Genomic DNA, 72089 nt, shown 5'->3' with positions numbered 1-72089 from the left:
TCTAGATAGTAGATAGTAGACTGTTCTAGATAGTAGATAGTAGACTGTTCTAGATAGTAGATATAGAGTAGACTGTTCTAGATAGTAGATGTTCTAGATAGTAGACTGTTCTAGATAGACTGTTCTAGATAGATAGATAGTAGACTGTTCTAGATAGTAGATAGTAGACTGTTCTGTTCTAGATAGTAGACTAGATAGACTGTTCTAGATAGTAGATAGTAGACTGTTCTAGATAGTAGATAGTAGACTGTTCTAGATAGTAGATAGTAGACTGTTCTAGATAGTAGATAGATAGTAGACTGTTCTAGATAGTAGATAGTAGACTGTTCTAGATAGTAGATAGTAGACTGTTCTAGATAGTAGATAGTAGACTGTTCTAGATAGTAGATAGACTGTTCTAGATAGACTGTTCTAGATAGTAGATAGTAGACTGTTCTAGATAGTAGATAGTAGACTGTTCTAGATAGTAGATAGATAGTAGACTGTTCTAGATAGTAGATAGTAGACTGTTCTAGATAGTAGATAGTAGACTGTTCTAGATAGATAGTAGACTGTTCTAGATAGTAGATAGTAGACTGTTCTAGATAGTAGATAGTAGACTGTTCTAGATAGTAGATAGTAGACTGTTCTAGATAGTAGATAGTAGACTGTTCTAGATAGTAGATAGTAGACTGTTCTAGATAGTAGACTGTTCTAGATAGTAGATAGTAGATAGTAGACTGTTCTAGATAGTAGATAGTAGAGACTGTTCTAGATAGTAGACTGTTCTAGATAGTAGATAGTAGACTGTTCTAGATAGTAGATAGTAGACTGTTCTAGATAGTAGATAGTAGACTGTTCTAGATAGTAGACTGTTCTAGACTGTTCTAGATAGTAGATAGTAGACTGTTCTAGATAGTAGATAGTAGACTGTTCTAGATAGTAGATAGTAGACTGTTCTAGATAGTAGATAGTAGACTGTTCTAGATAGTAGATAGTAGACTGTTCTAGATAGTAGATAGTAGACTGTTCTAGATAGTAGATAGTAGACTGTTCTAGATAGTAGATAGTAGACTGTTCTAGATAGATAGACTGTTCTAGATAGTAGACTGTTCTAGATAGTAGACTGTTCTAGATAGTAGATAGTAGACTGTTCTAGATAGTAGACTGTTCTAGATAGACTGTTCTAGATAGTAGATAGTAGACTGTTCTAGATAGTAGATAGTAGACTGTTCTAGATAGTAGATAGTAGACTGTTCTAGATAGTAGACTGTTCTAGATAGTAGATAGTAGACTGTTCTAGATAGTAGATAGTAGACTGTTCTAGATAGTAGATAGTAGACTGTTCTAGATAGTAGAGACTGTTCTAGTAGATAGTAGACTGTTCTAGATAGTAGATAGTAGACTGTTCTAGATAGTAGATAGATAGACTGTTCTAGATAGTAGACTGTTCTAGATAGTAGACTGTTCTAGATAGTAGACTGTTCTAGATAGTAGATAGTAGACTGTTCTAGATAGTAGATAGTAGACTGTTCTAGATAGTAGATAGTAGACTGTTCTAGATAGTAGATAGTAGACTGTTCTAGATAGTAGATAGTAGACTGTTCTAGATAGTAGATAGTAGACTGTTCTAGATAGTAGACTGTTCTAGATAGTAGATAGTAGACTGTTCTAGATAGTAGACTGTTCTAGATAGTAGATAGTAGACTGTTCTAGATAGTAGATAGTAGACTGTTCTAGATAGTAGACTGTTCTAGATAGTAGACTGTTCTAGATAGTAGATAGTAGACTGTTCTAGATAGTAGACTGTTCTAGATAGTAGACTGTTCTAGATAGTAGATAGTAGACTGTTCTAGATAGTAGATAGTAGACTGTTCTAGATAGTAGATAGATAGTAGACTGTTAGTAGATAGTAGACTGTTCTAGATAATAGACTGTTCTAGATAGTAGACTGTTCTAGATAGTAGATAGTAGACTGTTCTAGATAGTAGATAGTAGACTGTTCTAGATAGTAGATAGTAGACTGTTCTAGATAGTAGATAGTAGACTGTTCTAGATAGTAGATAGTAGACTGTTCTAGATAGTAGATAGTAGACTGTTCTAGATAGTAGATAGTAGACTGTTCTAGATAGTAGATAGTAGACTGTTCTAGATAGTAGACTGTTCTAGATAGTAGATAGTAGACTGTTCTAGATAGTAGATAGTAGACTGTTCTAGATAGTAGATAGTAGACTGTTCTAGATAGTAGACTGTTCTAGATAGTAGACTGTTCTAGATAGTAGACTGTTCTAGATAGTAGACTGTTCTAGATAGTAGACTGTTCTAGATAGTAGACTGTTCTAGATAGTAGACTGTTCTAGATAGTAGATAGTAGACTGTTCTAGATAGTAGATAGTAGACTGTTCTAGATAGTAGATAGTAGACTGTTCTAGATAGTAGATAGTAGACTGTTCTAGATAGTAGATAGTAGACTGTTCTAGATAGTAGATAGTAGACTGTTCTAGATAGTAGATAGTAGACTGTTCTAGATAGTAGATAGTAGACTGTTCTAGATAGTAGACTGTTCTAGATAGTAGACTGTTCTAGATAGTAGATAGTAGACTGTTCTAGATAGTAGACTGTTCTAGATAGTAGACTGTTCTAGATAGTAGATAGTAGACTGTTCTAGATAGTAGATATTAGACTGTTCTAGATAGTAGATAGTAGACTGTTCTAGATAGTAGATAGTAGACTGTTCTAGATAGTAGACTGTTCTAGATAGTAGACTGTTCTAGATAGTAGATAGTAGACTGTTCTAGATAGTAGATAGTAGACTGTTCTAGATAGTAGATAGTAGACTGTTCTAGATAGTAGATAGTAGACTGTTCTAGATAGTAGATAGTAGACTGTTCTAGATAGTAGATAGTAGACTGTTCTAGATAGTAGATAGTAGACTGTTCTAGATAGTAGACTGTTCTAGATAGTAGATAGTAGACTGTTCTAGATAGTAGACTGTTCTAGATAGTAGATAGTAGACTGTTCTAGATAGTAGATAGTAGACTGTTCTAGATAGTAGATAGTAGACTGTTCTAGATAGTAGATAGTAGACTGTTCTAGATAGCAGATAGTAGACTGTTCTAGATAGCAGATAGTAGACTGTTCTAGATAGTAGATAGACTGTTCTAGATAGTACTGTTCTAGATAGTAGATAGTAGACTGTTGTAGATAGTAGACTGTTGTAGATAGTAGACTGTTCTAGATAGTAGATAGTAGACTGTTCTAGATAGTAGATAGTAGACTGTTCTAGATAGTAGATAGTAGACTGTTCTAGATAGCAGATAGTAGACTGTTCTAGATAGCAGATAGTAGACTGTTCTAGATAGTAGATCGTAGACTGTTCTAGATAGTAGATCGTAGACTGTTCTAGATAGTAGATAGTAGACTGTTGTAGATAGTAGACTGTTCTAGATAGTAGATAGTAGACTGTTCTAGATAGTAGATTGTTCTAGATAGTAGATAGTAGACTGTTCTAGATAGTAGATAGTAGACTGTTCTAGATAGTAGACTGTTCTAGATAGTAGATAGTAGACTGTTCTAGATAGTAGATAGTAGACTGTTCTAGATAGTAGATATTAGACTGTTCTAGATAGTAGATAGTAGACTGTTCTAGTTAGTAGATAGTAGACTGTTCTAGATAGTAGATAGTAGACTGTTCTAGATAGTAGATAGTAGACTGTTCTAGATAGTAGACTGTTCTAGATAGTAGACTGTTCTAGATAGTAGATAGTAGACTGTTCTAGATAGTAGATAGTAGACTGTTCTAGATAGTAGATAGTAGACTGTTCTAGATAGTAGATAGTAGACTGTTCTAGATAGTAGATAGTAGACTGTTCTAGATAGTAGATAGTAGACTGTTCTAGATAGTAGATAGTAGACTGTTCTAGATAGTAGACTGTTCTAGATAGTAGACTGTTCTAGATAGTAGATAGTAGACTGTTCTAGATAGTAGATAGTAGACTGTTCTAGATAGATAGTAGACTGTTCTAGATAGAGTAGACTGTTCTAGATAGTAGATAGTAGACTGTTCTAGATAGTAGATAGTAGACTGTTCTAGATAGTAGATAGTAGACTGTTCTAGATAGTAGATAGTAGACTGTTCTAGATAGTAGACTGTTCTAGATAGTAGACTGTTCTAGATAGATAGTAGATAGTAGACTGTTCTAGATAGTAGATAGTAGACTGTTCTAGATAGTAGATAGTAGACTGTTCTAGATAGTAGATAGTAGACTGTTCTAGATAGTAGATAGTAGACTGTTGTAGATAGTAGACTGTTCTAGATAGATAGTAGACTGTTGTAGATAGTAGACTGTTCTAGATAGTAGACTGTTCTAGATAGTAGACTGAGATAGTAGATAGTAGACTGTTCTAGATAGTAGATAGTAGACTGTTCTAGATAGTAGATAGTAGACTGTTCTAGATAGTAGATAGTAGACTGTTCTAGATAGTAGATAGTAGACTGTTCTAGATAGTAGATAGTAGACTGTTCTAGATAGTAGATAGTAGACTGTTCTAGATAGTAGACTGTTCTAGATAGTAGATAGTAGACTGTTCTAGATAGTAGACTGTTCTAGATAGTAGATAGTAGACTGTTCTAGATAGTAGATAGTAGACTGTTCTAGATAGTAGACTGTTCTAGATAGTAGACTGTTCTAGATAGTAGATAGTAGACTGTTCTAGATAGTAGACTGTTCTAGATAGTAGACTGTTCTAGATAGTAGATAGTAGACTGTTCTAGATAGATAGTAGACTGTTCTAGATAGACTAGATAGTAGACTGTTCTAGATAGTAGACTGTTCTAGATAGTAGACTGTTCTAGATAGTAGACTGTTCTAGATAGTAGACTGTTCTAGATAGTAGACTGTTCTAGATAGTAGATAGTAGACTGTTCTAGATAGTAGATAGTAGACTGTTCTAGATAGTAGAGACTGTTCTAGAGATAGTAGACTGTTCTAGATAGTAGATAGTAGACTGTTCTAGATAGTAGATAGTAGACTGTTCTAGATAGTAGACTGTTCTAGATAGTAGATAGATAGACTGTTCTAGATAGTAGATAGTAGACTGTTCTAGATAGTAGATAGTAGACTGTTCTAGATAGTAGATAGTAGACTGTTCTAGATAGTAGATAGTAGACTGTTCTAGATAGTAGATAGTAGACTGTTCTAGATAGTAGATAGTAGACTGTTCTAGATAGTAGACTGTTCTAGATAGTAGATAGTAGACTGTTCTAGATAGAGATAGTAGACTGTTCTAGATAGTAGATAGTAGACTGTTCTAGATAGTAGACTGTTCTAGATAGTAGATAGTAGACTGTTCTAGATAGTAGATAGTAGACTGTTCTAGATAGTAGATAGTAGACTGTTCTAGATAGTAGATAGTAGACTGTTCTAGATAGTAGATAGTAGACTGTTCTAGATAGTAGACTGTTCTAGATAGTAGACTGTTCTAGATAGTAGACTGTTCTAGATAGTAGACTGTTCTAGATAGTAGACTGTTCTAGATAGTAGACTGTTCTAGATAGTAGATAGTAGACTGTTCTAGATAGTATATAGTAGATGTTCTAGATAGTAGTAGACTGTTCTAGATAGTAGATAGTAGACTGTTCTAGATAGTAGATAGTAGACTGTTCTAGATAGTAGATAGTAGACTGTTCTAGATAGTAGATAGTAGACTGTTCTAGATAGTAGATAGTAGACTGTTGTAGATAGTAGACTGTTCTAGATAGTAGATAGTAGACTGTTCTAGATAGTAGATAGTAGACTGTTCTAGATAGTAGATAGTAGACTGTTCTAGATAGTAGATAGTAGACTGTTCTAGATAGTAGATAGTAGACTGTTCTAGATAGTAGATAGTAGACTGTTCTAGATAGTAGAGACTGTTCTAGATAGTAGATAGTAGACTGTTCTAGATAGTAGACTGTTCTAGATAGAGACTGTTCTAGATAGTAGACTGTTCTAGATAGTAGATAGTAGACTGTTCTAGATAGTAGATAGTAGACTGTTCTAGATAGTAGATAGTAGACTGTTCTAGATAGTAGACTGTTCTAGATAGAGATAGAGATGTTAGTAGATAGTAGACTGTTCTAGATAGTAGACTGTTCTAGATAGTAGACTGTTCTAGATAGTAGATAGACTGTTCTAGATAGTAGATAGTAGACTGTTCTAGATAGTAGATAGTAGACTGTTCTAGATAGTAGATAGTAGACTGTTCTAGATAGTAGATAGTAGACTGTTCTAGATAGTAGATAGTAGACTGTTCTAGATAGCAGATAGTAGACTGTTCTAGATAGTAGATCGTAGACTGTTCTAGATAGTAGATCGTAGACTGTTCTAGATAGTAGACTGTTGTAGATAGTAGACTGTTGTAGATAGTAGACTGTTCTAGATAGTAGATAGTAGACTGTTCTAGATAGTAGATAGTAGACTGTTCTAGATAGTAGATAGTAGACTGTTCTAGATAGTAGATAGTAGACTGTTCTAGATAGCAGATAGTAGACTGTTCTAGATAGTAGATAGTAGACTGTTCTAGATAGTAGATAGTAGACTGTTCTAGATAGTAGATAGTAGACTGTTCTAGATAGTAGATAGTAGACTGTTCTAGATGTTCTGTTCTAGATAGTAGATAGTAGACTGTTCTAGATAGTAGATTGTTCTAGATAGTAGACTGTTCTAGATAGTAGATTGTTCTAGATAGTAGATAGTAGACTGTTCTAGATAGTAGATAGTAGACTGTTCTAGATAGTAGATAGTAGACTGTTCTAGATAGTAGATAGTAGACTGTTCTAGATAGTAGATAGTAGACTGTTCTAGATAGTAGATAGTAGACTGTTCTAGATAGTAGATAGTAGACTGTTCTAGATAGTAGATAGTAGACTGTTCTAGATAGTAGATAGTAGACTGTTCTAGATAGTAGATAGTAGACTGTTCTAGATAGTAGACTGTTCTAGATAGTAGATAGTAGACTGTTCTAGATAGTAGATATTAGACTGTTCTAGATAGTAGATAGTAGACTGTTCTAGATAGTAGATAGTAGACTGTTCTAGATAGTAGATAGTAGACTGTTCTAGATAGTAGATAGTAGACTGTTCTAGATAGTAGATAGTAGACTGTTCTAGATAGTAGACTGTTCTAGATAGTAGACTGTTCTAGATAGTAGATAGTAGACTGTTCTAGATAGTAGATAGTAGACTGTTCTAGATAGTAGACTGTTCTAGATAGTAGACTGTTCTAGATAGTAGACTGTTCTAGATAGTAGACTGTTCTAGATAGTAGATAGACTGTTCTGTTCTAGATAGTAGACTGTTCTAGATAGTAGATAGTAGACTGTTCTAGATAGTAGATATTAGACTGTTCTAGATAGTATATATTAGACTGTTCTAGATAGTAGATAGTAGACTGTTGTAGATAGTAGACTGTTCTAGATAGTAGATAGTAGACTGTTCTAGATAGTAGATAGTAGACTGTTCTAGATAGTAGATAGTAGACTGTTCTAGATAGTAGATAGTAGACTGTTCTAGAGATAGATAGTAGACTGTTCTAGATAGTAGATAGTAGACTGTTCTAGATAGTAGATAGTAGACTGTTCTAGATAGTAGATAGATAGTAGACTGTTCTAGACTGTTCTAGATAGTAGATAGTAGACTGTTCTAGATAGTAGACTGTTCTAGATAGTAGATAGTAGACTGTTCTAGATAGTAGACTGTTCTAGATAGTAGATAGTAGACTGTTCTAGATAGTAGATAGTAGACTGTTCTAGATAGTAGATAGTAGACTGTTCTAGATAGTAGATAGTAGACTGTTCTAGATAGTAGATAGTAGACTGTTCTAGATAGTAGATAGTAGACTGTTCTAGATAGTAGACTGTTCTAGATAGTAGATAGTAGACTGTTCTAGATAGTAGATAGTAGACTGTTCTAGATAGTAGATAGTAGACTGTTCTAGATAGTAGATAGATAGACTGTTCTAGATAGTAGTAGATAGTAGACTGTTCTAGATAGTAGATAGTAGACTGTTCTAGATAGTAGATAGTAGACTGTTCTAGATAGTAGACTGTTCTAGATAGTAGACTGTTCTAGATAGTAGATAGTAGACTGTTGTAGATAGTAGACTGTTCTAGATAGTAGATAGTAGACTGTTCTAGATAGTAGACTGTTCTAGATAGTAGATAGTAGACTGTTCTAGATAGTAGATAGTAGACTGTTCTAGATAGTAGACTGTTCTAGATAGTAGACTGTTCTAGATAGTAGATAGTAGACTGTTCTAGATAGTAGATAGTAGACTGTTCTAGATAGTAGATAGTAGACTGTTCTAGATAGTAGATAGTAGACTGTTCTAGATAGTAGATAGTAGACTGTTCTAGATAGTAGATAGTAGACTGTTCTAGATAGTAGATAGTAGACTGTTGTAGATAGTAGACTGTTCTAGATAGTAGATAGTAGACTGTTCTAGATAGTAGATTGTTCTAGATAGTAGATAGTAGACTGTTCTAGATAGTAGACTGTTCTAGATAGTAGACTGTTCTAGATAGTAGATAGTAGACTGTTCTAGATAGTAGATAGTAGACTGTTCTAGATAGTAGATAGTAGACTGTTCTAGATAGTAGATAGTAGACTGTTCTAGATAGTAGATAGTAGACTGTTCTAGATAGTAGATAGTAGACTGTTCTAGATAGTAGATAGTAGACTGTTCTAGATAGTAGATAGTAGACTGTTCTAGATAGTAGATAGTAGACTGTTCTAGATAGTAGATAGTAGACTGTTCTAGATAGTAGATAGTAGACTGTTCTAGATAGTAGATAGTAGACTGTTCTAGATAGTAGACTGTTCTAGATAGTAGATAGTAGACTGTTCTAGATAGTAGACTGTTCTAGATAGTAGACTGTTCTAGATAGTAGATGTTCTAGATAGACTGTTCTAGATAGTAGATAGTAGACTGTTCTAGATAGTAGATAGTAGACTGTTCTAGATAGTAGATAGTAGACTGTTCTAGATAGTAGACTGTTCTAGATAGTAGACTGTTCTAGATAGTAGATAGTAGACTGTTCTAGATAGTAGATAGTAGACTGTTCTAGATAGTAGATAGTAGACTGTTCTAGATAGTAGATAGTAGACTGTTCTAGATAGTAGATAGTAGACTGTTCTAGATAGTAGACTGTTGTAGATAGTAGACTGTTGTAGATAGTAGACTGTTCTAGATAGTAGACTGTTCTAGATAGTAGACTGTTCTAGATAGTAGACTGTTCTAGATAGATAGTAGACTGTTCTAGATAGTAGACTGTTCTAGATAGTAGACTGTTCTAGATAGTAGATAGTAGACTGTTCTAGATAGTAGACTGTTGTAGATAGTAGACTGTTCTAGATAGTAGATAGTAGACTGTTCTAGATAGTAGATAGTAGACTGTTCTAGATAGTAGATAGTAGACTGTTCTAGATAGTAGACTGTTCTAGATAGTAGATAGTAGACTGTTCTAGATAGTAGACTGTTCTAGATAGTAGACTGTTCTAGATAGTAGATAGTAGACTGTTCTAGATAGTAGATAGTAGACTGTTCTAGATAGTAGATAGTAGACTGTTCTAGATAGTAGACTGTTCTAGATAGTAGATAGTAGACTGTTCTAGATAGTAGATAGTAGACTGTTCTAGATAGTAGATAGTAGACTGTTGTAGATAGTAGACTGTTCTAGATAGTAGACTGTTCTAGATAGTAGATAGTAGACTGTTCTAGATAGTAGATAGTAGACTGTTCTAGATAGTAGATAGTAGACTGTTCTAGATAGTAGATAGTAGACTGTTCTAGATAGTAGATAGTAGACTGTTCTAGATAGATAGTAGACTGTTCTAGATAGTAGACTGTTCTAGATAGTAGATAGTAGACTGTTCTAGATAGTAGATAGTAGACTGTTCTAGATAGTAGATAGTAGACTGTTCTAGATAGTAGATAGTAGACTGTTCTAGATAGTAGATAGTAGACTGTTCTAGATAGTAGATAGTAGACTGTTCTAGATAGTAGATAGTAGACTGTTCTAGATAGTAGATAGTAGACTGTTCTAGATAGTAGACTGTTCTAGATAGATAGTAGACTGTTCTAGATAGTAGATAGTAGACTGTTCTAGATAGTAGATAGTAGACTGTTCTAGATAGTAGACTGTTCTAGATAGTAGATAGTAGACTGTTCTAGATAGTAGATAGTGTTCTAGACTGTAGACTAGATAGTAGACTGTTCTAGATAGTAGATAGTAGACTGTTCTAGATAGTAGATAGTAGACTGTTCTAGATAGTAGATAGTAGACTGTTCTAGATAGTAGATAGTAGACTGTTCTAGATAGACTGTTCTAGATAGTAGACTGTTCTAGATAGCAGATAGTAGACTGTTCTAGATAGCAGATAGTAGACTGTTCTAGATAGTAGATAGTAGACTGTTCTAGATAGTAGATGTTCTAGATAGTAGATAGTAGACTGTTCTAGATAGTAGACTGTTCTAGATAGTAGACTGTTCTAGATAGTAGATAGTAGACTGTTCTAGATAGTAGATAGTAGACTGTTCTAGATAGTAGATAGTAGACTGTTCTAGATAGTAGATAGATAGTAGACTGTTCTAGATAGTAGATAGTAGACTGTTCTAGATAGTAGATAGTAGACTGTTCTAGATAGTAGATAGTAGACTGTTCTAGATAGTAGATAGTAGACTGTTCTAGATAGTAGATAGTAGACTGTTCTAGATAGTAGACTGTTCTAGATAGTAGATAGTAGACTGTTCTAGATAGTAGACTGTTCTAGATAGTAGACTGTTCTAGATAGTAGATAGTAGACTGTTCTAGATAGTAGATAGTAGACTGTTCTAGATAGTAGATAGTAGACTGTTCTAGAGATAGTAGTAGATAGTAGACTGTTCTAGATAGTAGATAGTAGACTGTTCTAGATAGTAGATAGTAGACTGTTCTAGATAGTAGATAGTAGACTGTTCTAGATAGTAGATAGTAGACTGTTCTAGATAGTAGACTGTTCTAGATAGTAGATAGTAGACTGTTCTAGATAGTAGATAGTAGACTGTTCTAGATAGTAGATAGTAGACTGTTCTAGATAGTAGATAGTAGACTGTTCTAGATGTTCTAGATAGTAGACTGTTCTAGATAGTAGACTGTTCTAGATAGTAGACTGTTCTAGATAGTAGATAGTAGACTGTTCTAGATAGTAGACTGTTCTAGATAGTAGACTGTTCTAGATAGTAGATAGTAGACTGTTCTAGATAGTAGATAGTAGACTGTTCTAGATAGTCTAGAGACTGTTCTAGATAGTAGACTGTTCTAGATAGTAGACTGTTCTAGATAGTAGACTGTTCTAGATAGTAGACTGTTCTAGATAGTAGACTGTTCTAGATAGTAGACTGTTCTAGATAGTAGATAGTAGACTGTTCTAGATAGTAGATAGTAGACTGTTCTAGATAGTAGATAGTAGACTGTTCTAGATAGTAGATATTAGACTGTTCTAGATAGTAGATAGTAGACTGTTCTAGATAGTAGACTGTTCTAGATAGTAGATAGTAGACTGTTCTAGATAGTAGATAGTAGACTGTTCTAGATAGTAGATAGTAGACTGTTCTAGATAGTAGATAGTAGACTGTTCTAGATAGACTGTTCTAGATAGTAGACTGTTCTAGATAGTAGATAGTAGACTGTTCTAGATAGTAGATAGTAGACTGTTCTAGATAGTAGATAGTAGACTGTTCTAGATAGTAGATAGTAGACTGTTCTAGATAGTAGACTGTTCTAGATAGTAGATAGTAGACTGTTCTAGATAGTAGACTGTTCTAGATAGTAGATAGTAGACTGTTCTAGATAGTAGATAGTAGACTGTTCTAGATAGTAGACTGTTCTAGATAGTAGACTGTTCTAGATAGTAGACTGTTCTAGATAGTAGATAGTAGACTGTTCTAGATAGTAGATAGTAGACTGTTCTAGATAGTAGATAGATAGACTGTTCTAGATAGTAGATAGTAGACTGTTCTAGATAGTAGATAGTAGACTGTTCTAGATAGTAGATAGACTGTTCTAGATAGATAGTAGACTGTTCTAGATAGTAGATAGTAGACTGTTCTAGATAGTAGATAGTAGACTGTTCTAGATAGTAGATAGTAGACTGTTCTAGATAGTAGATAGTAGACTGTTCTAGATAGTAGATAGTAGACTGTTCTAGATAGTAGATAGTAGACTGTTCTAGATAGTAGATAGTAGACTGTTCTAGATAGTAGACTGTTCTAGATAGACTGTTCTAGATAGTAGATAGTAGACTGTTCTAGATAGTAGACTGTTCTAGATAGTAGATAGATAGACTGTTCTAGATAGTAGACTGTTCTAGATAGTAGAGACTGTTCTAGATAGATAGTAGACTGTTCTAGATAGTAGACTGTAGACTCTAGATAGTAGACTGTTCTAGATAGTAGACTGTTCTAGATAGTAGACTGTTCTAGATAGTAGACTGTTCTAGATAGTAGATAGTAGACTGTTCTAGATAGATAGTAGACTGTTCTAGATAGTAGATAGTAGACTGTTCTAGAGATAGTAGACTGTTCTAGATAGTAGACTGTTCTAGATAGTAGATAGTAGACTGTTCTAGATAGTAGATGTTCTAGACTAGATAGTAGACTGTTCTAGATAGTAGACTGTTCTAGAGATAGTAGACTGTTCTAGATAGTAGACTGTTCTAGATAGTAGATAGTAGACTGTTCTAGATAGTAGATTGTTCTAGATAGTAGACTGTTCTAGATAGACTGTTCTAGATAGTAGACTGTTCTAGATAGTAGACTGTTCTAGATAGTAGACTGTTCTAGATAGTAGATAGTAGACTGTTCTAGATAGTAGATAGTAGACTGTTCTAGATAGTAGATAGTAGACTGTTCTAGATAGTAGATAGTAGACTGTTCTAGATAGTAGATAGTAGACTGTTCTAGATAGTAGATAGTAGACTGTTCTAGATAGTAGATAGTAGACTGTTCTAGATAGTAGATAGTAGACTGTTCTAGATAGTAGATAGTAGACTGTTCTAGATAGTAGATAGTAGACTGTTCTAGATAGTAGACTGTTCTAGATAGTAGATAGTAGACTGTTCTAGATAGTAGATAGTAGACTGTTCTAGATAGTAGACTGTTCTAGATAGTAGATAGTAGACTGTTCTAGATAGTAGACTGTTCTAGATAGTAGACTGTTCTAGATAGTAGACTGTTCTAGATAGTAGATAGTAGACTGTTCTAGATAGTAGATAGTAGACTGTTCTAGATAGTAGATAGTAGACTGTTCTAGATAGTAGATAGTAGACTGTTCTAGATAGTAGACTGTTCTAGATAGTAGACTGTTCTAGATAGTAGATAGTAGACTGTTCTAGATAGTAGATGTTCTAGATAGACTGTTCTAGATAGTAGATATTAGACTGTTCTAGATAGTAGATAGTAGACTGTTCTAGATAGTAGATAGTAGACTGTTGTAGATAGTAGACTGTTCTAGATAGTAGACTGTTCTAGATAGTAGACTGTTCTAGATAGTAGACTGTTCTAGATAGTAGACTGTTCTAGATAGTAGATAGTAGACTGTTCTAGATAGTAGACTGTTCTAGATAGTAGACTGTTCTAGATAGTAGATAGTAGACTGTTCTATATAGTAGATAGTAGACTGTTCTAGATAGTAGATAGTAGACTGTTCTAGATAGTAGACTGTTCTAGATAGTAGATAGTAGACTGTTCTAGATAGTAGACTGTTCTAGATAGTAGATAGTAGACTGTTCTAGATAGTAGACTGTTCTAGATAGTAGACTGTTCTAGATAGTAGATAGTAGACTGTTCTAGATAGTAGATAGTAGACTGTTCTAGATAGTAGATAGTAGACTGTTCTAGATAGTAGACTGTTCTAGATAGTAGATAGTAGACTGTTCTAGATAGTAGACTGTTCTAGATAGTAGATAGTAGACTGTTCTAGATAGTAGATAGTAGACTGTTCTAGATAGTAGACTGTTCTAGATAGTAGATAGTAGACTGTTCTAGATAGTAGATAGTAGACTGTTCTAGATAGTAGACTGTTCTAGATAGTAGATAGTAGACTGTTCTAGATAGTAGATAGTAGACTGTTCTAGATAGTAGATAGTAGACTGTTCTAGATAGTAGATAGTAGACTGTTCTAGATAGTAGATAGTAGACTGTTCTAGATAGTAGATAGTAGACTGTTCTAGATAGTAGACTGTTCTAGATAGTAGACTGTTCTAGATAGTAGATAGTAGACTGTTCTAGATAGTAGATAGTAGACTGTTCTAGATAGTAGATAGTAGACTGTTCTAGATAGTAGATAGTAGACTGTTCTAGATAGTAGACTGTTCTAGATAGTAGACTGTTCTAGATAGTAGATAGTAGACTGTTCTAGATAGTAGACTGTTCTAGATAGTAGATAGTAGACTGTTCTAGATAGTAGATAGTAGACTGTTCTAGATAGTAGATAGTAGACTGTTCTAGATAGTAGATAGTAGACTGTTCTAGATAGTAGATAGTAGACTGTTCTAGATAGTAGATAGTAGACTGTTCTAGATAGTAGATAGTAGACTGTTCTAGATAGTAGATAGTAGACTGTTCTAGATAGTAGACTGTTCTAGATAGTAGATAGTAGACTGTTCTAGATAGTAGATAGTAGACTGTTCTAGATAGTAGATAGTAGACTGTTCTAGATAGTAGACTAGTCTAGATAGTAGACTGTTGTAGATAGTAGACTGTTGTAGATAGTAGACTGTTCTAGATAGTAGACTGTTCTAGATAGTAGACTGTTCTAGATAGTAGATAGTAGACTGTTCTAGATAGTAGACTGTTCTAGATAGTAGATAGTAGACTGTTCTAGATAGTAGATAGTAGACTGTTCTAGATAGCAGATAGTAGGCTGTTCTAGATAGTAGATAGTAGACTGTTCTAGATAGTAGATAGTAGATAGTAGACTGTTGTAGATATTAGACTGTTCTAGATAGTAGATATTAGACTGTTCTAGATAGTAGACTGTTCTAGATAGTAGATAGTAGACTGTTCTAGATAGTAGATAGTAGACTGTTCTAGATAGTAGACTGTTCTAGATAGTAGATAGTAGACTGTTCTAGATAGTAGATAGTAGACTGTTCTAGATAGTAGACTGTTCTAGATAGTAGATAGTAGACTGTTCTAGATAGTAGATAGTAGACTGTTCTAGATAGTAGATAGTAGACTGTTCTAGATAGTAGATAGTAGACTGTTCTAGATAGTAGATAGTAGACTGTTCTAGATAGTAGACTGTTCTAGATAGTAGACTGTTCTAGATAGTAGATAGTAGACTGTTCTAGATAGTAGATAGTAGACTGTTCTAGATAGTAGATAGTAGACTGTTCTAGATAGTAGACTGTTCTAGATAGTAGATAGTAGACTGTTCTAGATAGTAGATAGTAGACTGTTCTAGATAGTAGACTGTTCTAGATAGTAGATAGTAGACTGTTCTAGATAGTAGATAGTAGACTGTTCTAGATAGTAGATAGTAGACTGTTCTAGATAGTAGTAGATAGTAGACTGTTCTAGATAGTAGATAGTAGACTGTTCTAGATAGTAGATAGTAGACTGTTCTAGATAGTAGACTGTTCTAGATAGTAGATAGTAGACTGTTCTAGATAGTAGACTGTTCTAGATAGTAGATAGTAGACTGTTCTAGATAGTAGACTGTTCTAGATAGTAGATAGTAGACTGTTCTAGATAGTAGATAGTAGACTGTTCTAGATAGTAGATAGTAGACTGTTCTAGATAGTAGACTGTTCTAGATAGTAGACTGTTCTAGATAGTAGAGACTAGTAGACTGTTCTAGATAGTAGATAGTAGACTGTTCTAGATAGTAGATAGTAGACTGTTCTAGATAGTAGATAGTAGACTGTTCTAGATAGTAGATAGTAGACTGTTCTAGATAGATAGTAGACTGTTCTAGATAGTAGATAGTAGACTGTTCTAGATAGTAGACTGTTCTAGTAGACTGTTCTAGATAGAGACTGTTCTAGATAGTAGACTGTTCTAGATAGTAGATAGTAGACTGTTCTAGATAGTAGACTAGTGTTCTAGATAGACTGTTCTAGATAGTAGATAGTAGACTGTTCTAGATAGTAGATAGTAGACTGTTCTAGATAGTAGATAGTAGACTGTTCTAGATAGTAGACTGTTCTAGATAGTAGACTGTTCTAGATAGTAGATAGTAGACTGTTCTAGATAGTAGACTGTTCTAGATAGTAGACTGTTCTAGATAGTAGACTGTTCTAGATAGTAGACTGTTCTAGATAGTAGACTGTTCTAGATAGTAGATAGTAGACTGTTCTAGATAGTAGATAGTAGACTGTTCTAGATAGTAGACTGTTCTAGATAGTAGATAGTAGACTGTTCTAGATAGTAGATAGTAGACTGTTCTAGATAGTAGATAGTAGACTGTTCTAGATAGTAGATAGTAGACTGTTCTAGATAGTAGATAGTAGACTGTTCTAGATAGTAGATAGTAGACTGTTCTAGATAGTAGACTAGACTGTTCTAGATAGTAGACTGTTCTAGTAGACTGTTCTAGAGATAGTAGACTGTTCTAGATAGTAGATAGTAGACTGTTCTAGATAGTAGATAGTAGACTGTTCTAGATAGTAGACTGTTCTAGATAGATAGTAGACTGTTCTAGATAGTAGACTGTTCTAGATAGTAGATAGTAGACTGTTCTAGATAGATAGTAGACTGTTCTAGATAGTAGATAGTAGACTGTTCTAGATAGTAGACTGTTCTAGATAGTAGATAGTAGACTGTTCTAGATAGTAGATAGTAGACTGTTCTAGATAGTAGACTGTTCTAGATAGACTGTTCTAGATAGTAGATAGTAGACTGTTCTAGATAGTAGATAGTAGACTGTTCTAGATAGTATAGAGACTGTTCTAGATAGTAGTAGACTGTTCTAGATAGTAGATAGTAGACTGTTCTAGATAGTAGATAGTAGACTGTTCTGTTCTAGATAGTAGATAGTAGACTGTTCTAGATAGTAGACTGTTCTAGATAGTAGATATAGACTGTTCTAGATAGTAGATAGTAGACTGTTCTAGATAGTAGATAGTAGACTGTTCTAGATAGTAGATAGTAGACTGTTCTAGATAGTAGATAGTAGACTGTTCTAGATAGACTGTTCTAGACTGTTCTAGATAGTAGATAGTAGACTGTTCTAGATAGTAGATAGTAGACTGTTCTAGATAGTAGATAGTAGACTGTTCTAGATAGTAGATAGTAGACTGTTCTAGATAGTAGATAGTAGACTGTTCTAGATAGTAGATAGTAGACTGTTCTAGATAGTAGACTGTTCTAGATAGTAGACTGTTCTAGATAGTAGATAGTAGACTGTTCTAGATAGTAGACTGTTCTAGATAGTAGATAGTAGACTGTTCTAGATAGTAGATAGTAGACTGTTCTAGATAGTAGATAGTAGACTGTTCTAGATAGTAGATAGTAGACTGTTCTAGATAGTAGATAGTAGACTGTTCTAGATAGTAGATAGTAGACTGTTCTAGATAGTAGATAGTAGACTGTTCTAGATAGTAGATAGTAGACTGTTCTAGATAGTAGATAGTAGACTGTTCTAGATAGTAGATCGTAGACTGTTCTAGATAGTAGATCGTAGACTGTTCTAGATAGTAGATAGTAGACTGTTGTAGATAGTAGACTGTTCTAGATAGTAGATAGTAGACTGTTCTAGATAGTAGATTGTTCTAGATAGTAGATAGTAGACTGTTCTAGATAGTAGACTGTTCTAGATAGTAGATAGTAGACTGTTCTAGATAGTAGATAGTAGACTGTTCTAGATAGTAGATAGTAGACTGTTCTAGATAGTAGATAGTAGACTGTTCTAGATAGTAGATAGTAGACTGTTCTAGATAGTAGATAGTAGACTGTTCTAGATAGTAGATAGTAGACTGTTCTAGATAGTAGACTGTTCTAGATAGTAGACTGTTCTAGATAGTAGATAGACTGTTCTAGATAGTAGATAGTAGACTGTTCTAGATAGTAGATAGTAGACTGTTCTAGATAGTAGACTGTTCTAGATAGTAGATAGTAGACTGTTCTAGATAGTAGACTTTTCTAGATAGTAGACTGTTCTAGATAGTAGACTGTTCTAGATAGTAGATAGTAGACTGTTCTAGATAGTTGATAGTAGACTGTTCTAGATAGTAGATAGTAGACTGTTCTAGATAGTAGATAGTAGACTGTTCTAGATAGTAGACTGTTCTAGATAGTAGATAGTAGACTGTTCTAGATAGTAGATAGTAGACTGTTCTAGATAGTAGATATTAGACTGTTCTAGATAGTATATATTAGACTGTTCTAGATAGTAGATAGTAGACTGTTGTAGATAGTAGACTGTTGTAGATAGTAGACTGTTGTAGATAGTAGACTGTTGTAGATAGTAGACTGTTGTAGATAGTAGACTGTTCTAGATAGTAGACTGTTCTAGATAGTAGACTGTTCTAGATAGTAGATAGTAGACTGTTCTAGATAGTAGATAGTAGACTGTTCTAGATAGTAGATAGTAGACTGTTCTAGATAGTAGATAGTAGACTGTTCTAGATAGTAGATAGTAGACTGTTCTAGATAGTAGACTGTTCTAGATAGTAGATAGTAGACTGTTCTAGATAGTAGACTGTTCTAGATAGTAGACTGTTCTAGATAGTAGACTGTTCTAGATAGTAGACTGTTCTAGATAGTAGACTGTTCTAGATAGTAGACTGTTCTAGATAGTAGATAGTAGACTGTTCTAGATAGTAGACTGTTCTAGATAGTAGATAGTAGACTGTTCTAGATAGTAGACTGTTCTAGATAGTAGACTGTTCTAGATAGTAGATAGTAGACTGTTCTAGATAGTAGATAGTAGACTGTTCTAGATAGTAGATAGTAGACTGTTCTAGATAGTAGATAGTAGGCTGTTCTAGATAGTAGATAGTAGACTGTTCTAGATAGTAGATAGTAGACTGTTCTAGATGTTCTAGATAGTAGACTGTTCTAGATAGTAGATAGTAGACTGTTCTAGATAGTAGATAGTAGACTGTTCTAGATAGTAGATAGTAGACTGTTCTAGATAGTAGACTGTTCTAGATAGTAGACTGTTCTAGATAGTAGACTAGATAGACTAGACTGTTAGTAGATAGTAGACTGTTCTAGATAGTAGACTGTTCTAGATAGTAGATAGTAGACTGTTCTAGATAGTAGATAGTAGACTGTTCTAGATAGTAGACTGTTCTAGATAGTAGACTGTTCTAGATAGTAGATAGTAGACTGTTCTAGATAGTAGATAGTAGACTGTTCTAGATAGTAGATAGTAGACTGTTCTAGATAGTAGACTGTTCTAGATAGTAGATATTAGACTGATAGTAGATAGTAGACTAGATAGTAGATAGTAGACTGTTCTAGATAGAGATAGTAGACTGTTGTAGATAGTAGACTGTTGTAGATAGTAGACTGTTCTAGATAGTAGACTGTTCTAGATAGTAGACTGTTCTAGATAGTAGATTGTAGACTGTTCTAGATAGTAGATAGTAGACTGTTGTAGATAGTAGACTGTTCTAGATAGTAGATAGTAGACTGTTCTAGATAGTAGGTAGTAGACTGTTCTAGATAGTAGATAGTAGACTGTTCTAGATAGTAGACTGTTCTAGATAGTAGATAGTAGACTGTTCTAGATAGTAGACTGTTCTAGATAGTAGATAGTAGACTGTTCTAGATAGTAGACTGTTCTAGATAGTAGACTGTTCTAGATAGTAGATAGTAGACTGTTCTAGATAGTAGACTGTTCTAGATAGTAGACTGTTCTAGATAGTAGATAGTAGACTGTTCTAGATAGTAGACTGTTCTAGATAGTAGACTGTTCTAGATAGTAGACTGTTCTAGATAGTAGACTGTTCTAGATAGTAGATAGTAGACTGTTCTAGATAGTAGACTGTTCTAGATAGTAGACTGTTCTAGATAGTAGATAGTAGACTGTTCTAGATAGTAGATAGTAGACTGTTCTAGATAGTAGATAGTAGACTGTTCTAGATAGTAGACTGTTCTAGATAGTAGATATTAGATAGTAGATAGTAGATAGAGACTGTTCTAGATAGTAGATAGTAGACTGTTCTAGATAGTAGATAGTAGACTGTTCTAGATAGTAGATAGTAGACTGTTCTAGATAGTAGATAGTAGACTGTTCTAGATAGTAGATATTAGACTGTTCTAGATAGTAGACTGTTCTAGATAGTAGATAGTAGACTGTTCTAGATAGTAGATAGTAGACTGTTCTAGATAGTAGATAGTAGACTGTTCTAGATAGTAGACTGTTCTAGATAGTAGATAGTAGACTGTTCTAGATAGTAGATAGTAGACTGTTCTAGATAGTAGACTGTTCTAGATAGTAGACTGTTCTAGATAGTAGATAGTAGACTGTTCTAGATAGTAGACTGTTCTAGATAGTAGATAGTAGACTGTTCTAGATAGTAGATAGTAGACTGTTCTAGATAGTAGATAGTAGACTGTTCTAGATAGTAGATAGTAGACTGTTCTAGATAGTAGGTAGTAGACTGTTCTAGATAGTAGACTGTTCTAGATAGTAGATAGTAGACTGTTCTAGATAGTAGACTGTTCTAGATAGTAGATAGTAGACTGTTCTAGATAGTAGATAGTAGACTGTTCTAGATAGTAGAGAGTAGACTGTTCTAGATAGTAGACTGTTCTAGATAGTAGATAGTAGACTGTTCTAGATAGTAGACTGTTGTAGATAGTAGACTGTTCTAGATAGTAGGTAGTAGACTGTTCTAGATAGTAGACTGTTCTAGATAGTAGATATTAGACTGTTCTAGATAGTAGACTGTTCTAGATAGTAGATAGTAGACTGTTCTAGATAGTAGATAGTAGACTGTTCTAGATAGTAGATAGTAGACTGTTCTAGATAGTAGATAGTAGACTGTTCTAGATAGTAGACTGTTCTAGATAGTAGACTGTTCTAGATAGTAGATAGTAGACTGTTCTAGATAGTAGACTGTTCTAGATAGTAGATAGTAGACTGTTCTAGATAGTAGACTGTTCTAGATAGTAGATAGTAGACTGTTCTAGATAGTAGACTGTTCTAGATAGTAGATAGTAGACTGTTCTAGATAGTAGACTGGTCTAGATAGTAGATAGTTGACTGTTCTAGATAGTAGACTGTTCTAGATAGTAGATAGTAGACTGTTCTAGATAGTAGACTGTTCTAGATAGTAGACTGTTCTAGATAGTAGATAGTAGACTGTTCTAGATAGTAGATAGTAGACTGTTCTAGATAGTAGATAGTAGACTGTTCTAGATAGTAGATAGTAGACTGTTAGTAGATAGTAGACTGTTCTAGATAGTAGATAGTAGACTGTTCTAGATAGTAGATAGTAGACTGTTCTAGATAGTAGATAGTAGACTGTTCTAGATAGTAGATAGTAGACTGTTCTAGATAGTAGATAGTAGACTGTTCTAGATAGTAGACTGTTCTAGATAGTAGATAGTAGACTGTTCTAGATAGTAGACTGTTCTAGATAGTAGATAGTAGACTGTTCTAGATAGTAGACTGTTCTAGATAGTAGATAGTAGACTGTTCTAGATAGTAGACTGTTCTAGATAGTAGACTGTTCTAGATAGTAGATCTAGATAGTAGACTGTTCTAGATAGTAGATAGTAGACTGTTCTAGATAGATAGACTGTTCTAGATAGTAGACTAGATAGTAGACTGTTCTAGATAGTAGATAGTAGACTGTTCTAGATAGTAGACTGTTCTAGATAGTAGACTGTTGTAGATAGTAGACTGTTCTAGATAGTAGATAGTAGACTGTTCTAGATAGTAGACTGTTCTAGATAGTAGATAGTAGACTGTTCTAGATAGTAGACTGTTCTAGATAGTAGATATTAGACTGTTCTAGATAGTAGACTGTTCTAGATAGTAGATAGTAGACTGTTCTAGATAGTAGATAGTAGACTGTTCTAGATAGTAGATAGTAGACTGTTCTAGATAGTAGATAGACTGTTCTAGATAGTAGACTAGATAGTAGACTGTTCTAGATAATAGATAGTAGACTGTTCTAGATAGTAGATAGTAGACTGTTCTAGATAATAGATAGTAGACTGTTCTAGATAGTAGACTGTTCTAGATAGTAGACTGTTCTAGATAGTAGATAGTAGACTGTTCTAGATAGTAGATAGTAGACTGTTCTAGATAGTAGATAGTAGACTGTTCTAGATAGTAGATAGTAGACTGTTCTAGATAGTAGACTGTTCTAGATAGTAGATAGTAGACTGTTCTAGATAGTAGACTGTTCTAGATAGTAAATAGTAGACTGTTCTAGATAGTAGACTGTTCTAGATAGTAGATATTAGACTGTTCTAGATAGTAGACTGTTCTAGATAGTAGATAGTAGACTGTTCTAGATAGTAGATAGTAGACTGTTCTAGATAGTAGATAGTAGACTGTTGTAGATAGTAGACTGTTCTAGATAGTAGACTGTTCTAGATAGTAGATAGTAGACTGTTCTAGATAGTAGATAGTAGACTGTTCTAGATAATAGATAGTAGACTGTTCTAGATAGTAGATAGTAGACTGTTCTAGATAGTAGATAGTAGACTGTTCTAGATAGTAGATAGTAGACTGTTCTAGATAGTAGATAGTAGACTGTTCTAGATAGTAGGTAGTAGACTGTTCTAGATAGTAGACTGTTCTAGATAGTAGATAGTAGACTGTTCTAGATAGTAGACTGTTCTAGATAGTAGACTGTTCTAGATAGTAGACTGTTCTAGATAGTAGATAGTAGACTGTTCTAGATAGTAGATAGTAGACTGTTCTAGATAGTAGACTTTTCTAGATAGTAGACTGTTCTAGATAGTAGACTGTTCTAGATAGTAGATAGTAGACTGTTCTAGATAGTAGATAGTAGACTGTTCTAGATAGTAGACTGTTCTAGATAGTAGATAGTAGACTGTTCTAGATAGTAGACTGTTCTAGATAGTAGATAGTAGACTGTTCTAGATCGTAGACTGTTCTAGATAGTGTGAGAGCCTGTTTTTTAGAATTCAGGAATACAGGTTACATACATTGCTAATGCGACTAATCCCTCTATGGTTCAATGTGATTTTAGTGTTTTTTTTGGAGTATTTTGAGATAGGATTGATTATAGATTATTGATTATAGATTATTGATTATAGATTTTTGATTATAGATTTCTACAAAAGGAATAATGACAATCTTAAAACAAGTCTGCAAAGAGTTCAAATAGTATTTGGAAAAGTTTTGGGGGAAATTATGACACATTTCATAATAATTGATGCAATAAATAAATGTATTGTTCCAATATCATTACAACATAGGTGTACTGTAATCAAATGAGACACATGAATGAATGAAAGAAACAAGGTTTTGCAGGCACCAGTTAGCATCAAGCCTGTCTGGAGCATCTGACCATAGGTTCTCGTTCCACGTCACAGTAAATGTCCTCATTGTTCATGCGCCTGCGGAAAAACCTTTTGGCATGACAAATCCAAGCCTGACATAGTTCTGGATTGATGTCATTGCATGCCTCATCCATGGCCTGAAGGAGGGCGGTATGCTCAAGGGGATGGCCATCATACATCTTCCACCTCTATTGTAATCATTAAATGCATTTTAATTGCGCTTATGTAATATAGCGTCTTGTGTGGCTCAGTTCGTATGCGCATGGCACTAGCAACACCAGAGCTGTGGGTTTGATTCCACTGAGGTTACATACCAACACTTTGCTACACAAATGGCACATATTAGAGTGATAGTAAAATGTATTTTAACAAATGAGAAGAGAATCATATCTATATTAAAGAGTGGGTTGCATTGTGAAAAGCATTTACATTTTTATGAACATGTATTGCAATGTGAAACATGTATTTCTAGATGAAACACTGATTAAGTTTGGTGAATAAGTGACTGTATGATATTGTGTCTTGTAATAGTCAATTGAAAATGTGCTCAGAGTGTTGAAACAACTGTTTTTTGATTATCTATTTGGGGTTTTGTACTAATCATTGCTCAAATGTATCACATAGTTGTGTAGTTGTGAACACTGCCCCTCCCACCCTCCCTCCCCCCTCCCTCCCTCCCTCCCTCCCTCCCTCCCTCCCCCTCCCCTCCCTCCCTCCCTCCCACCCTCCCTCCCTCCCTCCCTCCCTCCCCCAGAGCTGGTTGAAGAGGTGAGTATTTATGACGTCCTGTGGGAGACCAGTGAGAGAGTAGCAGATGAGATCCTCGACTCAGCCTTCCTCCGAGGGATGTATTCCAGACGTCTGCCTGCCCGCTGCTATGCTGACTTCTGCCACCAGGAGGTGCTATACCTGGACAGAGTCATCACCATGCTGCGGGTGAAAAGAAAATACATGAAATAAAACCAATACCATAAAGATTTACTTACTATGACTGTGATACGTGGTTGTCGTCCCTAGCTATCTTAAGATAAGTTGCTCTGTATAACAGTGTAAATGTGTGTATGAGCCAGCTGCTGATCAGAACAGTCCAGGGTCCTCCAGACATCATGATGTTTCTCCAGAGAACACATCAACGCTACCAGGAGTCACTGAAGAAGGCCCAGATCCAAACTCCACCACACCTGGTAGGAAGCTGTTATAACAATCACCCTTAATATACAACTTAAGATAATACACTGCTCAAATAAATAAAGGGAACACTTAAACAACACAATGTAACTCCAAGTCAAACACACTTCTGTGAAATCAAACTGTCCACTTAGGAAGCAACACTGATTGACAATAAATGTCACATGCTGTTGTGCAAATGGAATAGACAACAGGTGGAAATGATAGGCAATTAGCAAGACACCCCCAATAAAGGAGTGGTTCTGCAGGTGGTGACTACAGACCACTTCTCAGTTCCTATGCTTCCTGGCTGATGTTTCTGTCACTTTTGAATGCTGGTGGTGCTTTCACTCTAGTGGTAGCATGAGACGGAGTTTACAAGTGGCTCAGGTAGTGCAGCTCATCCAGGATGGCACATCAATGCGAGCTGTGGCAAGAAGGTTTGCTGTGTCTGTCAGCGTATTGTCTAGAGCATGGAGGCGCTACCAGGAGACAGGCCAGTACATTAGACATGGATGGACAGACATGGAGGAGGCCGTAGGAGGGCAACAACCCAGCAGCAGGACCGCTACCTCCGCCTTTGTGCAAGGGGGAGCAGGAGGAAAACTGCCAGAGCCCTGCGAAATGACCTCCAGCAGGCCACAAATGTGCATGTGTCTGCTCAAACGGTCAGAAACAGACTCCATGAGGGTGGTATGAGGACCCGACGTCCACAGGTGGGGGTTGGGCTTACAGCCCAACACCGTGCAGGACGTTTGGCATTTGCCAAAGAACACCAAGATTGGCAAATTCGCCACTGGCGCCCTGTGCTCTTCACAGATGAAAGCAGGTTCACACTGAGCACATGTGACAGAGTCTGGAGACGCCGTGGAGAACGTTCTGCTGCCTGCAACATCCTCCAGCATGACCGGTTTGGCGGTGGGTCAGTCATGGTGTGGGGTGGCATTTCTTTGGGGGCCGCACAGCCCTCCATGTGCTCGCCAGAGGTAGCCTGACTGCCATTAGGTACCGAGATGAGATCCTCAGACCCCTTGTGAGACCATATGCTGGTGCGGTTGGCCCTGGGTTCCTCCTAATGCAAGACAATGCTAGACCTCATGTGGCTGGAGTGTGTCAGCAGTTCCTGCAAGAGGAAGGCATTGATGCTATGGACTGGCCCGCCTGTTCCCCAGTCCTGAATCCAATTAAGCACATCTGGGATATCATGCCTCGCTCCATCCACCAACGCCACGTTGCACCACAGACTGTCCAGGAGTTGGCGGATGCTTTAGTCCAGGTCTGGGAGGAGATCCCTCAGGAGACCATCCGCCACCTCATCAGGAGCATGCCCAGGCGTTGTAGGGAGGTCATACAGGCACGTGGAGGCCACACACACTACTGATCCTCATTTTGACTTGTTTTAAGGACATTACATCAAAGTTGGATCAGCATGTAGTTTGGTTTTCACTTTAATTTTGAGTGTGTCTCCCAATCCAAACCTCCATGGGTTGATACATTTGATTTCCATTGATAATTTTTGTGTGATTTTGTTTTCAGCACATTCAACTATGTAAAGAAAAAGTATTTAATAAGAATATTTCATTCATTCAGATCTAGGATGTGTTATTTTAGTGTTCCCTTTATTTTTTTGAGCAGTGTATATCTTAATGTACAATTTAAGATAATATTACTTAATGTACCATTTAAGATAACATATCTATTTATACAATTTCAGATAATATATCTATTTATACAATTTAAGATAATATATATTAATATATAATTTAAGAGGACTTATAGCAAGAAAATGCAACTAGAATGTAGTAGGTGATTTATCAATTCCAAAAACATAAACATTTTCAATTACTCATATTTAACCTTTTTTGTTTTGGTTAATTTCAAGTTCAATTTCGGGTTACCCAGGTTTTGGTGTACTTAGACACACCCCAAAACGTAAACCAATAATATCTTCTATCTTTTCCCTTTTTGACTCCCTTTACTTCATTCAGTTCAAGGTATTTTAGCATTACAGTTTATAGCTGGTTTCCAGTCATCTGGGATAAAACATCTTCATATAATCAATAAGCCACTTCAGAGATTCCTTTAAGATCATTTGGTGCCTGACAACATGACAGGGAATATTTAATTTACAGGATATTTGAGAAACCCATATACATTCAGATCCAACCTGGTGCCTGACAACATGACAGGGAATATTTAATTTACAGGATATTTGAGAAACCCATATACATTCAGATCCAACCTGGTGCCTGACAACATGACAGGGAATATTTAATTTACAGGATATTTGAGAAACCCATATACATTCAGATCCAACCTGGTGCCTGACAACATGACAGGGAATATTTAATTAACAGGATATTTGAGAAACCCATATACATTCAGATCCAACCTGGTGCCTGACAACATGACAGGGAATATTTAATTTACAGGATATTTGAGAAACCCATATACATTAGGATCCTACCTGGTGCCTGACAACATGACAGGGAATATTTAATTTACAGGATATTTGAGAAACCCATATACATTCAGATCCAACCTGGTGCCTGACAACATGACAGGGAAGATTTAATTTACAGGATATTTGAGAAACCCATATACATTCAGATCCAACCTGGTGCCTGACAACATGACAGGGAATATTTAATTTACAGGATATTTGAGAAACCCATATACATTCAGATCCAACCTGGTGCCTGACAACATGACAGGGAAGATTTAATTTACAGGATATTTGAGAAACCCATATACATTCAGATCCAACCTGGTGCCTGACAACATGACAGGGAATATTTAATTTACAGGATATTTGAGAAACCCATATACATTCAGATCCAACCTGGTGCCTGACAACATGACAGGGAATATTTAATTTACAGGATATTTGAGAAACCCATATACATTCAGATCCAACCTGGTGCCTGACAACATGACAGGGAATATTTAATTTACAGGATATTTGAGAAACCCATATACATTAGGATCCAACCTGGTGCAGGACAACATGACAGGGAATATTTAATTTACAGGATATTTGAGAAACCCATATACATTCAGATCCAACCTGGTGCCTGACAACATGACAGGGAATATTTAATTTACAGGATATTTGAGAAACCCATATACATTCAGATCCAACCTGGTGCCTGACAACATGACAGGGAAGGTTTAATTTACAGGATATTTGAGAAACCAATATACATTAGGATCCTACCTGGTGCCTGACAACATGACAGGGAATATTTAATTTACAGGATATTTGAGAAACCAATATACATTAGGATCCTACCTGGTGCCTGACAACATGACAGGGAAGATTTTAATTTACAGGATATTTGAGAAACCAATATACATTCATATCCATTCAGATGAACAATCAATCCCAGAACAACAGCAAAGGACCTTGTGAAGATGCTGGAGGAAACAGGTACAAAAGTATCTATATCCACAGTAAAACGAGTGGATATAAGCCAGAAGCCACTGCTCCAAAACCTAAAAAAAAATGCCAGACTACGGTTTTCAACTGCACATGGGGACAAAGATTGTACTTTTTGGAGAAATGTCCTCTGGTATGATGCAACAAAAATAGAACTGTTTGGCCATAATGACCATGGAGGAAAAAGGGGGAGGCTTGCAAGCCGAAGGACACCATCCCAACCTTGAAGCACGGGGGTGGCATCGTCATGTTGTGGGGGTGCTTTGCACCAACCCAACCTCTGGTCTGTGGAGTCTGGACCTGATGTTAGCTTGAGTGACGTACTTATTTATGACATGCAGGAGGGCCTGGTGCACTTCACAAAATAGATGCCATCATGAGGCAGGACAATTATGTGGATATATTGAAGCAATATCTCAAGACATCAGTCAGGAAGTTGAAGCTTGGTTGCAAATGGGTCTTCCAAATGGACAATGACCCCAAGAATACTTCCAAAGTTGTGGCAAAATGGCAAAAGGACAACAAAGTCAAGGTATTGGAGTGGCCATCACAAAGCGCTGACCTCAATCCCATAGAACATTTGTGGGCAGAACTGAGAAAGCGTGTGCGAGCAATGAGGCATACCAACCTGACTCATTAACACCAGCTATGTCAGGAGAACTGGACCAAAACTGAACCATCTAATTGTGGGAAGCTTGTGGAAGGCTAACCGAAATGTTTGACCCAAGTTAAACAATTTATAGGTAATGCTAACAAATACTAATTGAGTTTATGTACATTTCTTACCCACTGGGAATGTGATGAAATAAATAAAAGCTTAAATAAATCATTCTCTCTACTATTATGCTGACACTTCACATTCTTAAAATAAAGTGGTGATCCTAAGACATGGCATTCTAACTTTTATTAAATGTCAGGAACTGTGAAACTGAGTTGAAATGTATTCAGCTAAGCTTAGCCATAACCACATAGTAAACTCCTTGTCTCTATTCCTCCTCCTTTTCCTCTTTCTCCTGCCTACAGAACCTGTCCTCCATCCAGCCCTCTGCAGCTGTGCGTCAGTACCTCCAGAGCTTCCATGACATTGTAAATGAGGAGCCCATTTACTGGCTGGTGTCTCTGCTGCCCAGAGCCCTGCTCAGACCTTACCTGGCACAGAACCTGCCCCTGGGAGAGAGGACCAGACCAGGCCCCAGCCCCTGCCTCTACCCCTGGCTAAACCTCTTCCCCTGCCCCTGCTACCAGTGGGGGGGAGAGGACATGAAGCCAGACCAGAGGAACCAGAAGGATGAGTCTGGGACATATTACAGGTATATTGAGGAAATTATAATGTAATATAACTGATAAAATATAATATGTGCTGATTGATATTGATGATATGAGGTATGCTGGTTGATATTGATGATATGTGGTATGCTGGTTGATATTGATGATATGAGGTATGCTGATTGATATTGATGATATGAGGTATGCTGATTGACATTGATGATATGAGGTATGCTGATTGATATTGATGATATGAGGTATGCTGATTGATATTGATGACATGAGGTATGCTGATTGATATTGATGACATTGATTGCCAATGGAAGTTTATAGTGTCTGAACTCCACATTGTTGTGTTTAAACTTGTCAAGTGTGGTGATATTGTGGAGTGACTCTTTTCTATCCTGTCTCTCTCTCCAGGCATCTACTGGAGAAGTACCAGGATGTGATAGACGTCTACAAGGCTGTCAACATCTTCAGAGTCCAGATGATCAACGAGAAGTCTCTCTTCACCTCCAGGTGCGGTTAGTCTGACTTAGGTCTACAGTTAGCCTAACTTACGAATGCTGTTAGCCTGGTCCTGCTATCTAAGTCTACAGATAAACTGGTCCTGCTAATCAAGTTTACAGTTAGCCTTGTCCTGCTATCTAATTCTAAAGTTAGCCTGGTCCTGCTATCTAATTCTACAGTTAGCCCGGTCCTGCTAACTAAGTCTACAGTTAGCCCGGTCCTGCTAACTAAGTCTACAGTTAGCCTGGTCCTGCTAACTAATTCTACAGTTAGCCTGGTCCTATTAACTAAGTCTACAGTTAGCCTTGTCCTGCTAAACAAGTCTTGCCAGGTCTCCCTCTCAAAACAGGCTCTGAACCCTACGGAATCTTCTTAGCCTAGGCACCAGTCTATTTTGTGATAACATTCTACTCCTTGTCAACATAATTTGGCATATGACATGGAGTACCAGAAGTGTAATCCCAACTAGCGCATATGGTTTATTGAAAGTTGTGGGAACATACATTTTTGGTTTACTATTGGTTCTTGGGAGGAAACCATAACTTTACTGCCTGGTAAAACGGAACATTTTTTAAACGTTCTGAAAACGGAAGTGAAGAGTTAGCCTGTTCTGGGAACGTTAAGTTTTAGGTTGCAGGGAGGTTCTGAGAACGTTTTACTATGGTTCCAGGGAGGATCTGAGAACATCTTACTATGGTTTCAGGGAGGTTCTGAGAACGTCTAACTATGGTTTCAGGGAGGTTCTGAGAACATTTTACTATGGTTCCAGGGAGGTTCTGAGAACGTCTTACTATGGTTCCAGGGAGGTTCTGACAACATCTAACTATAGTTCCAGGGAGGTTCCGAGAACGTCTAACTATGGTTCCAGGGAGGTTCTGAGAACGTCTTACTATGGTTCCAGGGAGGTTCTGAGAACATCTAACTATGGTTCCAGGGAGGTTCTGAGAACATCTAACTATGGTTCCAGGGAGGTTCTGAGAACGTCTAACTATGGTTCCAGGGAGGTTCTGAGAACTTCTTACTATGGTTCCAGGGAGGTTCTGAGAACGTCTAACTATGGTTCCAGGGAGGTTCTGAGAACGTCTTACTATGGTTCCAGGGAGGTTCTGAGAACATCTAACTATGGTTCCAGGGAGGTTCTGAGAACATCTAACTATGGTTCCAGGGAGGTTCTGAGAACGCCTTACTATGGTTCCAGGGAGGTTCTGAGAACGTCTTACTATGGTTCCAGGGTGGTTCTGAGAACGTCTAACTATCGTTCCAGGGAGGTTCTGAGAACGTCTAACTATGGTTCCAGGGAGGTTCTGAGAACGTCTAACTATCGTTCCAGGGAGGTTCTGAGAACGTCTAACTATGGTTCCAGGGATGTTCAGAGAATGCCTCTGTGATGTTCATCTCTGTTCCAGGGAGGTTCTGAGAACGTCTCTTGATGTTCTCTGGTTCCAGGGAGGTTCTGAGAATGTCTAAATATCGTTGTTCAGGAGGTTCTGAGATGTTTCACGTTTAATGTCTCTGGATTCCATCTCTGGAACATTTTCCTGGGTTCAGGTTTTATTAATGTTCACTCAGTGAAAATGTCTCTGTGATGTTCATTGGTTATTTTGATGTTTTTTTTTAATGTCTCTGTGATGTTCATCTCTGTGAATGTCTCTGTGATGTTCATCTTTGTAATAATGTCTCTGTGATGTTCATCTCTGTAAATGTCTCTGTGATGTTCATCTCTGTAATGTCTCTGTGATGTTCATCTCTGTGTTAATGTCTCTGTGATGTTCATCTCTGTGTTAATGTCTCTGTGATGTTCATCTCTCAGTGAATGTCTCTGTGATGTTCATCTCTGTAGAATGTCTCTGTGATGTTCATCTCTGTTAATGTCCTGTGATGTTCATCTCTGTGATGTCTCTGTGATGTTCATCTCTGTGTTAATGTCTCTGTGATGTTCATCTCTGTATTAATGTCTCTGTGATGTTCATCTCTGTGTTAATGTTCTCTGTGATGTTCATAATGTCTCTGTGATGTTCATCTCTGTATTAATGTTTCATGTCTCTGTGATGTTCATCTCTGTATTAATGTCTCTGTGATGTTCATCTCTGTTTTAATCTTTAATGTCTCTGTGATGTTCATCTCTGTATTCATGTCTCTGTGATGTTCATCTCTGTATTACTAGTTGACAGAGTAATATAACTGAGGTCATATATAATGTTGTCTCCGGCTGGAGAGTCCTAATACTTTAAATATCAAACAAACAAATAAATCAATGAATATCTGATGTAATCTAATCCGTCTGTTATATTATCCTAGCTGGTTTCCCACTGGTGACGAGGAGGAAGAGGAGGACCAACCCAACCTGTGGTCTGTGGAGTCTGGTCCTGACGTTAGGGTGAGTGACGTATTTATTTATGACATGTTTATCTTGTATTGAAGTCAGTCGAGGATTGTGAACATTTTTTATATTTTATTTCACCTTTATTTAACCAGGTAGGCTAGTTGAGAACACCTTTATTTAACCAGGTAGGCCAGTTGAGAACAAGTTCTCATTTACAACTGCGACCTGGCCAAGATAAAGCACAGCAGTTCGACACATACAACAACACAGAGTTACACATGGAATAAACAAACATACAGTCGATAATTCAGTACAAAAAGTCTATATACAGTGTGTGCAAATGAGGTAAGATAAGGGAGGTAAGGCAATAAATAGGCCATGGTGGCGACGTAATTACAATATAGCAATTAATCACTGGAGTGATAGATGTGCAAAAGATGAATGTGGAAGTAGAGATACTGGGGTGCAAAGGATCAAGATAAATAAATAAATACAGTATGGGGATGAGGTAGTTGGATGGGCTATTTACAGATGGGCTATGTACAGGTGCAATGATCTGTGATCATTGATAATGTGACTGTTTCCCTTTTTAACATTGACATGTATTTACACACTAACCTCCCCCCCTCCCAAAACAGTTGTTCTTTGCAAACACCCAATTTAGGCCAGCCCACTGTGCTTAAAGATGGACTGGCCCAAAATGTCCCATTGCCAGTCCGTTTCTGGTTCATAGTGACTCTATTGGGACAGCTATGTCAGGAGAGCCTTTCAGATAAGATGTGTTGTCTTTCATTGATCTTTTTGTCCTGTCCCTTAAATCTGGTTGTTTCTGTCGCCCCCTCCAGGTGAAGCTGTAGCAGTGCATCTGTAGAATACAGGGAGCTGAGTGTGTAAGGCTGTGTGTTGGCTTTCACACTGGGCAGGACTGTTCCTCTTGTCAGACATATTCCAATATTTTTATGTTAGTAACTTTCACCAAATAACTACTGTTTAAACTGTATTAATGCAATAACACAATGAATGCACACATCTAATAACACATTTAATTATTGTCAACAAAGGAGCTACAATAAAATAAATAACATTTATGTAATAAAATCAAAGAATGAAAATGTGTGAACTGTTAAACTGTATTTTCTATATGGGTATTGGAATGTGAATATTACACAGCCAATCACATTGCTGTGCTCTACCACAATCAGAAGAATTGCTCTGGCTAGCCACTAAACAGATGGTATTGCTTCCAAGAATTGACCAATCAGAAAAAGCTAAGGTTGCCCCACTAGCAGTGGGTAAATGTTTGAATGCTTCATTCAAATACTTTTTTTCCACCATATTTAGCAAATATATTCATTAAAAATCCTACAATGTGATTTTCTGGATTTTTTTCCCTCATTTTGTCTGTCATAGTTGAAGTGAACCTATGATGAAAATTACAGGCCTCTCTCATCTTTTTAAGTGGGAGAACTTGCACAATTGGTGGCTGACTAAATACTTTTTTTGCCGCACTGTACGTGCGTAAGCATGTAAGGTGTATGTTTGAATTTGTGCATATGTGTGTCTATACCAGTGTTTTCATACCTTAGCACTGCTCTGATCCTATATTACTGAGTGGTAGATGGACAGTTCTCTCTCTCTGTCTCTGTCTCTCTGTCCCTCTCTCTCTCTCTCTCTGTCTCTGTCTCTGTCTCTGTCTCTCTGTCTCTCTGTCTCTCTCTCTCTCTCTGTCTGTCTGTCTGTCTGTCTGTCTGTCTGTCTGTCTGTCTGTCTGTCTGTCTGTCTGTCTGTCTGTCTGTCTGTCTGTCTGTCTGTCTGTCTGTCTGTCTGTCTGTCTGTCTGTCCCTCTGTCTGTCTGTCTGTCTGTCCCTCTGTCTGTCCGTCTGTCTGTCCGTCTGTCTGTCCGTGTCTGTCCGTCTGTCTGTCCCTGTCCTGTCTGTCTCTGTCTGTCTGTCTCTGTCTGTCCTGTCTGTCTGTCTGTCTGTCCTCTGTCTGTCTGTCTCTCTCTCTCTGTCTGTCTGTGTCTCTCTCTCTCTCTGTCTCTGTCTCTGTCTCTGTCTCTGTCTCTCTCTGTTTCTGTCTCTCTGTCTGTCTCTCTCTCTCTGTTGTTTCTGTCTCTCTGTCTGTCTCTCTCTGTTTCTGTCTCTCTCTCTCTGTCTGTCTCTCTCTTTCTGTCTGTCTCTCTCTCTCTGTTTCTGTCTCTGTGATAGTTGTCTGTATAAAATTTCTAGTAATAACATGTTAATGTCTGTAAATTCATTTATTTCATTCATTTCAACTGTTTCTGTCTACACCTGTTGTCAGTGTTTCATTACTGTCCTGTCCCTCATAGTTGGATATAATTTTTAATATATAAATTTTAGTTCAGTTAATTAAATTCATTTATTTCATTCATTTCAACAGTTCATTACACCTGTTCAGTGTTCATTACACCTGTTCATTACACCTGTTCAGTGTTCATTACACCTGTTCAGTGTTCATTACAGCTGTTCAGTGTTCATTACACCTCTTTAGTGTTAATTACACCTGTTCAGTGTTAATTTACAGGTGATTAGAACGCTTGTTGTGGTTATTTTTACACACGTCCATTACACCTGTTCAGCCTGTTGGGTAAGGAATGGCGTTTTCAGAGTTGTTTTTGGATAATTGCAGAAAACAACTTATTTGGCAGCATTTTGTGATTTTTAAAATAATTTATGTGTGGAGAAAAAGCACGTAAAGGTTCCATAATTCATAAAGATATATTATCTTATTTTAATTAGCTATCCACCTTTTTTCAGTGTCTGAAGTATCAAGCACGAAGTCCATGTGGAGAAAAAAAATGATGACACTTCCCATCCAATAGATGGGATTGTTTTGAGAAAAAGTACCTACTTTGTTTGATAAATAAATTAAAGCAATATAACACACTATACTTTCCAAACCACAAAGGCTGAATTAAAATGTTTTCTAAAAAAGGAATGTATTAAACTGTTAAGGAGGCAACGGAAGAAGGACCAGGGTGCAACATTTGAGAGATAAAAGCTTTTTGGTGCGCATGGATGTCGGCCATCTTTTATTTCAAGTCATAAAACATGAGACCAAAACTTGTTTTATTTTTTTACCTTTATTTTACTAGGCAAGTCAGTTAAGAACAAATTCTTATTTTCAATGACGGCCTAGGAACAGTGGGTTAACTGCCAGTTCAGGGGCAGAACAACAGATTTGTACCTTGTCAGCTCGGGGATATGAATTTGCAACCTTCCAGTTACTAGTCCAACGCTCTAACCACTAGGCTACCCTGCCACCTCTACACTCTAACCACTAGGCTACCCTGCCGCCTCTACACTCTAACCACTAGGCTACCCTGCCGCCTCTACACTCTAACCACTAGGCTACCCTGCCGCCTCTACACTCTAACCACTAGGCTACCCTGCCGCCTCTACACTCTAACCACTAGGCTACCCTGCCACCTCTACACTCTAACCACTAGGCTACCCTGCCTCCTCTACACTCTAACCACTAGGCTACCCTGCCACCTCTACACTCTAACCACTAGGCTACCCTGCCGCCTCTACACTCTAACCACTAGGCTACCCTGCCGCCCCTCCACTCTAACCACTAGTCTACCCTGCCTCCTCTACACTCTAACCACTAGGCTACCCTGCCTCCTCTACACTCTAACCACTAGGCTACCCTGCCGCCCCTACACTCTAACCACTAGGCTACCCTGCCTCCTCTACACTCTAACCACTAGGCTACCCTGCCGCCTCTACACTCTAACCACTAGGCTACCCTGCCGCCTCTACACTCTAACCACTAGGCTACCCTGCCTCCTCTACACTCTAACCACTAGGCTACCACTGCCTCCTCTACACTCTAACCACTAGGCTACCCTGCCTCCTCTACACTCTAACCACTAGGCTACCCTGCCGCCTCTACACTCTAACCACTAGTCTACCCTGCCACCTCTACACTCTAACCACTAGGCTACCCTGCCTCCTCTACACTCTAACCACTAGGCTACCCTGCCGCCCCTACACTCTAACCACTAGGCTACCCTGCCTCCTTTACACTCTAACCACTAGGCTACCCTGCCTCCTCTACACTCTAACCACTAGGCTACCCTGCCTCCTTTACCTCTACCCACTAGGCTACCCTGCCTCCTCTACACTCTAACCACTAGTCTACCCTGCCTCCTCTACACTCTAACCACTAGGCTACCCTGCCACCTCTACACTCTAACCACTAGGCTACCCTGCCACCTCTACACTCTAACCACTAGGCTACCCTGCCACCTCTACACTCTAACCACTAGGCTACCCTGCCTCTACACTCTAACCACTAGGCTACCCTGCCGCCTCTACACTCTAACCACTAGGCTACCCTGCCACCTCTACACTCTAACCACCACTAGGCTACCCTGCCTCCTCTACACTCTAACCACTAGGCTACCCTGCCTCCTCTACCTCTGCTACCCTCTCTAACCACTAGGCTAACCACACTCTAACCACTAGGCTACCCTGCCGCCTCTACACTCTAACCACTAGGCTACCCTGCCTAGGCTACCCTCTACACTACACTCTAACCACTAGGCTACCCTGCCGCCTCTACACTCTAACCACTAGGCTACCCTGCCTCCTCTACACTCTAACCACTAGGCTACCCTGCCGCCTCTACACTCTAACCACTAGGCTACCCTGCCACCTCTACACTCTAACCACTAGGCTAACCTGCCGCACACTCTAACCACTAGGCTACCCTGCCTCCTCTCCACTCTAACCACTAGGCTACCCTGCCACTAGGCCCCTCTACACTCTAACCACTAGGCTACCCTGCCCTCTACACTCTAACCACTAGGCTACCCTGCCTCCTCTACACTCTAACCACTAGGCTACCCTGCCACCTCTACACTCTAACCACTAGGCTACCCTGCCACCTCTACACTCTAACCACTAGGCTACCCTGCCTCCTCTACACTCTAACCACTAGGCTACCCTGCCTCCTCTACACTCTAACCACTAGGCTACCCTGCCACCTCTACACTCTAACCACTAGGCTACCCTGCCACCTCTACACTCTAACCACTAGGCTACCCTGCCTCCTCTACACTCTAACCACTAGGCTACCCTGCCTCCTCTACCTCTAACCACTAGGCTAACCACTCTAACCACTAGGCTACCCTGCCTCCTCTACACTCTAACCACTAGGCTACCCTGCCACCTCTACACTCTAACCACTAGGCTACCCTGCCACCTCTACACTCTAACCACTAGGCTACCCTGCCACCTCTACACTCTAACCACTAGGCTACCCTGCCTCCTCTACACTCTAACCACTAGGCTACCCTGCCACCTCTACCTCTAACCACTCTACCCTGCCACCTCTACACTCTAACCACTAGGCTACCCTGCCTCCTCTACACTCTAACCACTAGGCTACCCTGCCTCCTCTACACTCTAACCACTAGGCTACCCTGTCGCCCCATTTACATGAAGCATTTATATTTTGGTTCAGTGTATAACTATGTCCATGTGACGATGTGCTGCGAACTGAGACGTCACCGCTCAAGATGGTAATCCAATCTTTTTGAGAATAGCTGGCTAGTCCTCTGTCCAGTAGATAATATGTAAATATATATCTGATGGAATCTTAAGGCGACATCTGCACTGTTTCTTTTGTCATTGATAGGCTGTACATTTACCTACTCATTTTGTTGACATCGTCCAAGTTCTGATTTCTCATTCATTCTCCCTCCTCCAATGTATTCCATATTGCCCATTTCATCACTAGACAGTAGCAACAAACTATTTAAAAACCGGTGCTAATTTCAATCAACCTTTTAAAAAGGGTAGTAGACATTTTACAGTCGACATTCCTCGATCCTCGTCTAGCTCTAAACTAATGAGACTTTTTCAGTATGTAAAAAGTAACAGAGCACAAAACACACATTATTTTCGTAAACCTAAAATAATAATTGAGTTTTGACTGAATACATATTTATTAAATGTTTCAAAACAATACATTATACTATAGACCTGCTAACTTACTCACATCCAGCATAAAAACAAATTAGAAACAGAATAAACTAAAATAATTCTGTATTTTTTTCTGATGTAACAGTTGTTCATGAAGTAAACATTGTATGACTTGGTGAAGGTGCGGTAGAAAGAAACTGTCTGTTTTCCTCCCCCTCCTTCATCCGTTGTATTCATTCAACATGGCATTTGGAGATTCCTGTGAACAGTCATAAACATGTCATTCTGAACAGAAACATCTTCCTATAATAAGAATTTAGACCAGTTGACGATTCAACAGAATTCAGTCTTGTTCATGTTGATTATAGTTACAACATGAGACAGATAGCAAGCCATGCTATATCAGACCGTATACCACGGGTATGAGTCAATATTCATTGTTTACTGTTGTTGTTTTTAATAGCAATAAGGTATCCTTGGGGGTTTGTGGTATATGGCCAATATACCCTGCTAAGGGCTGTATCCAGGCACTCCATGTTGTGTGGTGCTAGGAACAGCCCTTAGCCTTGGTACATTGTTCATACACAACAAACCCCTGAGCTTCCTTATTGCTTAAATACAACACAGATACAGATTATGAGCATGTGAGGATAATGTTACTACTACTAGCTTGCTCTCTCCCTGCTTTTCCCCGAACATGTTTATCTGATAGTTGGTATTGTTCTAGCTTGCTCATTCAAAGCAGGCCTTTGTCCTCCTCTTCAGATGCTTGAATACATGATCATCATGATGTGGCTGTAATATGGACGTTCCCTCAGAACAACATCTAGACCCACTCTTAGAAAGAAGGGTCCCAAAAGGGTTCTTCATCTGTCCCCATAGAAGAACCCTTTTTTAGTTCGAGGTAGAACCATTTTGGGTTCCATGTAGAACACTCTGTGGAAAGGGTTCTACATGGAACCCAAAATGGTTCTACTTGGAACCAAAAGGGTTCTACTTGTAACCAAAAGGGTTCTTCAGAAGGTCATCCAATGGGGACAGCAGAATAACTTTAAGATCTTATTCCCCATTCTCCATTGTCTAGAATCTGCAGGGAGCTAGCCTGTTCTACTAAAACATTAGCTAATTGCTAAGATAGCCAACTTTAGCAAATGTATCTCAGCTTCCTAACTAGCAAAGCTAACCAATTACACAACAAATATACACAAAGTAAACAATGATTTTCTAAACTAATGTTAGTCTCAAACAAATTACAAGTAGAAAGAACTATTCTGTTCCACAACGAAACAACCATTAGTTAGATGGTAGACAGAAGACTATTGCTAGCTAGCTAACCAGCCATGCTATTTAAATGAAAATAAGCTAACTAGCCAGCGTCAGCTTTGTAGTTCTAATGCTATGTGGAAAAAGTAGTTTTAATTTCTTCCTCCATTTTTCCCACCAATGTCTTGCTGTAGCGTTTACATTCTGTAAATGTGATTGACTAATTTTAACAATTTGATCCGTTGTTAGAAACATCTCCTCCCTCCCTGAGTAAGCGATTCATCGCAACAATGCCTGGAAGTCAAACAAAGTCTATTATTTTGAGGTGGGATGGGCTCCAACGTGGAGCGATCAGACTCATGAGATTGTGTCGGTGCACCACACAGGCGTTGAGAGCGTGTGCGGTGGTACAATAACATGCGTCTGAAAGTTTAAGGAAGGAACACAACTCCATCCAGGTCACCAGGACGGATCAGCCACTGAATTATACTTGTGAGGAAACATACCATAACCTGTTCAGACAACACCCTCCAGGGGGCAGTAAATCATCAACCCTGTCTTTATACCTGTTCCCTGTCTTTATACCTGTTCAGATAACACCCTCCAGGGGGCAGTAAATCACCATCCTTGTCTTTATACCTGTTCAGACAACACCCCCCAGGGGGCAGTAAATCACCATCCTTGTCTTTATACCTGTTCAGACAACACCCTCCAGGGGGCAGTAAATCACCAACCTTGTCTTTATACCCATTCAAACAACTCCCTCCAGGGGGCAGTAAATCACCAACCTTGTCTTTATACCCATTCAAACAACTCCCTCCAGGGGGCAGTAAATCACCAACCTTGTCTTTATACCCATTCAAACAACTCCCTCCAGGGGGCAGTAAATCATGTCAAGAGAATTATGTTCTCAGTGTTCATCTCAGTGTTCATAAACCCCATTTGAATTGATTACTCAGCCTGATACCCAGAATTTGTAGGAAACTGGTTGTAATGAATCAGACGGAGGCCCAGCTACAATTGTCAGGAAGGTTTATTTAAAGAGCTCTGCCTTTCATTTCCTGTACATTGGTCTATGTACCTCACATTTAGTCATAAATGTCCCTCCTCCTCTCAGATACAATGGCAACATAGTTATCAAGTATTCTCCTACTCACAAATTGTCTGCTACCTGTTAAACAATCTACTACAAGCCCAAGGTCTCTCCCCTCACTTGGTGGGGACAAGATGTCCTGTAAGGAACACAGTATTCCAGCCGGTCTAACGATATCTCCATTCGTTTCTAACAAGGAACAGAAAGTCCTTGTTCTTATTCTTGACTAAAACTACACACATTAGATTTAGTGTTATGATTCTAATAAGATTCATACAATCATACAGTGACAGGGTAGTATTCGGGTAGTTATCGTACCACGTTAAATGTATACATCATTTAGTCATTATTCATTAAAACAAATCCCATAACAATCACCATCCTTGTCTTTAAACCCATTCAGACAACACCCTCCAGGGGGCAGTAAATTACCATCCTTGTCTTTAAACCCATTCAGACAACACCCTCCAGGGGGCAGTAAATCACCAACCTTGTCTTTATACCCATTCAGACAACACCCTCCAGCAGGCAGTAAATTACCAACCTGGTCTTTATACCCATTCAGACAACTTGGGGGCTTTAACCTGCCTACCCATTCAGACAACACCCTCCAGCAGGCAGTAAATTACCAACCTGGTCTTTATACCCATTCAGACAACACCCTCCAGCAGGCAGTAAATCACCAACCTTGTCTTTATACCCATTCAGACAACTCCCTCCAGGGGGCAGTAAATCACCAACCTTGTCTTTATACCCATTCAGACAACTCCCTCCAGGGGGCAGTAAATTACCAACCTGGTCTTTATACCCATTCAGACAACACCCTCCAGCAGGCAGTAAATCACCAACCTTGTCTTTATACCCATTCAGACAACTCCCTCCAGGGGGCAGTAAATCACCAACCTTGTCTTTATACCCATTCAGACAACACCCTCCAGGGGGCAGTAAATCACCAACCTTGTCTTTATACCCATTCAGACAACTCCCTCCAGGGGCAGTAAATCACCAACCTTGTCTTTATACCCATTCAGACAACACCCTCCAGGGGGCAGTAAATTACCAACCTTGTCTTTATACCCGTTCAGACAACACCCTCCAGGGGGCAGTAAATCACCAACCTTGTCTTTATACCTGTTCAGACAACTCCCTCCAGGGGGCAGTAAATCACCAACCTTGTCTTTATACCTGTTCAGACAACAGCCTCCAGGGGGCAGTAAATTACCAACCTTGTCTTTATACCTGTTCAGACAACTCCCTCCAGGGGGTAGTAAATCACCAACCTTGTCTTTATACCTGTTCAGACAACTCCCTCCAGGGGGCAGTGTGCACCGTTTGTAGTTTGTTTACCAACTCATAGAAGTAGTAGAAGAACAAAATGTACTACTTCAGAATGGAGATGGCCTCGATGGCACTGCCTGTGATCTCACAGACACCTTAATGGGGCCAGTACAGTTATGCAATATCTATCTAAGTCTCTGTTTCAAACACATACAAAAGATACCCCATAAGAAATTTGGAAAAAAGTTAGGCTGCTAGAAAATTCACAGATTGTTTGCTATAGTTGAATCAGGGTTTGATTATTTGTTACAGTGTGTTTTTTTCCGTTTGGTTGTTTTCACATTGTCAAAAACTTTAAAACAAACTACAATACTTCAACAAAATAAATGTGTGTATTGGAAGATACACCGCCTGCTTAGTCAGTACCAGTTCTGCCGAATTCATCTCACACCAAGGCTGGAACCTGTTCTGCCAGATTCTCTAAAAGGACGTTGGAGGCGGCTTATGGTAGAAAAAATCACAATAAATTATCTGGTAACTGCTCTGGTTGACATTCCTGCACTCAGCATGTAAATAGCACACTTCCTCAAAACATCTGTGGTATTGTGTTGTGTGACAAAACTGCACATTTTAGGGTGGCCTTTTAGGGTGGTCTTTTTGTCCCCAGCAGAATGTTCACCTGTGTAACGATCACGTTGTTTAATCAGCTTCTTGATATGCCACACCTACCAGGTGAATGGAATATCTTGGCAAATGAGAAATAATCACCCACATGGATGTAAAGACATTTGATAGAAATAAGCTTTTTGTGCTCATGGATCATTTCCTGTATTTTTTTTTCAGCTCATGAAACACGGAACCAACACTTTACGTTGCGTTTACACTCTGAGTGTACAAAACATTAAGGACACCATGTCTTTCCATGACATAAACTGACAGGGGAATCCAGGTGAAAGTTCAGATCCCTTATTGATGTCACTTGCTAAATCCACTACAATCAGTGTAGATGAAGGGGAGGAGACGGGTTAAAGAAGGATGTTGAAGCCTTGAGACAATTGTGCATGAATTGCATACGACAGCTTGATGAAAACCAGTCGATATTCAGGTCCCCAAGAAAGTAGATTCTCTGTTTACCGTCACATATACTCATTCTAAAATGGATTACATCCCCCCCCTCATCAATCTACACACAATACCCCATAATGACAAAGCAAAAAAACAGATTTATAGAAATATGGAAAAAAGTTAGACGGCCAGAAAATTCACAGTTGTATGGACTTCACAAAGCTATGGAAGTGAACTGAAAGTGAAAAAATGCACACAGTTGCAATGTAAGTTCCTCGGCGTACACATCACAGACAAACTGAATTGGTCCACTCACACAGACAGCATCGTGAAGATGGCACAGCAGCGCCTCTTCAACCTCAGGAGGCTGAAGAAATTCGGCTTGTCACCAAAAGCACTCACAAACTTCTACAGATGCACAATCGAGAGCATCCTGGCGGGCTGTATCACCGCCTGGTACAGCAACTGCTCCGCCCTCAACCGTAAGGCTCTCCAGAGGGTAGTGAGGTCTGCACAACGCATCACCGGGGGCAAACTACCTGCCCTCCAGGACACCTACACCACCCGATGTTACAGGAAGGCCATAAAGATCATCAAGGACAACAACCACCCGAGCCACTGCCTGTTCACCCCGCTATCATCCAGAAGGCGAGGTCAGTCCAGGTGCATCAAAGCTGGGACCGAGAGACTGAAAAACAGCTTCTATCTCAAGGCCATCAGACTGTTAAACAGCCACCACTAACATTGAGTGGCTGCTGCCAACACACTGACACTGACTCAACTCCAGCCACTTTAATAATGGGAATTGATGGGAAATGATGTAAAATATATCACTAGCCACTTTAACTATGCCACTTTGTTTACTTTGTTTACATACTCATCTCATATGTATATACTGTACTCGATACCATCTACTGTATCTTGCCTCTTCCGCTCTGTACCATCACTCATTCATATATCTTTATGTACATATTCTTTATCCCCTTACACTGTGTATAAGACAGTAGTCTTGGAATTGTTAGTTAGATTACTTGTTGGTTATTACTGCATTGTCGGAACTAGAAGCACAAGCATTTCGCTACACTCCCATTAACATCTGCTAACCATGTGTATGTGACAAATACAATTTGATTTGATTTGATTTGATGTGTTATTCCCAACCGATTGGCTGTTTTTCTGGTTGCAAAACAAATTAACCTTCTGCACGTGTGTGATTCTCTACTTAACAATATTTTGCTCCCTCTACTGCCACTTCCCCCTGTGTGTGTGTGTGTGTGTGTGTGTGTGTGTGTGTGTGTGTGTGTGTGTGTGTGTGTGTGTGTGTGTGTGTGTGTGTGTGTGTAGTTGGGACAGTTAGCTAACTGTTCAGAATTAATTTTGTTTTATATATTTTTTTAGATACAATGTTATTATTATTATAAATTGTCATAAAGGCTGCTATTCTACTTTAAATGAAAAAATACCTCGGGAGGAAAACATTTGGCAACGATAGTCTTTTGATCTTGTCTCTGCAACATCATTTGGTTTTATAGCTCCAGGGAAAGGCTTCCGATTCGCTAGCACACCCTCAGGTTATTCATTAAACCAATATGATATTTAAATTGGTTATTCATAAAACCAATATGATATTTAAATTGGTTATTCATAAACCAATATGATATCTCAAATTGCTGTATTCCCATTAAAACCCCAAACATGATATTTAAATTGGTTATCCCTCAAAACCTAAAAAACCAATATGATATTTAAATGGGTTATTCATTAAACAGAACATGGCCAAGATGTTCAAATGTTCATAAATGACCAGTATGGTCATTAAACCAGATAGTTGATATTGGAGCAGCAGCACGGCCAGGTGGACTGGGGAACATATTCTTTATCCCCTTACACTGGTTTGGGGCTCAGGTCCTCACTGAGAGAAAGAAAGAGAGGAGGAGAGAAAACCAATATGATATTTAAATGTGGTCTTCCTTATTCATCTGAAGAGGAGAGGCGAAAACCAAAATGCGGCGTGGTATGTGTTCATCATGAATTTTAATATTGAACACTGCAACACTCAAAAACAATAAACCAATGATGATATTTAAAATGAGACCTGTGCTGTTATTAACATAGACAATCACCCAAAATGAACAGTGAAATTGGTTGATTCAATCAAACAACTAATGACACCTGCCTCTGATTGAAACAGATACTGGTGTAACAAGAAATACCCAAATCATAGAAAAACAAACATAGACTGCCCACCCCAACTCACGCCCTGACCATACTAAATAATGACAAAGCAAAGGAAATAAAGGTCAGAACGTGACAACAGGACACCGAATAGGACAGGAGAAGTACTCCAGATATAACAAACTGACCCTAGGGACTACTGCAGCATAAATACTGGAGGCTGAGACAGGAGGGGTCAGGAGACTGTGGTCCTACGATATTTAAATTGGTTATTCATAAAACCAATATGATATTTAAATTGGTTATTCATAAAACCAATATGATATTTAAACAGATCACAAGGTTACCTTTGGGACCAGCTGCAGAGGAATAAGCATGAAGGGAACATGATGCACTTCAGGAACTGCCAGGAATAAGCATCACTTCAGGGACTGCCAGGAATAAGCATCACTTCAGGGACTGCCAGGAATAAGCATCACTTCAGGGACTGCCAGGAATAAGCATCACTTCAGGGACTGCCAGGAATAAGCATCACTTCAGGGACTGCCAGGAATAAGCATCACTTCAGGAACTGCCAGGACTAAGCATCACTTCAGGGACTGCCAGGAATAAGCATCACTTCATGGACTGCCAGGAATAAGCATCACTTCAGGGACTTCCAGGAATAAGCATCACTTCAGGAACTGCCAGGAATAAGCATCACTTCAGGGACTGCCAGGAATAAGCATCACTTCAGGGACTGCCAGGAATAAGCATCACTTCAGGGACTGCCAGGAATAAGCATCACTTCAGGGACTGCCAGGAATAAGCATCACTTCAGGGACTGCCAGGAATAAGCGTCACTTCAGGGACTGCCAGGAATAAGCATCACTTCAGGGACTGCCAGGAATAAGCATCACTTCAGGGACTGCCAGGAATAAGCATCACTTCAGGGACTCCCAGGAATAAGCGTCACTTCAGGGACTGCCGGGAATAAGCATCACTTCAGGGACTTCCAGGAATAAGCATCACTTCAGGGACTGCCAGGAATAAGCATCACTTCAGGGACTCCCAGGAATAAGCGTCACTTCAGGGACTGCCAGGAATAAGCGTCACTTCAGGGACTGCCAGGAATAAGCGTCACTTCAGGGACTGCCAGGAATAAGCGTCACAGCGGATGACATCACGGCTGTGGTGCAAAAATGGAAGAAGCAGCGGCAGGACCATGACCACAACCTGACTCAGCTCTTACAAAGAGCAAAGGGAGATTCATCTAAAGTTGAGTAAAGACTAAAGTTAAGCTCAGGCTCAGAAGTGCTTTCATACACGGGACATCTTTTGACAGCTGAAGGCCAGAAGCCAGACCCAGAATTGAGAAGGAATGCCTAGCCATAGTGTTCGCCTGTGACCGTTTTGATCAATACCTTCAACGTAGGGACTTTATCAAGGTGCACACTGATAACAAGCAGCTTGAGGTTATCTTTATATAAAAAAACTATTCTGTCTGCCCCCAAGTGATTTCAAAGGATGATGCTAAAGCATCAGCGTTATCAACTACAGGTAGAATACAAGAAAGGAGTAGAGCTTCACATTGTAGATGTTCTTGTCTAGAGCAGCGCACTACCAACAACTAGTTGGTAGTGTCCAAACGGTCATATTGTCTTTAGTGTAGAAACTAGACTTGTTCCCCTAGATCGGGAGTGTCAGAGGCGTTCTCTCCCCTAGGGTTTTGGGTCTAGTTTCTACTTTTTATTCAATGTTTACAAGTCACACAGTTGTACATGTTATTACAGTTTATTTTTTGTCCTTAATCTATAACATCAAACATCATCAAAACACTTACTACTATTAAAGCCTTATGTATTAGAACAAGTGGTTAATTACCTTAGTGCAGGTTGACCTGGTTATTCAGTGAAATTCTACTGTTAGTTTAGCTTTTTCTTGTTGATCACTCACCTTCTTCCTCATCGGAACGTAAGGTTTCTCATCATTAACCAAGCTTCCTGCCATCCAGGACCTCTATTTACCTTTATTTAACTAGGCAAGTCAGTTAAGAACAAATTATTATTTTCAATGACGGCCTAGGAACAGTGGGTTAACTGCCTTGTTCAGGGGCAGAACGACAGATTTGTACCTTGTCAGCTCGGGGATTTGAACTTGCAACCTTCTGAGCTATACTACCAAGACCAAGCTACTACTACTACTGTCACTGTGTTACTCTCAACATTCTCTATTAGAGGTTATTAAATGTAGAGTTAAGTTGTTATGTAATGTACTATCATTGTTTCCTCTGTAGATCGGTTGGCAGAATGTCTCTGCTGCTTTGTTGTGTTGTGATGGCTCTGCACCTGGCAAAAGGTCAATATGAAACTTGAAAAACAGACGGTGTTTGTGTAAACAGTTAAAATGATTGATAAAGAAAACCCTCTGTGTTCTGTTAAAACACTGTATTCTGTAGCCTATCTACTGTATGTTGATTACTGGGAACAATCTCAATAAATATTGTTTAAAAAAATATTACGATTATGTGTATTTTTCTTGAAATAAATATTTAACCACTTTCAGAATGTTTGTTATTTCACTTGTTATATTTTCCACAGCCTAACTAAAAACATCTCCCCTGTGACAACGATATGCGGTGTATGAGTAACAAACCAGCGGTTTAGTGGAGAGATGGAGAAATAGGGAATGTTGCATGGATTCCACCTATAGATGTGTACATCAGACAAGACACAGTGGTGGACTGAATTTACATTAAGAAAAACTTTAGCATAATGTCAAAGCGGAGCTGGTATTCCTTTCCAGAAACAACCCTTAACCACTAGACACATACCGTAAACTGTATGAAAACAAACACAAACAAAGAAAAATAGCTTTTTTTATAAAGGTAATATGGAGGATTCACTTCCTTGTGTAAAAACATCCTGCCAATGACAAGGCAAAAGGGGAAATCCTTCAATTCAGGTTGTACCATCTAATCGATGTTATGTAAGAGATAATCAACGAGGGGCTATGGGTTCAATGGAAAATAATGACATGGAAGGTGTGTTCAGTGACATGCTAGGGATTAGATTTGACCATTTAAAACCAATACAACCACATGTTTATATAATCCATTTAAAATGATTGAGGATTACAAGTTCAAATTGAAAATACTTGAAAACGAATTATATGCACAAGATTATAATATGAAAACAAGTAGTTATAACTACATTGAACAAACAATATCAACTCAACATGCAACAATTTAAATTGATTTTACTGAGCTACAGTTCTTATAAGGAAACCAGTCAATGGAAATACATTCACCAGGCACTAATCTGTTGATTTCACATGACTAGAAATATAGATATGTATCTGTTAGTCAAAGATGACTTTTAAAAAGGTAGGGGCTTGGATCAGACAACTAGTCAGTGTCTGGTGTGACCATCATTTGATCAGGCTGTTGATTGTGGCATGCTGTTTTTTTGTAGTTTTTTTCACCTTATTTAACCAGGTAGGTCAGATGAGAACAAGTTCTCATTTACAACCTGGCCAAGTTAAAGCAAAGCAGTGCGACAAAAACAACAAGACAGTTACACATAAACAAAAGTACTGTCAATAACACAATAGAAAAATCTATATACAAATGGAGTAAGGAGGCAAAGCAATACATAGGCCATAGTAGCAAAGTAATTACAAAGTTTGTTCTATTCACTGCTTTAGCACACTCTGCCAACCCGGATGTTCTAGCTGTGTCTGAATCCTGGCTTAGGAAGACCACCAAAAATTCAGACATTTTAATTCCAAACTACAACATTTTCAGACAAGATAGAACTGCCAAAGGGGGCAGTGTTGCAATCTACTGCAAAGATAGCCTGCAGAGTTCTGTCCTACTATCCAGGTCTGTACCCAAACAATTTGAACTTCTACTTTTAAAAATCCACCTCTCTAAAAACAAGTCTCTCACCGTTGCCGCCTGCTATAGACCACCCTCTGCCCCCAGCTGTGCTCTGGACACCATATGTGAACTGATTGCCCCCCATCTATCTTCAGAGCTCGTGCTGCTAGGCGACCTAAACTGGAACATGCTTAACACCCCAGCCATCCTACAATCTAAACTTGATGCCCTCAATCTCACACAAATGATCAATGAACCTACCAGGTACCCCCAAAGCCTTAAACACGGGCACCCTCATAGATATCATCCTAACCAACTTCCCTCTAAATACACCTCTGCTGTCTTCAACCAAGATCTCAGCGATCACTGCCTCATTGCCTGCATCCGTAATGGGTCAGCGGTCAAACGACCTCCACTCATCACTGTAAAACGCTCCCTGAAACACTTCAGCGAGCAGGCCTTTCTAATCGACCTGGCCGGGGTATCCTGGAAGGATATTGATCTCATCCCGTCAGTAGAGGATGCCTGGATATTTTTTTAAATGCCTTCCTAACCATCTTAACCTGTTGCTTCTACTCGGGGCGCTTGCGTCCCAACTAGAGCTCTGGAAATGCAAATGCGCTACGCTAAATGCTAATAGTATTAGTTAAAACTCAAAAGTTCATTAAAATACACATGCAGGGTATCGAATTAAAGCTACACTCGTTGTGAATCCAGGCAACAAGTCAGATTTTTAAAATGCTTTTCGGCGAAAGCATGAGAAGCTATTATCTGATAGCATGCAACACCCCAAAAGACCCACAGGGGACGTAAACAAAATAATTAGCATTCCGGCGTTACACAAACCGCACAATAAAATAGAAAACATTCATTACCTTTCACCATCTTCTTTGTTGGCACTCCTAGATCTCCCATAAACACTATTTGGGTCTTTATTTCGATTAAATCGGTCCATATAAAGCCTAGATATCGTTATATGTAGACTGTGTGATAAACGAAAAAAACATAGTTTCAAAACGTAACGTCATTTTTTAATAAGCGATAAAATTCATCAGGAGGCGATGTAAAGATCATTAGCTGTCCGTCTGGAAAAATGTCCGGCTAGAAACTCAACGAAAATATCCGGTCCTAGACCGGATTAGATACGGTGTCCTGTATGTGTTTGACCAAGAAAAAACTCGAAGGGAAATGACAAGACTCTAGACACCCTGTGGAAGCTGTAGGTACTGCAACCTCAGTCAATTAATTGTGGTTCACGTTTATCAATGGGTTCAAGTAGCGCATGGATATATTTTCCCCATTTTCAGTGATCAGTTTTTCCTGTGCTTTTCGATGTAAATGCCGTTCTGGTAAAGCCACAGCAGTGATTTAACCAGTTTTTAAACGTCTGAGTGTTTTCTATCCACACAGACTAAGCAAATGCATATACTATATTCCTGGCATGAGTAGCAGGGCGCTGAAATGTTGCGCGATTTTTAACAGAATGTTCAAAAAAGTAGAGGGTCGACTGAAGAGGTTAAGAGGTTAAATAAACATGCCCCATTCAAGAAATTTAGAACCAGGAACAGATATAGCCCTTGGTTCTCCCCAGACCTGACTGCCCTTAACCAACAAAAAAACATCCTATGGCGTTCTGCATTAGCATCGAACAGCCCCGTGATATGCAGCTGTTCAGGGAAGCTAGAAACCGTTATACACAGGCAGTCAGAAAAGCCAAGGCTAGCTTTTTCAAGCAGAAATTTGCTTCCTGCAACACTAACTCAAAAAGTTCTGGGACACTGTAAAGTCCATGGAGAATAAGAACACCTCCTCCCAGCTGCCCACTGCACTGAAGATAGGAAACACTGTCACCACTGATAAATCCACCATAATTGAGAATTTCAATACGCATTTTCTACGGCTGGCCATGCTTTCCACCTGGCTACTCCTACCCCGGTCAACAGCACTGCACCCCCAACAGCAACTCGCCCAAGCCTTCCCAATTTCTCCTTCTCCCAAATCCATTCAGCTGATGTTCTGAAAGAGCTGAAAAATCTGGACCCCTACAAATCAGCCGGGCTAGACAATCTGGACCCTTTCTTTCTAAAATTATCTGCCGAAATTGTTGCCACCCCTATTACTAGCCTGTTCAACCTCTCTTTCGTGTCGTCTGAGATTCCCAAAGATTGGAAAGCAGCTGCGGTCATCCCCTCTTCAAAGGGGGACACTCTTGACCCAAACTGCTACAGACCTATATCTATCCTACCATGTCTTTCTAAGGTCTTCGAAAGCCAAGTCAACAAACAGATTACCGATCATTTCGAATCTCACCATACCTTCTCTATTATGCAATCTGGTTTCAGAGCTGGTCATGGGTGCACCTCAGCCACACTCAAGGTCCTAAACGATATCTTAACCGCCATCGATAAGAAACATTACTGTGCAGCCGTATTCATTGATCTGGCCAAGGCTTTCGACTCTGTCAATCTCCACATCCTCATCGGCAGACTCGACAGCCTTGGTTTCTCAAATGATTGCCTCGCCTGGTTCACCACCTACTTCTCTGACAGAGTTCAGTGTGTCAAATCGGAGGGTCTGCTGTCCAGACCTCTGGCAGTCTCTATGGGGGTGCCACAGGGTTCAATTCTTGGACCGACTCTCTTCTCTGTATACATCAATGAGGTCGCTCTTGCTGCTGGTGAGTCTCTGATCCACCTCTACGCAGACGACACCATTCTGTATACTTCCGGCCCTTCTTTGGACACTGTGTTAAAAACCTCTTAGGGAGGCTGCGAATTTTCGCAGCTTTTTGTTAAAAATCGTGCAACATTTCAGCGCCCTGCTACTCATGCCAGGAATATAGTATATGCATATGATTAGTATGTGTGGATAGAAAACACTCAGGCGTTTCTAAAACTGGTTAAATCACGGCTGTGACTATAACAGAACGTGCGTTTCATCGAAAAGTGCAGGAAAATCTGATCACTGAAAATGGAAAAAAATATCCATGCGCCTCTTCAAACATTTGTTAAAGGTGACCCAGATTAAATGAGGTCGAGGTTGCAATACCTACAGCTTCCACACGATGTCAACAGGCTTGTCATTTGCCTAGTCTTTGTTTCTTGGTCAAACGAAGAAGAGACAAGCCATTTCTTCAGGTGTCCGACCGGATATTTTGGTTGAGATTTACCCAGACATTATTTCCAGACGGACAGCTATAGAATATACTTCGCCTCGTAATCAATTCGATCGCTTATTAACGTTTACTAATACCTAAAGTTGCATTACAAAAGTGTTTTGTGAAAGTTTATCGTCAACTTTTTTAATTTAAAAAAATGACGTTATGTTAAAAAACGCTATTTTTTTCGTTGATCACACACTCTTCATAGATCGATATCTAGGCTATATATGGACCGATTTAATCGAAAAAAGACCCAAAATGATGTTTATGGGACATCTAGGAGTGCCAAGAAAGAAGCTCGTCAAAGGTAATGAATGTTTAATATTTTATTTCTGCGTTTTGGGTAGCCCCGGCTATCGCAAAATCTGTCGTTAGGTGACGTTGCAGTATTTTGGGCGTACATGTTATCAGATAATAGCTTCTCATGCTTTCGCCGAAAAGCATTTTACAAATCTGACTTGGTGGATAGATTCACAACGAGTGTAGCTTTAATTCAGTACATTGTATGTGCATTTTAATGAAAGTTTGAGTTTTATCAAAAACTATACGTGGCGCACCTGAAATTTCCGCAGATTGTTGTTCCCACAGCGGGAGCACTTCCCTAACAAAGAGGTAGTTGTTTGGGCTAAATTATAGGTGGGCTATGTACAACAACCCTCCAGGCAAGCTTCAATGCCATACAAATCTCCTTCCGTGGCCTCCAATTGCTCTTAAATACAAGTAAAACTAAATGCATGCTCTTCAACCGATCGCTACCTGCACCTACGCGCCTGTCCAACATCACTACTCTGGACGGCTCTGACTTAGAATACGTGGACAACTACAAATACTTAGGTGTCTGGTTAGACTGTAAACTCTCCTTCCAGACCCATATCAAACATCTCCAATCCAAAGTTAAATCTAGAATTGGCTTCCTATTTTACAACAAAGCATCCTTCACTCATGCTGCCAAACATACCCTTGTAAAACTGACCATCCTACCAATCCTCGACTTTGGCGATGTCATTTACAAAATAGCCTCCAATACCCTACTCAACAAATTGGATGCAGTCTATCACAGTGCAATCCGTTTTGTCACCAAAGCCCCATATACTACCCACCATTGCGACCTGTACGCTCTCGTTGGCTGGCCCTCGCTTCATACTCGTCGCCAAACCCACTGGCTCCATGTCATCTACAAGACCCTGCTAGGTAAAGTCCCCCTTATCTCAGCTCGCTGGTCACCATAGCATCTCCCACCTGTAGCACACGCTCCAGTAGGTATATCTCTCTAGTCACCCCCAAAACCAATTCTTTCTTTGGCCGCCTCTCCTTCCAGTTCTCTGCTGCCAATGACTGGAACGAACTACAAAAATCTCTGAAATTGGAAACACTTATCTCCCTCACTAGCTTTAAGTACCAACTGTCAGAGCATCTTACAGATTACTGCACCTGTACATAGCCCACCTATAATTCAGCCCAAACAACTACCTCTTTCCCAACTGTATTTAATTTATTTATTTATTTTGCTCATTTGCACCCCATTATTTTTATTTCTACTTTGCACATTCTTCCATTGCAAAACTACCATTCCAGTGTTTTACTTGCTATATTGTATTTACTTTGCCACCATGGCCTTTTTTGCCTTTACCTCCCTTCTCACCTCATTTGCTCACATTGTATATAGACTTGTTTATACTGTATTATTGACTGTATGTTTGTTTTACTCCATGTGTAACTCTGTGTCGTTGTATCTGTCGAACTGCTTTGCTTTATCTTGGCCAGGTCGCAATTGTAAATGAGAACTTGTTCTCAACTTGCCTACCTGGTTAAATAAAGGTGAAATAAAATAAAATTGTACTGATGCTCACTCTATAGCTGAATATTAAGGCCTCTGTCTGTGCCTAGCTCTCTGCCAAAACACGCAGGAACCACGGCGTCTGTGAGAAAAGGTGAGAAAAGGGACTGTGGGTGATAGCGAGACAGAGAGACAGCGTCTGTTTTTCTCTGATACTATGGCAGATTTGTATAACGCTGAAACAGGTTCTCAGAAACCTCGTGTTAAGAATAACTGGGTCTTTTATCGTCACATGCAGTGTTTTGACATAGGAGATGGCACCATAAGGTGTGACCTCGGGTATATAAGATCCAGTCTTTCTTTTGTTCGGGGCAGAACTCAGGAGAGACATTTGTATGTTGATCTTTGACTTCTGACTACAACTGTATTCTAATTAAAATATCTTAATGTTAAATATGCACATTTAGTGTATTCAACCAACATTAGCTGAAAACTGTTGAACATTTAGTGTATTCATTATTTGTTAAGTAAATAACGGAGCCCAGAAAAGTGGAACCAACATTAGCACAGCTGAAAACTGTTGTTCTGATTAATGAAGCATTAAAACGGTCTTTCTTTAGACTAGCTGAGTATCTGGTGCATCAGCATTTGCGGGTTAGATTACAGGCTCAAAATGGCCAGAAACAAAGCCCTTTCTTCTGAAACTCGTCAGTCTATTCTTGTTCTGAGAAATGAAGGCTGTTCCATGCGAGAAATTGCCAAGAAACTGAAGATCTCATACAACGCTGTGTACTTCTCCCTTCACAGAACAGCGCAAACTGTCTCTAACCAGAATAGAATGAGGAATGGGCTAGGCCCCGGTGCACAACTGAGCAAGAGGACAAGTACATGAGAGTGTCTAGTTTGAGAAACAGACGCATCACAAGTCCTCAACTGACAGCTTCATTAAATAGTAACCACAAAACACCAGTCTCAACGTAGGTAGTGAAGAGGTGACTCCGGGATGCTGGCCTTCTAGAGTTGCAAAGAAAAAGTTGTATCTCAGACTGGCCAATAAAAAGAAAAGATGGGCAAAAGAACACAGGCGCTGGACAGAGGAACTCTGCCTAGAAAGCCAGCATCCCAGAGTTTTCATTAAGGATCTCTCTGTACTTTGCTCCGTTCATCTTCTCCTCGATGCTGACTAGTATCCCAGTCCCTTCCTCTGTAAAATATCCCCACAACATGATGCTGCCACCACCATGCTTCACCGTAGGGATGGTGCCAGGTTTCCTCCAGACGTTACGCTTGTCATTCAGGCCAAAGAGTTTAATCTTGGTTTCATCAGAACAGAGAATCTTGTTTCTCATGGTCAGAGGCCTTTAGGTGCCTTGTGGAAATCTCCAAGTGGGCTGTCATGTGCATTTTACTGAGTAGTTGCTTCCATCTGGCCACTCAACCATAAAGGCCTGATTGGTGCAGTGCTGCAGAGATGGTTGTCCTTCTGAAAGATTCTACCTTCTCCACAGAGGAACTCTGGAGCTCTTTTCAGAGTGTTGTTATGTTATGTTAGTTACATATCATTGTTATCTTCCACATTAGCGTGTAGCCTAGTATGCCACACGTCTTTTCAAGGACCTTTATTTGCAAAACTACTGAGATAATAATAAGTCACGATCGTCGTAAGAAGCGCAGCGTGGTGTGAACGCATCGTTGAATAGAAAAACACGACTGTACAAAAACAATAAACGACCGTGAAGCTATCATAAGAACTGTGCTGACACAAGCAACTAACATAGACAATCACCCACAAACAAACAGTGAAACCCAGGCTACCTAAGTATGATTCTCAATCAGAGACAACTAATGACACCCGCCTCTGATTGAGAACCATACTGGGCCGAAACATTAGAAATCCCCAAAATCATAGAAAAACAAACATAGACTGTCCACCCCAACTCACGCCCTGACCATACTAAATAAGGACAAAACAAAGGAAATAAAGGTCAGAACGTGACACAGTACAACACAGTCAGGCTTGATCTGTATATCTGTAAACATGGAGATCATAATCAGAACAACACAGTCAGGCTTGATCTTGTCTTGATCACGTTGTTTAATCAGCTTCTTGATATGCCACACCTACCAGGTGAATGGAATATCTTGGCAAATGAGAAATAATCACCCACATGGATGTAAAGACATTTGATAGAAATAAGCTTTTTGTGCTCATGGATCATTTCCTGTATTTTTTTTTCAGCTCATGAAACACGGAACCAACACTTTACGTTGCGTTTACACTCTGAGTGTACAAAACATTAAGGACACCATGTCTTTCCATGACATAAACTGACAGGGGAATCCAGGTGAAAGTTCAGATCCCTTATTGATGTCACTTGCTAAATCCACTACAATCAGTGTAGATGAAGGGGAGGAGACGTGTTAAAGAAGGATGTTGAAGCCTTGAGACAATTGTGCATGAATTGCATACGACAGCTTGATGAAAACCAGTCGATATTCAGGTCCCCAAGAAAGTAGATTCTCTGTTTACCGTCACATATACTCATTCTAAAATGGATTACATCCCCCCCTCATCAATCTACACACAATACCCCATAATGACAAAGCAAAAAAACAGATTTATAGAAATATGGAAAAAAGTTAGACGGCCAGAAAATTCACAGTTGTATGGACTTCACAAAGCTATGGAAGTGAACTGAAAGTGAAAAAATGCACACAGTTGCAATGTAAGTTCCTCGGCGTACACATCACAGACAAACTGAATTGGTCCACTCACACTGACCTAATATAATGTTTACATACCCTACATTATTCATCTCATATGCATACGTATATACTGTACTCTATATCATCGACTGCATCCTTATGTAATACATGTATCACTAGCCACTTTAACTATGCCACTTTGTTTACATACTCATCTCATATGTATATACTGTACTCGATACCATCTACTGTATCTTGCCTATGCTGCTCTGTACCATCACTCATCCATATATCTTTATGTACATATTCTTTATCCCCTTACACTGTGTATAAGACAGTAGTCTTGGAATTGTTAGTTAGATTACTTGTTGGTTATTACTGCATTGTCGGAACGAGAAGCACAAGCATTTCGCTACACTCTCATTAACATCTGCTAACCATGTGTATGTGACAAATAAAATTTGATTTGATTTGATTTGATGTGTTATTCCCAACCGATTGGCTGTTTTTCTGGTTGCAAAACAAATTAACCTTCTGCACGTGTGTGATTCTCTACTTAACAATATTGTGCTCCCTCTACTGCCACTTCACCCCGTGTGTGTGTGTGCGTGTGTGTGTGTGTGTGTGTGTGCGTGTGTGTGTGTGTGTGTGTGTGTGTGTGTGTGTGTGTGTGTGTGCGTGTGTGTGTGTGTGTGTGTGTGTGTAGTTGGGACAGTTAGCTAAGTGTTCAGAATGAATTTTGTTTTATATATTTTTTTAGATACAATGTTATTATTATTATAAATTGTCATAAAGGCTGCTATTCTACTTTAAATGAAAAAATACCTCGGGAGGAAAACATTTGGCAACGATAGTCTTTGATCTTGTCTCTGCAACATCATCTGTTTTTACAGCTCCAGGGAAAGGCTTCCGATTCGCTAGCACACCCTCAGGTTATTCATTAAACCAATATGATATTTAAATTGGTTATTCATAAAACCAATATGATATTTAAATGGGTTATTCATTAAACCAATATGATATTTAAATTGGTTATTCATTAAACCAATATGATATTTAAATGGGTTATTCATAAACCAACATGATATTTAAATTGGTTATTCATTAAACCAATATGATATTTAAATTGGTTATTCATAAAACCAATATGATATTTAAATGGGTTATTCATTAAACCAATATGATATTTAAATGGGTTATTCATTAAACCAATATGATATTTAAATTGGTTATTCATTAAACCAATATGATATTTAAATTGGTTATTCATTAAACCAATATGATATTTAAATTGGTTATTCATAAAACCAATATGATATTTAAATTGGTTATTCATTAAACCAATATGATATTTAAATTGGTTATTCATGAAACCAATATGATATTGAAATTGGTTATTCATAAACCCAATATGATATTTAAATAGGTTATTCATGAAACCAATATGACATTGAAATTGGTTATTCATAAAACCAATATGAAATTTAAACAGATACTGGTGTACAAGGTTACCTTTGTGGAGTGAAACCAGCTGCAGAGGACTATCAGCGAAGGGAACATGATGCACTTCAGGAACTGCCAGGAATAAGCATCACTTCAGGGACTGCCAGGAATAAGCATCACTTCAGGGACAGCCAAGAATAAGCATCACTTCAGGGACTGCCAGGAATAAGCATCACTTCAGGGACTGCCAGGAATAAGCGTCACTTCAGGGACTGCCAGGAATAAGCATCACTTCAGGGACTGCCAAGAATAAGCATCACTTCAGGGACTGCCAGGAATAAGCATCACTTCAGGGACTGCCAAGAATAAGCATCACTTCAGGGATTGCCAAGAATAAGCATCACTTCAGGGACTGCCAGGAATAAGCATCACTTCAGGGACTGCCAGGAATAAGCATCACTTCAGGGACTGCCAGGAATAAGCGTCACTTCAGGGACTGCCAGGAATAAGCGTCACTTCAGGGACTGCCAGGAATAAGAATCACTTCAGGGACTGCCAGGAATAAGCATCACTTCAGGGACTGCCAGGAATAAGCATCACTTCAGGGACTGCCAGGAATAAGCATCACTTCAGGAACTGCCAGGAATAAGCATCACTTCAGGGACTGCCAGGAATAAGCATCACTTCAGGGACTGCCAGGAATAAGCATCACTTCAGGGACTGCCAGGAATAAGCATCACTTCAGGGACTGCCAGGAATAAGCATCACTTCAGGGACTGCCAGGAATAAGCATCACTTCAGGGACTGCCAGGAATAGGCATCACTTCAGGGACTGCCAGGAATAAGCATCACTTCAGGGACTGCCAGGAATAAGCATCACTTCAGGAACTGCCAGGAATAAGCATCACTTCAGGGACTGCCAGGAATAAGCATCACTTCAGGGACTGCCAGGAATAAGCGTCACTTCAGGGACTGCCAGGAATAAGCATCACTTCAGGGACTGCCAGGAATAAGCATCACTTCAGGGACTGCCAGGAATAAGCATAACTTCAGGGACTGCCAGGAATAAGCATCACAGCGGATGACATCACGGCTGTGGTGCAACAATGGAAGAAGCAGCGGCAGGACCATGACCACAACCTGACTCAGCTCTTACAAATAGCAATGGGAGATTCATCTAAAGTTGAGTAAAGACTAAAGTTAAGCTCAGGCTCAGAAGTGCTTTCATACACGGGACATCTTTTGACAGCTGAAGGCCAGAAGCCAGACCCAGAATTGAGAAGGAATGCCTAGCCATAGTGTTCGCCTGTGACCGTTTTGATCAATACCTTCAACGTAGGGACTTTATCAAGGTGCACACTGATAACAAGCAGCTTGAGGTTATCTTTAAATAAAAAACGATTCTGTCTGCCCCCAAGTGATTTCAAAGGATGATGCAAAAGCATCAGCGTTATCAACTACAGGTAGAATACAAGAAAGGAGTAGAGCTTCACATTGTAGATGTTCTTGTCTAGAGCAGCGCACTACCAACAACTAGTTGGTAGTGTCCAAACGGTCATATTGTCTTTAGTGTAGAAACTAGACTTGTTCCCCTAGATCGGGAGTGTCAGAGGCGTTCTCTCCCCTAGGGTTTTGGGTCTAGTTTCTACTTTTTATTCAATGTTTACAAGTCACACAGTTGTACACGTTATTACAGTTTATTTTTTGTCCTTAATCTATAACATCAAACATCATCAAAACACTTACTACTATTAAAGCCTTATGTATTACAACAAGTGGTGAATTACCTTATTGCAGGTTGACCTGGTTATTCAGTCAAATTCTACTGGTAGTTTAACTTGTTTTGTCAATCACTCGCCTTCTTCCTCATCGGAACGTAAGGTTTCTCATCATTAACCATGCTTCCTGCCATCCAGGACCTCTATTTACCTTTATTTAACTAGGCAAGTCAGTTAAGAACAAATTCTTATTTTCAATGACGGCCTAGGAACAGTAGGTTAACTGGCTTGTTCAGGGGCAGAACGACAGATTTGTACCTTGTCAGCTCAGGGATTTGAACTTGCAACCTTCTGGTTACTAGTCCAACGCTCTAACCACTAGGTTAGCAGGTTGTTGATATGATTCTAGTCTGTCAGAGCAGGAGATGTGTTGTTAGAACTAGCAGGTTGTTGATGTGATTCTAGTCTGTCAGAACAGGAGATGTGTTGTTAGAACTAGCAGGTTGTTGATGTGATTCTAGTCTGTCAGAACAGGAGATGTGTTGTTAGAACTAGCAGGTTGTTGATGTGATTCTAGTCTGTCAGAGCAGGAGATGTGTTGTTGGAACTAGCAGGTTGTTGATGTGATTCTAGTCTGTCAGAACAGGAGATGTGTTGTTGGAACTAGCAGGTTGTTGATGTGATTCTAGTCTGTCAGAGCAGGAGATGTGTTGTTGGAACTAGCAGGTTGTTGATGTGGTTCTAGTCTGTCAGAACAGGAGATGTGTTGTTAGAACTAGCAGGTTGTTGATGTGATTCTAGTCTGTCAGAGCAGGAGATGTGTTGTTAGAACTAGCAGGTTGTTGATGTGATTCTAGTCTGTCAGAGCAGGAGATGTGTTGTTGGAACTAGCAGGTTGTTGATATGATTCTAGTCTGTCAGAACAGGAGATGTGGTGTTAGAACTAGCAGGTTGTTGATGTGATCCTAGTCTGTCAGAACAGGAGATGTGTTGTTAGAACTAGCAGGTTGTTGATGTGGTTCTAGTCTGTCAGAGCAGGAGATGTGGTGTTAGAACTAGCAGGTTGTTGATGTGGTTCTAGTCTCTCAGAACAGGAGATGTGTTGTTAGAACTAGCAGGTTGTTGATGTGATTCTAGTCTGTCAGAACAGGAGATGTGTTGTTAGAACTAGCAGGTTGTTGTGTTGGTTCTAGTCTGACTGATAATGAGAGTGGGCAGGGCTGAGGCTTTTAGGACACAACCACTAGTGTAGAGAGGAGGATATGGGCTGGTTGCTGTTCTGCAGTACCTCATCATTTCCTCATCTCTTCTCCTTACATCATCTCATTTCACTCCTCAACAGTGACTAATCCAAGCCAGAAGCAGTAGCCAGCTCAGGTACTCTCAACATTCTCTGATTCTGAGCTACTCTACCAAGACCAAGCTACTACTACTACTGTCACTGTGTTACTAGCCAGCTCAGGTACTCTCAACACTCTCTGATTCTGAGCTACACTACCAAGACCAAGCTACTACTACTACTGTCACTGTGTTACTAGCCAGCTCAGGTACTCTCAACACTCTCTGATTCTGAGCTACACTACCAAGACCAAGCTACTACTACTACTGTCACTGTGTTACTAGCCAGCTCAGGTACTCTCAACATTCTCTGATTCTGAGCTACTCTACCAAGACCAAGCTACTACTACTACTACTGTCACTGTGTTACTAGACAGCTCAGGTACTCTCAACATTCTCTGATTCTGAGCTACACTACCAAGACCAAGCTACTACTACTACTGTCACTGTGTTACTAGCCAGCTCAGGTACTGTCAACATTCTCTGATTCTGAGCTATACTACCAAGACCAAGCTACTACTACTACTGTCACTGTGTTACTAGCCAGCTCAGGTACTCTCAACACTCTCTGATTCTGAGCTACACTACCAAGACCAAGCTACTACTACTACTGTCACTGTGTTACTAGCCAGCTCAGGTACTCTCAACACTCTCTGATTCTGAGCTACACTACCAAGACCAAGCTACTACTACTACTGTCACTGTGTTACTAGCCAGCTCAGGTACTCTCAACATTCTCTGATTCTGAGCTACTCTACCAAGACCAAGCTACTACTACTACTGTCACTGTGTTACTAGCCAGCTCAGGTACTGTCAACATTCTCTGATTCTGAGCTACTCTACCAAGACCAAGCTACTACTACTACTGTCACTGTGTTACTAGCCTGCTCAGGTACTCTCAACATTCTCTGATTCTGAGCTACTCTACCAAGACCAAGCTACTGCTACTACTGTCACTGTGTTACTAGCCAGCTCAGGTACTCTCAACATTCTCTGATTCTGAGCTACTCTACCAAGACCAAGCTACTACTACTACTGTCACTGTGTTACTCTCAACATTCTCTGATTCATGTCCAGGTAATGTGCTATGTTACAGATGGAGCTGCTCATGTTAACTTATGTCACTTAAAAGTTCATGTGTGTTACGTTTTGTCATGTTATGCGAGTTCATTTTAAAATAAGTTATGTTAAATGCATAATGTACGATTCTAGTTCAATGACTGGAAGTCTACAGGTGCATTAGCAATGCTACCGTACCTGTAGACTTCCAGTTATTGTGCTAATGCTAAATAGCATTTGCTCGTGAAACAACCACTACCTTCCTTCATAATGCACACGGAGTCATTAAAATGGTATCCAGGATCCATTTAACACTATTAGAGGTTATTAAATGTAGAGTTAAGTTGTTATGTAATGTACTATCATTGTTTCCTCTGTAGATCGGTTGGCAGAATGTCTCTGCTGCTTTGTTGTATAGTAATGGCTCTGCACCTCGCAACAGGTGAATATGAAACTTGAAATTAAACAGTGTGTGTGTGTGTAAATAGTTTAATTGAATGATTTCTCTATTTGATTTAACCTTCATTTAACTCGGCAGGTGAGTTAAGAACAAATTGTTATTTATTTAAACAGGTAACTATTTATCCACATTATAGTAGGAGGTGTAAAGACGTTTTTCCAGCATCAGACTCGATTGATAATGTCAAAAACTGCACTGAAGTCTAACAAAACAACTCCAACAATCTGTTTATCATTAATTTCACTCAGCCAATCATCAACCATCTGTGTAAACGCTGTGCATGTTGACGCCTGCTGAAAGTCTGTTGTCAATTTGTTTACAGTAAAATAGCATTGTATCTCGTCAAACCCAACTCTAGATGCTATACAGTATTTGAGGTGCTACTTGATCTAGCTTAGTTTGCACTTTTGGGATTATTCCCTTAATTGCTTCCAATGTACCAGGTAAACTAAGTCAAGCACAGCTCTTGAACAGTACATACTGTCGGTGTGTGTTGTTGTTCCAGGGCTGGATGCTGCCCCGGGGTGGTGAACACTACAGAGGAGGAGGTGGAAGGGGTGGACTCCCAGTCACCATGCCCAGCTGGGTGGCATCAGAATGAGCATCGCTGCTTCTCCTTCTACCCCGTCTGGGCCACCTGGGCCACTGCAGAGGTAACGCTTGTAATTGGGAGAGACTGAGAAACTAAAGGTCAACTTGTTCTGTTGCTGTAGTAGAGTTGGTTAGGCATTGATTTATGGCAAATCCATGGTAAAAGAATGAATATAAAATCACATAAAATGTTATACTTTAAATTCTAATTAAATTAAAAACGACTACTAGTACTACTTCTGTCACCAATATTATCACTTCTACTGCTGTCACTACTACAGCTATTACTATTTCACAACCACAAGTCACAAGACTAGCACACATTTAATTAAGGAAATTCCCAATTCTAGTCTGCATTGATCTTCACTCCTGAGGTACTGCCAGGGCTTTAGCTCAGCGGGCTAACACAGTGTTCTCTGACTGTCTCTCTAGTTGTACTGCTCCCAGCACAGAGGGAACCTGGTGTCGGTTCACAGCCCGGGTCAACAGGTGTTTGTCCAGGATCTGGTCAGGAGACACACAGACCAGCCGGTCTGGATAGGAAGCTACGATGCAGCTCAGGTACACTGGGTCAATAATTAATCAGTCAGTCAGTCAGTCTGTCAACCAGTCTGTCAAATGCCTACAGTTTACAGAGGCAAAAGCTCAAGGTACTTTCTGTTTAAAAACAATGAAGTGGTTTCAATCCATCAAACAATGTGTTTCTGTGATAAGGAGGGGATGTGGCTGTGGAGTGACGGCTCAGCTGTTGACAGTTTCTACTGGGAGGAGGATGAGCCCAGTAACTCTGGACAGGGGGAGAACTGTATGGAGCTACACACTGGAGGTACACACACACACACACACACACACACACACACACACTCTCTCTGAGCACATTGAAATAACTGAAGTTTGATTTGTCTTGACAACAGGTGGGCAGGGCTGGAATGACGTGTCCTGTGGAGAGCTGAGGTTCTATGTGTGTTCTATGGAGACAAGGTAGCAGGTCTAACACTGTCTTGTATCTGGACACGTTTTATACAGAGACCATATTAACACTCAATTACATTCATGTATTATTTTATTTCATTTTCTTTTAGATCTGGTTTAGCATCATTGCCAAGTCAGAAGAAATCACACGAGAGAGGTAGGAATGTCTTGACCCGACCCATTGCCTCGGCTAGATAATAAGTTAATTATGTTACAGGTGCAGCTCCTTGTTGAATGGCGCTCTGACATTTAGAAGTGAACAGCTGTCATCTTCACCTGTAATGCCCTTTAAAACGTGTTGACCGATCTGGAATTGTTTTTAAACTATTAAGCTTTTTGTCCTCCTAGAAAACCTCTTCCTCTTTAATGGGATTTCTTCAACATTCTAAATATCCCTTGATTTAAATCTCCCATTTTAAATCTGACTTCCAACAGTCTATTCACTCTAAACAATGTGATTTTGACCACTTTCCCTGTAGCTTTGACAAAAACATAGAGCACATTATTAGTCTACTCTGCTATTCAAATCTAAAATTAGAACACAAAAACATTCTACCAATTAAACAATACAGCTGTTTTGGTAATTGCATCAATTAATTTAATGTAGCTAACTTCCTACTGGTGAATTAACTACCATAGAACTAGTTTAATGTAGCTAACTTCCCACTGTTGAATTAACTACCATAGAACTAGTTTAATGTTGCTAACTTCCTACTGGTGAATGAACTACCATAGAACTAGTTTAATGTAGCTAACTTCCTACTGGTGAATTAACTACCATAGAACTAGTTTAATGTTGCTAACTTCCTACTGGTGAATGAACTACCATAGAACTAGTTTAATGTAGCTAACTTCCCACTGTTGAATTAACTACCATAGAACTAGTTTAATGTTGCTAACTTCCTACTGGTGAATGAACTACCATAGAACTAGTTCACACTCCAGGGTCTCTTAAATGAAAATGGATTTCCCTCCCTTCAGCAACATATATTTTCCCTCAACAGAGGCAAGCTGTTTCACCCCCTGGAGTCGATTGTCGCACCGGTCAATCAATTGAAGTTACATAACAACAAAAATCACGTCAAACACTCTGGATTTCTGAAAGCATTCTGTTCATCAGCAAGCTGACCAGACTGTTCTAGATAGTAGATAGTAGACTGTTCTAGATAGTAGGTAGTAGACTGTTATAGATAGTAGATAGTAGACTGTTCTAGATAATAGATAGTAGACTGTTCTAGATAGTAGATAGTAGACTGTTCTAGATAGTAGACTGTTCTAGATAGTAGACTGTTCTAGATAGTAGATAGTAGACTGTTCTAGATAATAGATAGTAGACTGTTCTAGATAGTAGATAGTAGACTGTTCTAGATAGTAGACTGTTCTAGATAGTAGACTGTTCTAGATAGTAGATAGTAGACTGTTCTAGATAATAGATAGTAGACTGTTCTAGATAGTAGATAGTAGACTGTTCTAGATAGTAGATAGTAGACTGTTCTAGATAGTAGATAGTAGACTGTTCTAGATAGCAGACTGTTCTAGATAGTAGATAGTAGACTGTTCTAGATAGCAGATAGTAGACTGTTCCAGATAGTAGATAGTAGACTGTTCTAGATAATATATAGTAGACTGTTCTAGATAGTAGACTGTTCTAGATAGTGGATAGTAGGCTGTTCTAGATAGCAGATATTAGACTGTTCTAGATAGCAGATAGTAGACTGTTCCAGATAGTAGATAGTAGACTGTTCTAGATAATAGATAGTAGACTGTTCTAGATAGTAGATAGTAGACTGTTCTAGATAGTAGATAGTAGACTGTTCTAGATAATAGATAGTAGACTGTTCTAGATAGTAGACTGTTACAGATAGTAGATAGTAGACTGTTCTAGATAATAGATAGTAGGCTGTTCTAGATAGTAGACTGTTCCAGATAGTAGATAGTAGACTGTTCTAGATAATAGATAGTAGACTGTTCTAGATAGTAGATAGTAGACTGTTCTAGATAGTAGACTGTTCTAGATAGTAGATAGCAGTATGTTCTAGATAGTAGACTGTTCTAGATAGTAGATAGTAGACTGTTCTAGATAGTGGATAGTAGACTGTTCTAGATAGTAGACTGTTCTAGATAGTAGATAGTAGACTGTTCTAGATAGTGGATAGTAGACTGTTCTAGATAGTAGATAGTAGACTGTTCTAGATAGTGGATAGTAGACTGTTCGAGATAGTAGAGTGGGTTCCATTGTGAAAAGCATTTACATTTTTATGAACATGTATTGCAATGTGAAACATGTATTTCTAGATAAAAACTGATTAAGTTTGGTGAGTAAGTGACTGTTTGATTTTGTGTCTTGTAATAGTCAATAAAAAAAATGTGCTCAGAGTTTTGAAACAACTGTCTTTTTGATGAACTGTTTTGAGTTTTGGACAAAGCGTTGCTAAAATGGGCAACATACTTGTGAACACCACACCAAAGCAATTTTTAAAAATCCCTCCCTCCCTCCCTCCCTCCCTCCCTCCCCAGAGCTGGTTGAAGAGGTGAGTATTTATGACGTCCTGTGGGAGACCAGTGAGAGAGTAGCAGATGAGATCCTCTACTCAGCCTTCCTCAGAGGGATGTATTCCAGACGTCTGCCTGCCCGCTGCTATGCTGACTTCTGCCACCAGGAGGTGCTATACCTGGACAGAGTCATCCCCATGCTGCGGGTGAAAAGAAAATACATGAAATAAAACCAATACCATAAAGATTTACTTACTATGACTGTGATACGTGGTTGTCGTCCCTAGCTATCTTAAGATAAGTTGCTCTGTATAACAGTGTAAATGTGTGTATGAACCAGCTGCTGATCAGAACAGTCCAGGGTCCTCCAGACATCATGATGTTTCTCCAGAGAACACATCAACGCTACCAGGAGTCTCTGAAGGAGGCCCAGAACCAAACTCCACCACACCTGGTAAGAAGCTCTTATAACAATCACCTTTAAAATGTATAATTTGATATACAATTGAATAGGAAAAACAACTAGAACGTAGTAGGTGATTGATCATTTCAGTAAACCTTCCATAAACGTGTTTAATGACCCTTATTTAACCTTTTTTTTGTTTTGGTTCAATTCAAGTTCAATTTCGGTTACCCAGGTTACCCAGGTTACCCAGGTTACTCAAGTTTTGGTGTATTTAGACACGCCCCCAAAACAGAAATCTCTTCTTTCTTTTCTGACTTCCTTTAGTTCGTTCACTTCATAGTATTTCAGTATTACAATAATATTCCCTTTAGCTCAGAGTGACTTAGTAAGTACATATCATTTTCAGACTTCTTTTCATACTATTTCCCTGGGGGAATCGAACCCACAACCCTGGCGGGTTTCAGATAAATCATATCTATTTTCACCATGGGGCTCAGTTGGTAGAGCGTGGCGCTTGCAATGCCAGGGTTGTGGGTTCGATTCCCACGGGGGACCAGTCTGAAAGCATATGCGATTAAGTCACTCTAGATCAGAGCGCCTGAAAAAAAATATAACGTTCTTCTTCTATATGATGGATAAAAATGTGTTGGTAGGACAAGCCTATGTCTGTTTCTGCTGTTGGGAAGAGAATAGTTATGGATAAAAATGTGTTGATAGGACAAGCCTATGTCTGTTTCTGCTGTTGGGAAGAGAATAGTTATGGATAAAAATGTATTGGTAGGACAAGCCTATGTCTGTTTCTGCTGTTGGGAAGAGAAGAGTTATGGATAAAAATCTGTCGGAAGGACAATTATGTCAGTGTTTACTACAAATGTGAAAGGCGCCAACCTTTTTCGTCATTTTGACAATTCGTCTAATTCATTATTCGACTGACAAAACAAATTGACTTAATTATATTTTAGGAAAAATTACTAAATTACTCTTCTTGGTTTAATGCCAAGATGGCGCCGACGGAGATGAACATACTGTATCAACCTCAAATACATTATTATTACCTATCCTTATGCCTAGTCACTTTACCCTGCCTTAATGAACATACTGTATCACCCTCAAATACATTATCTATCCTTATGCCTAGTCACTTTACCCTGCCTTCATGAACATACTATATTATTATTACCAAACCTTATGCCTAGTCACTTTACCCTGCCTTAATGAACATACTGTATCAACCTCAAATTTTAATTTTATTTTAATTTAATTTTTTTGTTTCACCTTTATTTAACCAGGTAGGCTAGTTGAGAACAAGTTCTCATTTGCAACTGCGACCTGGCCAAGATAAAGCATAGCAGTGTGAACAGACAACACAGAGTTACACATGGAGTAAACAATTAACAAGTCAATAACACAGTAGAAAAAAAAATGGGCAGTCTATATACAATGTGTGCAAAAGGCATGAGGAGGTAGGCGAATAATACAATTTTGCAGATTAACACTGGAGTGATAAATGATCAGATGGTCATGTACAGGTAGAGATATTGGTGTGCAAAAGAGCAGAAAAGTAAATAAATAAAAAAAACAGTATAAAAACAGTATGGGAGTGAGGTAGGTGAAAATGGGTGGGCTATTTACCAATAGACTATGTACAGCTGCAGCGATCGGTTAGCTGCTCGGATAGCTGATGTTTGAAGTTGGTGAGGAGATAAAGTCTCCAACTTCAGCGATTTTTGCAGTTCGTTCCAGTCACAGGCAGCAGAGTACTGGAACGAAAGGCGGCCAAATGAGGTGTTGGATGATCAGTGAGATACACCTGCTGGAGCGCGTGCTACGGATGGGTGTTGCCATCATGACCAGTGAACTGAGATAAGGCGGAGCTTTACCTAGCATGGACTTGTAGATGACCTGGAGCCAGTGGGTCTGGCGACGAATATGTAGCGAGGGCCAGCCGACTAGAGCATACAAGTCGCAGTGGTGGGTGGTATAAGGTGCTTTGGTGACAAAACGGATGGCACTGTGATAGACTGCATCCAGTTTGCTGAGTAGAGTGTTGGAAGCCATTTTGTAGATGACATCGCCGAAGTCGAGGATCGGTAGGATAGTCAGTTTTACTAGGGTAAGCTTGGCGGCGTGGGTGAAGGAGGCTTTGTTGCGGAATAGAAAGCCGACTCTTGATTTGATTTTCGATTGGAGATGTTTGATGTGAGTCTGGAAGGAGAGTTTGCAGTCTAGCCAGACACCTAGGTACTTATAGATGTCCACATATTCAAGGTCGGAACCATCCAGGGTGGTGATGCTAGTCGGGCATGCGGGTGCAGGCAGCGATCGGTTGAAAAGCATGCATTTGGTTTTACTCGCGTTTAAGAGCAGTTGGAGGCCAAGGAAGGAGTGCTGTATGGCATTGAAGCTCGTTTGGAGGTTAGATAGCACAGTGTCCAATGACGGGCCGAAAGTATATAGAATGGTGTCGTCTGCGTAGAGGTGGATCAGGGAATCGCCCGCAGCAAGAGCAACATCATTGATATATACAGAGAACAGAGTCGGCCCGAGAATTGAACCCTGTGGCACCCCATAGAGACTGCCAGAGGACCGGACAGCATGCCCTCCGATTTGACACACTGAACTCTGTCTGCAAAGTAATTGGTGAACCAGGCAAGGCAGTCATCTGAGAAACCGAGGCTATTGAGTCTGCCGATAAGAATATGGTGATTGACAGAGTCGAAAGCCTTGGCGAGGTCGATGAAGACGGCTGCACAGTACTGTCTTTTATCGATGGCGGTTATGATATCGTTTAGTACCTTGAGCGTGGCTGAGGTGCACCCGTGACCGGCTCGGAAACCAGATTGCACAGCGGAGAAGGTACGGTGGGATTCGAGATGATCAGTGACCTGTTTGTTGACTTGGCTTTCGAAGACCTTAGATAGGCAGGGCAGGATGGATATAGGTCTATAGCAGTTTGGGTCCAGGGTGTCTCCCCTTTGAAGAGGGGGATGACTGCGGCAGCTTTCCAATCCTTGGGGATCTCAGACGATATGAAAGAGAGGTTGAACAGGCTGGTAATAGGGGTTGCGACAATGGCGGCAGATAGTTTCAGAAATAGAGGGTCCAGATTGTCAAGCCCAGCTGATTTGTACGGGTCTAGGTTTTGCAGCTCTTTCAGAACATCTGCTATCTGGATTTGGGTAAAGGAGAACCTGGAGAGGCTTGGGCGAGGAGCTGCGGGGGGCGGAGCTGTTGGCCGAGGTTGGAGTAGCCAGGCGGAAGGCATGGCCAGCCGTTGAGAAGTGCTTATTGAAGCTTTCGATAATCGTGGATTTATCGGTGGAGACCGTGTTACCTAGCCTCAGTGCAGTGGGAAGCTGGGAGGAGGTGCTCTTGTTCTCCATGGACTTCACAGTGTCCCAGAACTTTTTGGAGTTGGAGCTACAGGATGCAAACTTCTGCCTGAAGAAGCTGGCCTTAGCTTTCCTGACTGACTGCGTGTATTGGTTCCTGACTTCCCTGAACAGTTGCATATCACGGGGCTATTCGATGCTATTGCAGTCCGCCACAGGATGTTTTTGTGCTGGTCGTGGGCAGTCAGGTCTGGAGTGAGCCAAGGGCTGTATCTGTTCTTGGTTCTGCATTTTTGAACGGAGCATGCTTATCTAAAATGGTGAGGAAGTTACTTTTAAAGAATGACCAGGCATCCTCAACTGACGGGATGAGGTCAATGTTCTTCCAGGATACCCGGGCCAGGTCGATTAGAAAGGCCTGCTCACAGAAGTGTTTTAGGGAGCGTTTGACAGTGATGAGGGTGGTCGTTTGACTGCGGCTCCGTGGCGGATACAGGCAATGAGGCAGTGATCGCTGAGATCCTGGTTGAAGACAGCGGAGGTGTATTTGGAGGGCCAGTTGGTCAGGATGACGTCTATGAGGTGCCCTTGTTTACAGAGTTAGGGTTGTACCTGGTGGGTTCCTTGATGATTTGAGTGAGATTGAGGGCATCTAGCTTACATTGTAGGACTGCCGGGGTGTTAAGCATATCCCAGTTTAGGTCACCTAACAGAACAAACTCTGAAGCTAGATGGGGGCGATCAATTCACAAATGGTGTCCAGGGCACAGCTGGGAGCTGAGGGTGGTCGGTAGCAGGCGGCAACAGTGAGAGACTTATTTCTGGAGAGGCTAATTTTCAAAATTAGTAGTTCGAACTGTTTGGGTATGGACCTGGAAAGTATGACATTACTTTGCAGGCTATCTCTGCAGTAGACTGCAACTCCGCCCCCTTTGGCAGTTCTATCTTGACGGAAGATGTTATAGTTGGGTATGGAAATCTCTGAATTTTTGGTGGCCTTCCTGAGCCAGGATTCAGACACGGCAAGGACATCAGGGTTAGCAGAGTGTGCTAAAGCAGTGAGTAAAACAAACTTGGGGAGGAGGCTTCTGATGTTGACATGCATAAAACCAAGGCTTTTTCGATCACAGAAGTCAACAAATGAGGGTACCTGGGGACATGCAGGGCCTGGGTTTACCTCCACATCACCCGCAGAACAGAGAAGGAGTAGTATGAGGGTGCGGCTAAAGGCTATCAAAACTGGTCGCCTAGAGCGTTGGGGGCAGAGGATAAGAGGAGCAGGTTTCTGGGCATGGTAGAATATATTCAGGGCATAATGCGCAGACAGGGTATGGTGGGGTGCGGGTACAGCGGAGGTAGGCCCAGGCATTGGGTGATGATGAGAGAGGTTGTATCTCTGGACATGCTGGTTGTATTGGGTGAGGTCACCGCATGTGTGGGAGGTGGGACAAAGGAGGTAACAGGGGTATGCAGAGTGGGTCTAGGGGCTCTATTGTGAACTAAAACAATAATAACTAACCTGAACAACAGTATACAAGGCATATTGACATCTGAGAGAGTCATACAGCGAGGCATACAGTAATCACAGGTGTTGAATTTGGAAAGCTAGCTAAAAACAGTAGGCGAGGCTAATCCGCTAGCACAACAAACAGCAGGTAAAATGGCGTTGACTAGGCAACGGGGCCGACTGTAATGGTTTTCCTCCTCTTCGTCTGAAGAGGAGGTGTAGCAAGGATCGGACCAAGAT

General features: G+C 39.5%; 1 protein-coding gene across 1 annotated transcript; it reads left to right on the top strand.

The window, feature by feature from the left end:
• The first annotated feature begins 24242 nt into the window (after positions 1 to 24242).
• On the top strand, positions 24243 to 33573 carry LOC135568549 (uncharacterized). The gene is made up of 6 exons (XM_065015346.1): positions 24243 to 24431; positions 24566 to 24679; positions 29125 to 29411; positions 29788 to 29886; positions 32176 to 32254; positions 33046 to 33573. Exons 1-6 carry the CDS (start codon positions 24342 to 24344, stop codon positions 33055 to 33057), a joined length of 681 nt encoding a protein of 226 aa, XP_064871418.1. The 5' UTR covers positions 24243 to 24341; the 3' UTR covers positions 33058 to 33573.
• Positions 33574 to 72089: the final 38516 nt, after the last annotated feature.

Source organism: Oncorhynchus nerka, unplaced genomic scaffold (genome assembly GCF_034236695.1).
Source record: "Oncorhynchus nerka isolate Pitt River unplaced genomic scaffold, Oner_Uvic_2.0 unplaced_scaffold_1502, whole genome shotgun sequence".
In the NCBI taxonomy this organism is placed as follows: Eukaryota; Metazoa; Chordata; class Actinopteri; order Salmoniformes; family Salmonidae; genus Oncorhynchus; species Oncorhynchus nerka.
Note: the sequence above shows the minus strand (reverse complement) of the source record. Positions and strands in the feature narration are given on the sequence as shown.

Coding starts and splice junctions, on each gene's coding strand:
- LOC135568549 (XM_065015346.1), top strand. CDS start 24,342: ATGTATTCCAGACGTCTGCCTGCCCGCTGCTATGCTGACTTCTGCCAC. Junction 24,432..24,565: donor GAGTCATCACCATGCTGCGG/GTGAAAAGAAAA, acceptor TGTATGAGCCAG/CTGCTGATCAGAACAGTCCA. Junction 24,680..29,124: donor TCCAAACTCCACCACACCTG/GTAGGAAGCTGT, acceptor TCCTGCCTACAG/AACCTGTCCTCCATCCAGCC.